Below are 72,089 nucleotides of genomic sequence, written 5' to 3'. Positions count from 1 at the left end.
AATAATTCCATTATCAATAAGATCTTGGATTTTATGTTTTAGCTCAATGCAATCTAAAGTATTATGCTCATTATGCTGATGATAAGCACAATAGATATCCAAGAATGGATTTCCATATGAGTTAGACTTAGGTAATGTGATGAGCTTGGTGCCAAGAAGTTTTTACAAAGTGTCATCATAAGAATCTTCCAAGGGAGCAAAATTTCTATCCAAATTATGTCTAGAGTCCTTTTTTTGTCTCTCAAGTGAATGGTATGCATCTATGTCTTCATCATTTTCTTGGTCAAAGATAGGCCCATCATAATATCTTGGAATAGGCTCAAAGCAAGTATCAATTTCTTTCTCTCTAAGGAGGTCTTTAGATCTAGAAGATGAAGACATTTGATGTCTTGAAGTAGAGCATGTAGACCTAGAAGAAGAGGATGACCTCAAAGAAGGTGACTCACATGCATGTAAAGACCTTAAGGAAGATTCATGTAATGATGCAATCTTCTCCTCTAACCTTTTCTCAAGTTTAGACTTCATTTCTCTCATGCGCTTAGAGAGATGAAGGTAAGAAATATCATTTGTCTCTTCTAGTTCTTTGTATTGCGCATATAGATCTTGAAACTCTTTAGTGACATGGAGGATATCATGATCATCTAGATTTGGCCAAGGTTTGATAGCACAAGCTTTGAATGCCATAGTGGTAGATAGATAATCAAGCATGAAGGAGACTAGAGGAAGCTAACAAGGTGACACAAGATAACTTGATGTCCAAACTAGAGAGGTAGATTATTCACTTGCCAATATAGTAAAGATAGAGTAAAGTGACTTGTCAAGAAACTGTCCAAGTTACTTATGACACTAGTGACTCAAGTCAAGAGCTAGGCAAGAAGCCAAATAGCCAAGTAGATAGAGCAAGTGGGGTAACAAGTGAACAACTTTCCCAACCCAAGAATGTAGTCAAGAAATCAAGGTAACCATTTTAGCAAAAGGATAACTAGCAAGCATGCATAGACCATGAAGACAAAAAGACCAAAGAGCCACTTTAATCATGTTTAAGCACTAGAGACATAACAAATCAAAGCCAAATAATGAAACCCCCCTTAGTAAGTAACACAAGAAAATGTTTGCACTTGACATTTTGACTTAGTTGACAAAGTTTGACAATAATTGATAGCATAGCAAATTTGATGTTCAAAAGCAATTTCTTTCCAAGCAAGATAGTGACACATGGAGTATTCTTCAAGCAATCAAGTAAGGGACAAAGCAACCTTGCATGATATAAGCATATGTGAGGTCTCAAAAGAAATCCCTAGAATTATCGTCATGTGTATGTTCAAAAGATTTTCACAGGTATACCACATTCGAGAACACATCAAGCAATATCTACCTAAAGGACATGGTTCATTACTCAACAACTTGGCCCATGCTTGATGCTCCTTTGCCTCACACCAAGTGGTTGCCCACAAGAGATATTGGCTTTGTCATGTAAATTCCATAAGCATAACCAAGGGAACACAGATGGTGGGTGTAAAATCTTGGGGTGATTCAGGTAGTCCACTAGGATCTATCCTTGCACCAAGAAGTTGAGCGGCTAAAAAAGATAGTTACTAACTTAGGGTATTTAGATAGGGCTTCTGTTCATAGTGTTCCTCTTGCTCCCAATTATGGGACACCTCACTTTGTGATGAGTAACCAATCTCGCGACCACAAGAGTACCTTAAGCATTCTTTCCTAGTGATCTCCCTATGGTTAAAATCCCATAAGCGATCACACTAGGCAAAGACAAACACTACGTCTACCAAGGTTTTGTGTCCTTGATAGCCTTGAGTTTATAGTGGGTTGGAAGAGACAGGTAATCTGGTTGTCCCCACTTGGGCGTTCCTCTCAGGTTGTTCGAGAGCAGGCCCTCTAAAGGATTCTAACTACACAAAGAGTGGATCAACTTTCAGAAGTCAAGATTTTTTATTCAGCACAAGGGTGAAGAGCATACTCTCCTATTTCAATCATTTTCTCCTGAACACACTAGGAAGATTCAGTTACCCCTTGCTTTTGAAATCAAATGGCAAGTCAAGATTTTTGATTCACCACAAGGGTGAAGAGCATACTCTCCTATTACCAAAAGACTCCAAAAGGGGGCTAATAGTCTAGATGACCATTTTTAGGTGATTACATTTGCTTCTCTTTGACTAATGCATGATCAATCTAGGAACACATTATGTCAAAGAAAATAGAAAGCCAAGTAGGCGGTGATAGATATAGATATCTGATTTTGAAGAACGAAATGGAGAAAAAGATAGCAAGTCCTAAATGTACAGCCTGATAGTGGTAGTACTGAACACTAGGAAAAGATGATGTCAGAATTCAAGAAGAATGCTAACACTTAGCAAAGTAGATAGATTGAGAACAAGTGAGAAGATCAAATAGATGCTCCTAAGAAATAGATAGTTGTAGCAATCAGTGATAGAGTATTTCTGCCCCCTCAGGATCGAAATTGAAATGAGGTAAGGGGATGCAAAAACTGGCTAGATATGAGAAAATTAGAATATAGCAATGTCCAAGATGAAAAATAGATGATTAGAACCCAAGAATGACTATAAAAAAATTGATAAAATGCCCCAGTTTGACTAGAGTTGACCTTGAAGGATATAGCATAAAAATTAGGTCAAAATGAGTAGAAAGGTGATTTTAGACATGAAACAGTGAATTGAAGTAGATATGAAGTATGGAAATGATGAAGACATGAAGAAATGAAGATGCCCGAGTGATGATTCAAAGATTAGACCTCAAAAGGTCAGATAACTGCTCAGAAGAACATAGAATTTTAAAAGACAATTTTGACCATCAAGATGAACTTGAATTTGAATTTTGATCCCAAAAATGAATCTAGGATGTTGAAATTATTTAAGAGGTCAAAAATTTATATAATGTGATGATAAGATAGAAAAGAGATGAAGTGAAAGATTAGGAAGGTGAAAAGACATGAACAAGAAGAAAGTAAAGAAATATATGAAAGGAGTTAGCTGATATGTCCACAAAAAGATGAAGAGAGAGCTCTCCCCATATGCAAGAATGCAAGACTAAGCTATAAAATGAATCTAAAATGCAAGCTAATATGAAAAGTGGTTTACCAACAAGAAGTGTATAGCATTTAGACTCTTAATTTCATCATTGAGCATTTATTAGGGACATCATGAGATCATATAACCATCACTAGTATAACTATGGGGATATGAATATGATCGATATTAGATAGGTATGTGGATAGTAGTAAATAGAAGTCTGTGCAATTTGCTAAGTTGTTTAGTAGGAAATAAACACAAGAGATTGGATTTGATTCTACCATAAGAACAAATTGCTTACAATAATTTTGTAAATAGGAGTACTGGTAGATCACCATTCCAAATTGTGTATGGGAGTAGTCCAAGGACTACACTAGAGTCGAGGAAGATGGAGCAAGGGGAGAGGACAAGTGTTGAGGTAGAAGACTTTGCTAATCATGTCAAGAACCTACATGAGGAGGTGTTAGCACATATTACCAAGATGAACCTATAGTACAAGACTAGGGCAGATCAAAAGAGGAGACATAAGGATTTTTGAGGTTGAGATCAGGTTATGGTATACTTAAGGAAGGAACAATTTCCAGTGGGTACCTACAATAAGATAAAGATGAAGAAATTTTGCACCTACAAAATTTTGAAGAAACATGATTCAAGGAATGCTTATGAGGTGGAATTGCTAGATGGGTTTCACATTTCTTCTATTTTCAATATTGCAGACTTAACAGAATATCATGATAATGGTTTTGATGAGGAGTTGATGTTGGAGCCATGTCCAATTCCTACTTTAGTGAAGGAAGAGATTGAAGAAAATCTAGATAGTCGTGTGGGCCAGAGTACTAGAAATAGGAAGTACAAAGAATATCTGGTGAAGTGGAATGGAAAACCAATAGAAGACTCAACTTGGATATCCACAATGAAGGTTTTCCAATTGGGTTTTCCTCTACCAGCTATAAAGTGATAGGGTCACTTTTCAATCTACCCTGGGTGTTTGATGCAGGAGCATCCAGTGGTGTAAGGGCAATCCTGTATCACACAAAAATATGCTTAGTTTGATTTTTTGTTTAATGTGTTTTCATTCTAGATACCCATTTGGGTCAAATAAATATTTCAACTCTCATAGTTCCACTATTGGTATTCTAGGTTATAATTTTTTAGCACCTTGGGATACATGCCAATGTAGAAAATAGGTTATTTTGTAATTGAGCCATAATTATGATGAGTTAGAGTAGAAAATAGGTTATTTTTTAATTGAGCCATAATTATGATGAGTTAGAGTGTGGAAGTTAGAGGGATGATTATAATCGTAATCTAAAGCACTCCAGAAAAAGAATCAGGTCAAAAGGCTTGATGTTGAAATTTATTAAAGTTTTAAGTTTCTTGGAGACCTCCTAAGAGTACTTCAAAGTCAGATTTGAGGCACTAAATGACCTTGTCTGGGACCAAAAAATGGGGTACAAACAAAGCTAGTCCATAAGGCTATTGAGATCTTGGAGAGCTTCTCAAAAATGTAAATGGTTTGTCAATCAGAGTCCCAGATCAAAAGTTATGCCTCCTAGAAGTTGGACTACCATTTTTGGATTCTTTTAATTTTACACTAACTTCTTACGTGTTTTCTAAAACCTATTGTTTTGGTGGTGGACGTCAAATGGCATGTTCTAAAATGTATTCCTAACCCTAAACCTAATTTGGGTTACTTAAGGTCACTTCTAGCATTATAAAGGCAGTTTTTGGTGGAGTTTGAGAGAAGGTACCATGAGAAGGGTTTTCTCCATAATCTAATATCATTAATCCCATAGGGCATGCCATGGAGTCTATTTTTGTGATATTGAATGCAATAGCATATCATTTCTGATAATAATATTCCCCTTTCCTATTGTGTTCATTTTGGTCTAGCATTGTGCCTTCATCAATATGTTGGTTGAAAAGGTTGTCTAAATAAGAATTCAGTTGTGTTATTTGTGGATGTATGACCTTTGCTAGTTTTGGGATCCTCTTGGTACAAGGGGTTCCTAGTTTGTTGTAATTTTATAGAAAATGTTCTCTGAACACGAGGAGACCTAATAGGTGAAGAAGATCATGAAAACTCTTCACTATATGAATTGGACAGAGACCATGTATAAACTAAAGAGTGACCTTTGCTATGATTATGACCTCTATCTCTACCTTGTCTAAATCTTGAAGGATAAAACACATTTCCACTTCTTATTGCCACAATCGTAGATAAGGACAAAAAGAAAAATCCTAGATAGGAACCACACTAGAACATAGTCTCAAAAATCAAGATACAAGTGTTGTATACTAGGGTATGATTTGTCTAAGTAATGGCTAGAACAACCAAAGATTATGACTATCATGACACAAAGTATGACAAACATGACTGGACAAAGACAAGATAATTAAGAGTTGAGACTAGTTTATGTGTGGGTCACAAGTTTCTAGCTAAGCAAGATGTTATTTGACATTGTTTTCAGATAGAAAAGAGGTAAAATGTTGCAGGTAGAGGCCAGAATTAGAGCACATATATCTCTGACAGACAATTTTGATAGTTTTAGGATGAGATTTCGTACGAAGATTCTTAGGGAACCATGCAAAAAGTCTCAAAGAACTAGGTGAAGATTTAGAAGAAAAAAATTTGGGTAGTTTTCTCGTGCGAGAACTTGCACAGAGCCACACAAGGATGTGCTATACTAATTAAAAAATAGGATTATGATAAAAAAGGACAGATTTGCAAGATCTCGCATGGATATTTTGATAGGACTATGTAAGGACTTATATAGGGCCACATGAAGAAATACGAGCTCAAATAGGTTCTCGAGAAAAATTTCACAAAATTGGGTGCAAAAATAGGGACCAAACTAACAACTGAGATAGAATTCTGAAGAGATTTTGTAAGTTTCAGACAGTCTTGGATAGATTTTTGGTTGTTTTGATAGATTTTAGATGGATAGAAAGATGGTTTTCAATTTCTTGAACAACACTTTGTTTTCAAAAAGATAGTTTGTTTTCAAATAACACAGGAAGCAAGCAGTAGTCACAAACAATCCAACCGAGGGCAAAGAAACTCAAAGGGATGGGGGAGTCTTGACCTTCAATTTTTTTGATAGGTTTGGACAAGTAGGAAACTACACATTTATGCACTTAATTGCATGAGGAAGTGAAATGAAAGGGGTGAAATCCTTAGTTCTTCATGCAAAAATGAAATGCCTCATGTGAAAATCTAGAAAATGGTACAGACGACCACAAAAAATCATTAAAAATGTAGAAAATAGAGTAAATACGGCCAAAAAATTTGATTTCTTAGCCCCACGATGGGCACCAGAAATGTATATGTGAAATGTAGACCTCAAATCCTCACACACACTTCAGCACTGTCATTATCTATAAGATCATCCTAGAATGTATATGAGATTATTCATCTCAGCAATCTAATAGTTCAACCTATTGCCTTCTAACTAGAATGATTTTACCTCTGCTCTCAGAATGAGAAGCAGGCAATCAAACCTCTAGAATGAAGGATTTTAAGCTATATGAGATATGCAAGATTAATCTAAATGTATGCAAGATTATTCTAAGAATAAGAAAGAATAATTAATCTAAATGGATGCATTATTAACCTATATGAAATTAATATGTGAGAATATTAAACTAAGAATGCAAGAGCAAATGAGTAGATATTCTAGAATAAGTTCAATGCAAATTCAATTCAACCTCCATAATGAGGAATGGTAGGTTTCTTAAATAGAGCCCCCAAATCAATCAATGGTCAAGATTAATCGAAATGGATGATCAAGATTGAGGATGAGACTTAGTCCTCATAGAAAATTCCTTATGAAAAGGAAGTTAACTTATTACTTTTAGTGGAAAAAGGAGTTGAATGATTTAATTTTGAGTGGAATAAGGAGTTAACTGATTTAATTCCTTTTTTGATTTTAGTCCATTTTGAGTTTCCATTTCTGAACTGAAGAGAAGATTTGGAGAGAATATTTAATTTAATAAAACATAATATGACCTGATAAATGGATAAACTTTAATTAATTGAATAATTAAATTCAATAATTAAAAAGAGGAGATATCTTATTAAATTAATTATATTTAATTCCTTTGTACATTAGCTAAAGAGGTAATTTTAATTAAATTAAATTATGAACACTTACAATTTAATTAAATTAAATCAATAGGAATATTATAGCTAATTTGAGTTGATATTGAGGAATTATATAAATTGTGTGATTAATGTAGATTAGGGTTTTCTGCATTTGACACCTAGGTCAATTAGCGATAATTAGAATCAAAATTGCCTAGTAAAAGAGGACTTAGGAATGATTAAATAAACCATAATTGGTTAACATGGAAATGTGCCAATTTTGGGGTATTACACAACTAAGTCTTGAATAGACTCCAATACTAGCACTCGATCTTTACTAGATTTCAACTTGGTGCCAAAAAATTAGTTCTCTTTTCAAAGCTTAGATTTATCCTTGTATATCTATTATGCTGATGTGGACTTCCATGCATACAGTATTACGAACTAATGTATGATTTATCAATTTGAAACATAGTTCCATACATACCTATTTTCTTTAGTTTGAGGTGGGGGAATCACCTAATCCATTAGATTCAATGATCACAACTTCACCATTGGAATTGTTGCTTCCATCATACTTCTTCCTCCATGATTAATTCATTTCATTCCTATCTTCTTCAATATTGATCTTTTGCTTTCGATTGTTCACTTCAACATTGGGTGTTGATTCTCAATTCACACAATCCTTGCTTAGATTGCCAACCTTTTGAAAGTTGAAACTATTGGAAATATAGAAGGAGTAACTGAGAAGGGGGGTGAATCAATTACCACTAAAATAAATCCTAGATCCCTGAGATGTCAACAATAAAATTTAGACTAAGAAAACTGATTGTTGTTGTTACTTGGTAAACACACAAAAAATGCTACAATTCAGTAAATGCAGAGTGTGAATTACTTTTATCAAATCTTAAAACATTAATAGTAATTAATTTACAAACATAAGAGAAATAACATGAACACATGAGACACCGAGATTTAACATGGAAACCAAAATATAGGAAAAACCACTAATGTAACTAGTTGCTATTTTTCACTCTTCTGAAGTGAGGCCTATTAGGAGCCAACCTTGTTAAAGCTTACAAAACACACTATTAGGTGTGACCCTTTTAGAGGATTTAATTACCCTATTAGGTGTGTCCTTTCAAGAGGTATTAAAACAATTCAATAAAATTTCCACCTTGTTAGAGGATTTACAATTGGCTGTTAAACCAACTCTGTTAAGAGATTTTAGATCACTACTACAATGGTTAGAGAGTAACAATGAAATGACTTGATTGTGATACAACTAATTTTTTGTTTACAGATCTCTGCTCTAGTTCATACTTGATCCTTCCTAATCAAATAATTCTTTTCTACTCCACAAGGATATCTACTTTATCCTTCAAGTTTTCTCTCACTCTTTCCTTCTTAATTCAATCAACACACTTGCACACACTAGAGATACCATCTAGATTGTCAAGTCAGCTCATTTACAAATTAGAATGACCAATAATCATTACCATAGTTGGCTAGAACCAATGCTTAAAATAATTAAGCTTCTCATGTCAAAACAACAAAATCTTTCATTAGCCAACCTTGCTCGGTAAACATTGGTTCTGAGATGATTTCCTGTGTTAACCAACAGAAGCTTGGTTAACACTATGAATTTTGCAAAAATCTTTTGGTAACCAAGTAAACTCAATGAACACTGAATTTGATCAACTTTCCCTTCATTAACCATGCAAATTTAGTTAACACTATTTTTTTCCATAATTTCCTTTGACACTTGAGTGATCTTGGTAGATATTGTCTTTGTATAGTAAACTTTAGGAATGCTTGGTAGACAAGAAAAACCATCTTACTAACCAAGTGAGCTTAGTAAGCACTAACTAACAACTGATATGACATTTGTGTGACATCAAAGACAACACACAATTAGAAAATTGTATCCATCAATCTCCCTATTCGGCATTGATGGTAGCACAACATGTTATGGCACAATGAAAATTGAGAACAAGACTTTCTCTAATAAAAAATTTCTCCCTCGTAGATTTTTCACAAAAAATTCTTCTTTCATGCATTAATCTCCCTCTATGAAGGAATTACATAACTTCTATGACAATATACTTCTCCCTTAGAAAATATAAACAAATTTTAGAAAGATATGATAGTAATCTTCTCCCTCTCTAACAACACATGCCAAAGACAACACATACCAAATTAGTATCAATGTACCTTGAGTATTGATTCATATGCAATATTATCTTGACTATGCTACATCAACTGATTGATCTTCAACTTGGTTCCTATTGGTGCATCACTAAAACTTCATTTTAGTGAGTTTTAGATAGGATAATGACCCCTAGCTTACCTCTTAGATACAAGAATGCACCCTTAGGTAATGGCTTAGTGATTATGTCTACAATTTGTTCTTTTGTATGGACATATTCTAATCTGATTTCTTTTTCCTACACTAGTTCTTTGACAAAGTGATATTTTATAGCAATGTGCTTTGTTTTGGAATGCATCACTAGATTTTTTGATATGTTAATTGCGTTGGTGTTATCATAGTACATGACAAATGGTTATTTGATCTCAACCTTCATGCCTTCCAACAATTTTTTAAACCAAACAATGTTGGAACAATTCACTGTTGCTGCAACATATTTTGCTTTTGCCATAGATTGGGATGTGCAGTTTTGCTTCTTGCTTATCCAAGATACCAACCTTTTACCAAGAAAGAAAGCTCCACCACTTGTGTTTTTTCTATCATCAAGATTTCCTACCCAATCAACATCAATGAATAGCTTTAGATCTAAGTTTCCTCCAAGTTTGTACCATAAACCATAGTCTTTGATGCCTTTCAAATATATCAAGATTCTTTTGATTTCCATCATATGATTTTCTTTAGGTTTAGCTAAGAATCTTGCCACTATTCCAACTGTTAAAGCAATATTATGCCTTTTTAAAACTACATACTGTAAGTTTCCAATCATTGATCTGTATAAGGTCTTATCTACTTCTTTGGAGTCATCATCTTTTGTAAATTTTAGTCCAGTACACACGGGGGTTCCAACTAGTTTTGAATCTTCCACTCCAAACTTCTTGAGTATCTCCTTGAGTATCTCCTTGATATACTTAGATCATGTAAGGTAGATACCATTCTTATTCTGTTATATTTGTAATCCAACAAAGAATTTTATTTCACCAAACATGGATATTTCAAAATCTTTGTTCATTAGTTCTAAGAATTCTTTGCATAGATCATCATTCTCTATAAATAGAGTATCATCCAAAAATATCTCTGGCAATACAATCTTGTTATCTGGTCTTTCCTTGATATACAAACTATTATTATCATTTGTTCTCTGAAAACCAATCTATATAAGGTAGTTGTGTAACCTTTCATACCATGCTCTAGGAGCTTGATTTAGACCATATAGTGCATTGTGTAATTTGCAGACCATGTCCCTTGTGTCTGGATCAACAAAAACTTCTAGTTGTTCAATGTAGACTTCTTCATCAAGAATACCATTGAGAAATGTAGATTTAGCATCCATCTGATTTACTTCGAATCCTTTGTGTGCTACATATGCAGGCAGGGTCCTAATACCTTCTAATCTTGCAACAAGAGAAAAAGTCTCACCATAATCAATTCCTTCTTCTTGAGAATAGCCTTTGCACACCAATCTAGCTTTGTTTCTTGATACTTGTCCATCTTCATTCAGCTTATTTCTGAATGCCCATTTTGTTCCAATAACATTTTTATCTTTAGGCCTAAGAACAAGGGTCCAAGTTTTGTTCTTCTCTATTTGTTCTATTTCTTCATTCATAGCCTTAATCCAACTTTCATTTTTCTATGCATCTTTAACACTTCTAGGTTTAAAGTCAACAAGTACACATATACCTTTTAATTTTTTTCTTATCATAGTACCTTCTATTTTATCTCCAATAATCTGATCATATGCATGATGCCTTCTAACATACTTGGCCAATATATTCTTTTCCTTTTGAAGGAATTGCATTGTTTTCATTTTGAATTTCAACTTTTGGCTTGGGTTGTTCAAACTCAGTAGGCATTGGCTCAGTAGCCTTAGACTATAACTTGGGTCCCTGTGACTCGGTTTGAACTTCTTGCAACTTGGTAGCTAAGGAAGACTTAGGAGGTGCAGTCTCCTTATTGTTAGATGTGTTTGGCAATGTATCAGGTTTGAAGTAAACAAATCTTTTGTAATCTTCTAGTTTCCTTTTTATTTCTTCTTCAGTCTTTTCTACAAACTCATCAATTCTCACATGTGCACTTTTTGTTATTTTATGAGTAGACAAATTCAAACATCTATATGCCTTACTTCTGCAAGAATATCTTAAGAATATACCTTCATCACCTTTCACATCAAACTTTCCTTTTCTAGACTCTTTCAAGATATAACATTTATTGCCAAATATTTTGAGGTAACTTACATTGGGTTTGTAGCCATACCCTAATTTATAGGGAGTCTTCAACTGTACTCGGTTCAAAGTATGAACTATAGTGCTGATGGCTTCCTTCTAGTATTTGATAGCAACATTCTTTTCAATCATTAGGGTCCTTGCACAATCTATGATAGATATGTTTCTTCTTTCAGCTATTCTATTATGCTCAGGAGTACTAGGGGTTGATACCTATCTTTTGATTCCCCTTTTAATGCAAAAGTTATTGAATTCATTGGAGATGAATTCACCACCTCTATCTGATCTTAAGAATTTTAATCTTTTCTCTATTTCTTTTTCTACTCTTGCCAAATACCATTTGAATTTCTCAAATTCTTTTGACTTTTCTCTAAGATACATAACAATCATCATTTTAGAGTAGTCATCAAGAAAAAGAATAAAGAATTTTTCTCCACTATAGCTTTCTATTCCAATAGGTCCACATAGGTCAGTATGTACAATTTCCAAAAAAAAAATCAAATTGATAGTTTTTGCTCTTAAAACTAGTCTTTCCCATTTTGCCAATCTGACATTTTTTGCATAATCCAACATCTAGTTTCTTCAAACTAGGGATACCTCTTACTTTTTTGAATTTTCTTATCTTGACCATATTATCAAAGTTTACATGACAAAGTCTTATGTGCCATAACTAGCTTCATTCCATTTGAGCAATAAAACATGAGCAATCACCAAGATCAAGATAAAATAGGTTACCTCTTGTTTGTTTACCTGATCCAATCAGATTCCCTTTGTCATCCAACAATCTTTCCTTGCCATGCATGAATTCTACCTTGAATCCAATGTTGATTATCTATGCTAAACTTAGTAGGTTATGTTTAAGTCCTTCAACCCAATAGGCATTGTCACATACAAGTTCATTAGTTAATGAGATTTAGCCTTTCCCTTTTATGCAACAAGGTTCATTGTTTCCAAACCTTAAACTACCTCCATCATAGTGTTCAAAGTGTTCAAATTTTGTTTGTCTCTAGTCATATGATGTGAACATCCACTATCTATGATCCATGTGTCATTTTTACTAATATGAGAGATAAGTGCCATCTTATCTTCTTCTTCATCAGATTCATCTTTTACAACAATGTACACTATTTTATCTTCACTGTTATCAGAGTCTTTAACCATAAAACAAGTCTTCTTACCTTTGTCTTTGAAGGATTTGTGATTTTTGGATTCCATCTTGCCTTTTTACTTGTGGCTCTTCTTCTCATCCTTTCTTTCTCTATTTGGGCACTTGACAACAATATGACCAATCACTTCACATGAAAAGTAGATTAAAGGAACTTTACCTTTGTACTTTCATCTACCTCTAGAATATTTCTTTGTAAGTAAAGCTTCAACAACTTCGAGATCACTGTCAAGAACTTTCCTCTATTTCCTCTTCACTTTTTGACTGAATGTCCTTTATTTTCTTGCCTTTCTGTTTGAGTGAAAATTTAGCTTCAAATGCAAACTCAACATTGTTGGAGGCTGGAATGTAATTGTCAAAGTTGTCTAGCTCAAAAGTTGTTAATCTTCCTACCAAGGCATCCAAACTTAACTTGTCATTTGAATCACACCTCTTTTCTTGAATAGTGGATACTCTAATTGCATAGATGGGAAGCAATGTTCTGAGAACTTTACTTACAATAGTTTCTTCCTTGATTTCTCCTCTAGAAGCTCTAATTGCACTGGCACTCACTTTGATTCTTTCCACATATTTGGCAACATTTTCATCTTCTCTCATTCTCAGCTGATCAAACTATCCTCTAAGGCTTTCTGCTTTAACTCTCCTTACATTTTCGTCACCACCATAGATGTCTTTTAGCTTATTCCACATATCAAAATGAGTTTTGCAGTCTTTGATCTCATCAAATTCATCATAGCTGAGAGTAGATGCAATATCAATCATCATGATGTTATGGTTCTTTTTCTCAGCAAGATCTCTAACAAATAATGTACCAGTAGGAGTTTTGTATTCTTCATCAAGGTATTTCAAGCCTAAATCACTAATGGTGGCTAGATGAAGTCTCATGAGTCCCTACCCTGCTAAAAAGTTGTCTTTGTTTAACTTTGGAATCTCTCTCTTGTAAGACATCCAAATCTTCAGCTTAGGTCCTTGAAACTTTTCTTGCAAGCACCAAAAGCTCTGATACCAATTGTTGGAAATATAGAAGAAGTAACTGAGAATCAAGGTTAATTACCACTAACATAAATCCTATATCCCTTAGATGTCAACAATAAAATTTAGATTGAGAAAACTGATCACTGATGTTACTAGGTAAACACACAAAAAATACTATAATTCGATAAATGCAGAGTGTGAATTACTTTTAGCAAATCTTAAAACATTAACAGTAATGAATTTTTAAACATAAGAGAAATAACATGAACACATGAGACACCAAAATTTAACATGGAAACCCAATATGAGAAAAATCACCAATGTAACTAGTTACTATTTTTCACTCTTCTGAAGTGAGCCCTATTAGGAGCCAACCCTGTTAAAGGTTACAAAACACACTATTAGGTGTGACCCTTTTAGAATATTTAATCACCCTATTAGGAGTGGCCTTTCAAGAGGTCTTAAAATAATTCAATAGAATTTCCACCTTGTTAGAGGATTTACAACTGGTTGTTAAACCAACTTTATTAAGAGATTTTAGATCACTAATACAATGGTTAGAGAGTAACAATGAAATGACCTGATTGTGATGTAATTGATTTACTATTACAGATCTTTGCTTTAGTTCATACTTGATCCTTCTTGATTGAATAATATTTTTTTGCTCCACAAGGATATCTGCTTTATCCTTCAAGCTCACTCTCACTCTTTCCTTCTTAATTCAATTAACACACTTGCACACACATTAGAAATCACAACTTGACCTTATATTAATACCATCTAGATTGTCAAGTCATCTCGTTTAAAATTAAAATGATGAATAATCATTACCATAGTCGGCTGGAACCAATACTTAAAATAATTAAGCTTCTCATGTCAAAACAACAAAATCCTTCATTAGCCAATCATGCTCGATAAACACTGGTTCTGAGATGATTTCCTATGTTAACCAATAGAAACTTGGTTAACACTACGAATCTTGTAAAAATCCTTTTGTAACTAAGTGAATTCAGTGAACACTGACTCTGACCAACTTTCCCTTCGTTAACCATGCAATCTTGGTTAACACTTTTTTTTTCATAATTTCCTTCGATGCCCAAGTGAGCTTGGTAGACATTTTCTTCGTAGAGTAAACTTCAAGAATGCTTGGTAGACAAGAAAAACTATCTTGCTAACCAAGTGAGCTTGGTAAGTACTAACTGACAACTAATATGACATTTGTGTGACATCAAAGACAGCACACAATTAGACAATTGTATCCAATAGAAACATACTAGTCCAAAATGTTTTTTTTCTTCACAAGAATATATGCTTTATCCTTCAAGTTTGCTCTCACTCTTTCCTTCTTAATTTAATCAACACACACTAGAAATCACAACTTGACCTTATATTTATACCATCTAGATTGTCAAGTTAGCTCATTTACAAATTTGAATGACCAATAATCATTACCATAGTTGGATAGAACTAATACTTAAAATAATTAAGTTTCTCATGTCAAAACAACAAAATCCCTCATTAGCCAACTCTACTCAGTAAACACTAGTTTTGAGACAATTTCTTGTATTAACCAATAGAAGCTTGGTTAACACTGCAAATCTTGCAAAAATCCTTTGATAACCAAGTGAACTCGATGAACACTGAGCAACTTTCCCTTCGTTAACCATGTAAACTTGGTTAACAATACTTTTTGCCATAATTTCCTTTGACACATGAGTGAGCTCGATAGACACTGTCTTCATAGAGTAAACTTCAAGAATGCTCGGTAGACAAGAAAAGCTCTTCTTAATTCAATCAACACACTTGCACACACAATAGAAATTACAACTTGACCTTATATTTATACCATCTAGATTGTCAAGTCAACTCATTTACAAATTAGAATGACCAATAATCATTACCATAGTTAGCTAGAACTAATACTTAAAATAATTAAGCTTCTCATGTCAAAACAACAAAATCCTTCATTAGCCAACCCTACTTGGCAAACACTAGCTTTGAGACGATTTCCTACGTTAACCAACAGAAGCTCAGTTAAGACTATGAATCTTGCAAAAATCGTTTGGTAACTGAGTGAACTCAATGAACACTAACTCTCACAAACTTTCCCTTGGTTAACCATGCAAACTTAGTTAACACTATTTTTTGCCATAATTTCCTTCAACACTTGAGTGAGCTCAGTAGACACTATCTTTGCAGAGTAAACTTCATGAACACTTGGTAGACAAGAAATTTTATCTTGCTGACCAAGTGAGCTTCGTAAGCACTAACTAACAACTAATATGACATTTGTGTGACATTAAAGGCAACACACAATTAGAAAATTGTATCTAATAGCACTAGTAGATTTAGGCCTAAATTTTGACATGAAAAGGTCAAAATTTTGACAAGAGTAGGTCGATAAGGCAACCAAGCTTGTTGTCAGTCTTTTTTGGTCAATTTTTTGCCACATACATTCTGCATCAAAATTTTGACTTCATAAAGGTGGACTTACCGACGTGAATTTCGTCGATTTCCCTAGTCCAAGCTGAAATTTTATTTCCTCATTTGTGGGCGCCACTAGTCAAAATTTTGATGTAAACCTACACCAATTTGGCGTCAAAATTGTGACAAAAAGATCTTACTTTTCTATGCCGATGCCATACAAGTGACATCAAAGGCGACCAGTTTGGTGTCAAATTTGTGAACAAAATACCAATTCTAATTTGCATTTGTGTCGAAATTGAGACCAAGATATGTAGAAATTTTGACGAGCTATCCCAGTTATTGGAAAAGCTTTGCTCTCATAGGAGCCTTCTAAACTGCACAAAACTTGATTCTAAAGCATAATTGCTCAGTGCATGAGAGTTAGGGTATCGTGCACATTTCTATCTCCACACCATTGTTTCGTTCGTCACATAATTTATTTCATACAAAACAATGGGAAGGAGGAAGAAATGTGTACAATATCCTGAGTCTTAATCGAGCAATTATGCTTTACAACTCAAATTTTGTGCAATTTAAAAGGCTCCTATGAGAGCAAAGCCTTTGCAATAATTGGCACTGCGCATCTAAATTTTGGTTCCTACAAGGAAGAATAAAATTAGGAAAGAATTATTTATCAGGAATGAAAGCCAATAATTTCATCTATTTTTCAAATAGATAAACGTGACAAAAAAACTTACAGTCCCAATCACATCATCATATATAAGAGCGCATATATAACTATAACTATAACTATGTCTAAAACCAACATAATTTATGAATATTTACAATTCAAATATTATCCCTTGATGTTTTCTTTAATGCAAAGTTTAAAGTCAATTATGTTATCACCCTGGATGTAATACCAAACTGTCATTAGGCTAAAGACTGCAGCAAGATTTACAATTTACAAATGCAAGGAGGACTACCCAACCAAAGTAGAAAATGACATGAAAATTTAACAATCTATCAATTAACAATCTAGATGAAATATTTCTAGCAATTGAACTGTACATTATAGAAACAAAAAATTGCCTTAAAATTGACACCTCACCAGTTGTTCATTTGCATCCGTAATGGCTTCATAAAAGTTGAAAGCTTACGATTTGTCAAGAACACAAAAGGCACTCGTAGTTCAGTTACATCAATAAAACTAAAGTAGTTCAGTTGCACGATGAGGGCAAGAGATTGTCAATATCAATTGTGGAGTTGCAGATACATAAGCGATAAACATAAAAAGGTAGTACAAGATTTTAATAGCAATTGTGACCTTCACAATTTTTCTCAGTAGTTTTGGGTCATTAAATTGGATAGAAAATTGATAGTAAAATGTAAAAGAGAACACACATAATGTCACATCAAAATAAGTTTGCATCCTACATATGAGTATGCCTCAAAACTGAATTTTTACCTCAATCTATCTATATCAATAAAGAAATAAGAAGTTTTTGTAATACAAAATTCTTGAACCCTATTCCACTGTAATCTTTCAAACTTGCAAAATAAAACAAAAGCCATAAGAACTAAAATAAAAAGATTTATTTCTAACAAACTATCACAGATGCTTTTTATATACCTTAGGACATGATACAAGCTGTTTCACAAGAAACACTTAACATTCCATTTTTTTTCTCGTTTACTAGAGTGATGATAAACTAAATGCAAAGTAGAAATAGTGCATTACAATAGATGATTAGTATCTACAATTTTTAATACTAAAAATTATAAAGAATGTAATACTCACAAGTGTCACTGCCTAAGAGAATGCAACCCAAGTTTATCATGATCTCTGCAACATTCATTGCATTGGGAATATCCTACTTATTTGCAAACACTAGTAACATTGTATCTCGTAGTTCATCTTGCAAGAACAAGAAACTTAAATGATAAAAAAAATTCTATGGATAACATGAAAATAATTTTTAAAAGAATGAGGCCAATTTTACACATAATAACCAAAGTTGCCATGAGAAAGACATGAAATCTTCTTGATCCATTTTCTAGTTGTGTTTATACAATCCTAAAAATTCACTTTGATAGTTCTGACTAATTATTGTTGGAAGAATTTTATTTGCTTCATCAAATGAGTGTATATTGTAGTCTTGGCTTCTTGTATTTTTCAAGATAGTATCATTACTTGTCTAGTATTGTTCAATCTAAAAGGATCATATTGATATGTTGTTTTTCTATAACAGCCAAAATAAGGGGATGTTAACCTTTACACAAACAAGGGATGAAAGCATAAACATAGGGCATCAACAAAACAACAAAAAAAACCTCTTCCTATGCACTTGGACAAAAGTCTAAGCAACACTACTATTAGGATTGCAACAAAGGAAACCCCACTACAACCTATCAACAAGGCCCAAGAGTGATTATTTAAGAGTCAGCATTATCATTAGAATTTTATTCAAAATAGAAGTGGGAGCAGTAACTTCAACAACATAGGCCACAAGGCTAGTGGGCATCGCACCTAATATATGGTCTAACATTGAAAATTGTGACAAGAATGGAAGTGATAGAAGTCTAGCTCAGACCAACAGCATGAGAAGCATTAATATAATCAAAAAAAAATTCTTCTTCATTAGAAAACAAGTCCTCAAAAGGAAAATCTAAAATAGAATCAGAAGCTCTAATTGTCCAATGGTCATTTTTCACGACCCTCCATCAAGTGACATCACCTATCCAACACAAAATGGCAATCATTAGGCATGTATCCTATAGAGATGCAATCTCTACAACAAAATGGAAAACCTTCATATTCAATGCTTCACTCATGGCCTCTCATCAACCATGATTGAAGTGGAAAGATCTCTATTTCAACTAGAATACAAACATAGAATAGCCCAAAATTGTACTAGATCCATCCAATTTTAGGAACTATCAAAGGGAATTTCCAATGGCCTCAGGCAAAACAACTCACAAAAGTGAAATGAAGATGAGGAAGGAAAACCCAAACATAACTCACATAGGTATAGCTCAATGTCACCAAACATTAGGGACTTCAAAGGATTAGTCACCTAATAGTGTAAATCTTAGAGGCACTAGAGACTCTAAGAATTTATAGACCATACTTCTACATTGATAAAAGTCCATGTTATCACCACAAGATAGGACAAAATTTGCATAAGACTTGACAGCCCAAGCATAGCTCCTTCAACCAAAATTTGATAGACAATTATCTAGAGCATTCAGCGGGTCTAGAACCACCAACAAGAGAAAATATCCTAGCACCTAGAAGCCTAGCTTAGTGCTACACTAGGAGAGTCAAACCCCAACAAAAACCATCCAATGAATCTCTTCTAATGGGGTGTGTTATGAGTATATTAAGTTCCCCTCTTTCTCCAGAGTGGAAGACATCATGAATTTTGAGTTTAGATCTACGTTATGTAATACTACTTTACTCATGTTTAGAGATCCTTATAGTATATTCAAAGATACTTATTATATATACTCTATAATAAAAGGCAGTGTAATAACATACTAGCATTAGAGTTCATAACCCACATCAAAAGTGGTTAGTTACACAAGAAGAAGCATCCAAGATGGGACATGAGAAAAAAATTTATATTGATATCTACTCTATTATCAGAGGATCATAGTAAGGCACAACACAAATTCTCAAATATAAATAATAGTCAACTGTCATTTTACTTAGATCCCTATGAAAATGTAGCACAGAAATACAATATACATTGGAGTTAAGAATTTGGTTGACAACCAAAATCAATTTAATTGAAATAAGAAGCTTCACCAAAGAATCAACTAAATATGTTGCTACTCAAAATGTTACGACTTCTTCCTTCTTGACCTTAAACTCATGACATTTTCTAGTTTTACGGGGGGGAACACGATCTCTCCAACTGTTAGTTCTAAATGGCTTCCACCTTAGGCACATAGAGTCTTTGAACTAGATAGATAAAATACACAACCATGCTGAAGACCATGGAAATAGAGGATAACATGGAAAATACTAAACAACAAGTTGGATGATGATGAACACTACAGTGAAGGTAGAAGATCCTAGAAATTATCAATTAATACCAAACTATCAAATGGGGTATAAAAACTTGAAAAGATAAGACACACCTTACAACTTAATGAAACTCTAGAAGCTACCATCAAATGGCATGACATTGAATCAATACCAATAAATGAATACAACATAGAGAAGTTACTAGATATGGTATTTCTATTCATTTTTCAAATGAAAGAGTGTAGTAGGTATGCAACCATGATTAAGGAAAGTGAAATTTCACACCATTTGCCATGTTGATGTAGAGATATAGACCTGTGCAATCCAATCTCCCAAGGAATAGACAGCACTACGTATTGCCATCTTTGCCAAAACAGGATTTTTCATAAAGCGATGTTAGAATAGTTACTAAAATGGTCATAAATTATGTTGTTATAGTAAAAGAATAATTTAACTTAAGAAAAAAAACTATACAATATTAAAACATGATATCGTGCTTTAAAAACTAAAAAGGTACCTATAATTAACTATAAGCTTATCTTTAAAGTTTGAGCTTCACTTGGTTTCAAGAATAGTTAAATATTCTCTACTTAACAGGGCCAACCACGTGAAGGTGGAAGCTCATTTGGCGCCTCCCCCCCCCAACATCACTCTAAATTCCCCATTAACATTTAATAACATTCAATTCATCCATTTTTGAAATATAAAATTCAATCATTATAATCACATGATAACATTCATTAACACATAAAATTCATAAACACACAACATTCATAAATAATTCAAAAGTAAGTCATTCATGAATAATTCATTAACACCCAACATTAATGAATAATATTCATTAACAATATTCAAGAGTAAGTCATTCATGAATAATCATATCTTTTTTGCTTTCTTGCCATTTCTTTTTTTCATAAAATTTCTAAGAGGAATATCAATGTCCTCATCATCCCCATTAACATTTAATAACATTCAATTCATCCATTTTTGAAATATAACATTCAATCATTATAATCACATGATAACATTCATTAACACATAAAATTCATAAACACACAACATTTGTGAATAATTCATTAACACACAACATTCAAGAGTAAGTCATTCATGAATAATTCATTAACACAATATTCATTAACAATATTCAAGAGTAAGTCATTCATGAATAATCATATCTTTTTTTCTTTCTTGCCATTTCTTTTTTTCATAAAACTTCTAAGAGGAATATCAATGTCCTCGTCATCCTCCTCCTCTACTGGTTCTAACACATGTCTCCTCCTCATCCAGTCAGGAACATCATGAGGTCATTGTACCAAAGGGGGGTTCGCTGCAATAACAAGTACTTTATGAGTTAAATTCACACCATTTTATATTAGTGAATTATGATTTTTTATTTAAGTAAAAGAACTATAAATCAAAAAATTAATTTAAAAGAACAAAAGATAATTTTTCTTTACCTGAATGTGCGACATGATCTACCTACTAATCAGTCTGAACATCCTCTGGCACTCATTCAACACGACATGATTCTATATCCTCAACACAAAAAGGTTACACCAATTTTAATTAAAGATGGTAAATTATATTAATAATTATATAATTAGTTTTAAATAACAAATGAGCACCTCCATCGATAGTACAATGCACATCAAGGGCTTCATGATGCTACGTATGATATGTGTCACGATTGCAATGTCATACACATTATTATCAAATAAATTGTTGCTCAAGTATTCAATTTCTAATATATATTTTGGCATATTTACCTGTGCACATGATGTAGGAGACTGTTCGGTTGGGGCAATAGTAGTTTTCCATAGGCATTCAACCACCACTGCATAGCCTTGCTTGAAGGAAATTTTTTTGTGTTCTTCTATGGCCTCCAGATTAAAATCAGCGCCCTGCATTTTTTTATTAATTAACAAAATTATTTGCATTTTATAAATTTTTTTTTTTTGCAATTCATTTATTGCTACTTACAACGCATGCTTTGATTTTTGAATATCCCCCAGAGCCAATTCTGTGCTGCCCAACCTTTTCCAACCTCACCTTTGTTGTCTTTGATGTGTCCTGCAACCTATGAAAAGTTTGAAATATGTTAGATGATATAGATATAAAGATCAGTACTAAATAGTGGATTATTATATATTGGTATGAAGGTTTTAGCATAAAGTAGCATGTTCCACCAAAAATATGAAAAAAGGGAAGAAATTATAGCATCGTACCTTTAATTGACATGTGTAATCATGCTATTTATCCATGGAGTTCATGCTAAGTGTTTATCCATATTCTAACATGCCTCTCCATAAAATTACACATCAATTTTGACAGTCTATATTATCCATTGTCACACAAAGTAAACGATAAGCTAAAAGTTCAAACAACTAGAAGATTTTATAGATTAATTTTTTTTTTCCATCAAAGATAAGTCAATTTAGTTGAATGGTATGTGAACATATTTGGTAAATTGGGGGGTGGGGAAGGGGGGGGCTTCATGGAGGAACCACTGGTTCAAACTGCAGTTTAGAGTCTATACACTTAGTGGAAAGGCATGAGTCTAGTAGCATTACCTTGGTATCATTACGTGCTAGTTCTTGATGTCCTACAGAGTATCCATAGGTTCCACACTCAAAGTGTTTTTATCCCCAAGGCTACAACAGGTATAAACTTGAAGGTGAATGTCAGATTTCAGATTTTTTTAGTAGCATTCCTTTTTTACCCGTAGCTGAAAAGTAAGTATTTTTTTGTTTTCAATTTAAAAGACATCACCTTTGTGCATCAAGTGCTTCTTTAGCCTCCACACTACATGGAATTGATTTTATAAATGGTGGTTGTAACTGAAACAAAATCCCCACTAATTTGCTAAGATAACTAGCAACTAACAGGAACTACCTAGCATTGTTCCAGCAAAAGACTCATGACTTAAGACTTGTTTTAATCTATGTTTATTTTGATTACTTCTAGTAGTGGAGGACCATTTAGAATGTTTGAGAAGATTAGAAATATTACATCATAGTTTGGAGGATGTTTCATATAGTCTACATCCACAACAAACGATTTCAAAGCTGACAGTTGGATAGAAAACTGTTTAGATAAGCTTCAACTATTCTTAAAAGTCACACAGTAAAAGAAGAATTAAGGATAAAAAAAAATAAAAAGTCAACTTTAACACTTTTACTGTAGAAATTGATAAAATTAGTATGTGATCATGTTTAAACCATTCGCTTTAATAATGCCACATAATTTTGATCCTATAAAAAAGTTATAAGAGTTTAAGAAACAGTAAATTTCATAGAGTGGAAAGAAATAGCAGAAATTATCAGCATTATTTATAAGAATGAAATTTGGGTTAGAGTTTTCCAAAAAAAAATTCATAACTTTAAATGTTTGCAAACAAATGCTTTCATGCAAATTAAAATAACATAAATGCTTACACTTTTAGGGGACATAGCCAATAATGGAGAATGCACACACAACTCCTCCAAATAAGGAAAGCATTGTAGAACTTTGACATTAGCAAAATCTTCATCATTAGAATAGGTGATTTTCTTGATCGATTTCACTTTTGTAAAATGTTCCAAAAGTTGAGTGTCAATTTCCAAATAGAGACATTTAGGTAAATAGAAGCTCACCATTATCTTACTAGGCAAACTGCAATCAATAATTCTAATGCTTTCTAAGAGTGGAAAATTCACATCCAGTGTCATATATATATCATTGACATGTCGGAGGGGTGATACAATCAAAAGATCAAAAATAAGTGCTAATCAGAGCACTATCAATATCTCAAGTCTCAAAATGATACATCAAATATACAATGAATCTCATGATCAATATAAAGATACAAAAAGGAACAAAAGATAGCATGGACCTAACTATAGCCTTCCCCCTCATCACCAGGAGGAGGAGGAGGAGTAACATTTTCACGTGCAGGAGGCACTACACCATCAAAAGCTCAAGCATAATCAAAGAACCTTGAGACATGTTGGGCTAGAGGCACTGGATTTTCATATACTACATAATAATGAGCAGCCTGAAAGGTATGAGGATAGGTCTCATCTTGCTCTAACTCTATCTATCTCTTTAGCTCTATAATCTCAGACCATAGATCTACTATCTCATAGTTCCCATCTTCTAGCTAGTCATGCATCTCTAACTATAACTTGCACTTGTAACTTACCCATCTACCTCTAAGAAATCCTCAATCTCTCCCTCACATGTCATAGAGAATCTTGAGTCTGTGCTAATACATCTCCTATGGGTGAAACCTATGGAGGCTAATTTGGCATGTCATCATCCCCTCCTCCACCCACATCCTATTGTGGTGGCTCCTCTACCCTATGTCTCCTGGCATCACCTCCTACTACACCCATGGTGCTCAGTTCTTTGTGAGTTCTCACATGAGTAGGCCTATGTGCCTATTCATTGTTGCTCGATCTAAGATACAATCTAATAGTATGAAAAGGAATTGTAACAAGAACTACCAGTGGCTATTATAATGGTCTCTCCTCCCTCAAAGGATGTTCTTGTGGTTGTTGAACATTAGGGTTTGGTGCCTGACTAACTACCCCTATAGGATCAGTTATATGAGGAAATGAATGTGTGACCAAATGCTCTATGTACTAGGGAGTGACACCATCATTCACTACATCTAGAAAGTAGTCCCACCTATAAATGGTAAGGCCATGAACATCTTCCATACATCTAATTGGGTCCAATCTAGGAGAACAACCTTTCTTTACCTCCTTGGTGAAGTAGGTGTAACTACAATATTCCTGTGATATATTGTATTGATAGTCGAACTGTCTCTAGACATGGGTTAGTATAAATCTCTCTATCTTTAATGAAGAATGGCCATTCAATGGCTAAGATACCAACATGAATCCTAGCTAGATGAAGACATCATCTTATGGCTCTATGCCTAGCCATGGTCTATAGGTAACATACATCATGTCATCCAAATGAAGTCTCAAATAGTTTGTCTTACCTAGTGTAGGTTGGATCATCTCTCCACAATACCAATAAATATAAATCTACAAGGGTTGTTGTCAGTCCTCAAAGATAGGAACATGATTTTTGTCATTAACTTGTGTTTCTGGCATTGAACGTGATGCTTATTACTTTTAGGAGACTGTCCATTAGTAAAAATATTGCAAAGTTTTTCAAAAAAAATGTACTTGTCATTACAATTACTGAATAACATTTATCACCTATACTACTAACACATACAACTATGGTACATGTAGTTGAGCATTACTATATTTTCAAGACATAATATAGCTATATGTGAAGTTATAAGCACACTATTTATATCTTATGTAAGATTTATGCCCAGATTGAGATATATACAATTGTGTCAGCTTTGAGATTGAGATTTATAAGCAATTGTGTCAACATATGAATTTTAGGATTTATAAGCAGTTGTGTCAGTTATATCTTATGTAGGATTTATGCCCAGATTGAGATTGAGATTTATAAGCAATTGTGTTAGCATATGAATTACATTCCTTTCATCAATAGATAGATTAAATTGAGCTAGTTGAAATTGTTGATACTGAAGTTGAACCTTAAATTTTCTCATTAATGTACTAGTAGTTAATACTATTGCATACCTTTTCAGATTTTCTAGTGTACTTTCTTTTGGACATTCCCCTTTCTCCTTTGCATCCAAAATGAACTCATTCCAATCCCTCACTAAAACAAAGGTAGGACACTCGTACTTCAGGTTTAGGACAAGGCTCTTTCTATATATGTCTTTCACAACCTTAAGATGTCTGGAAGCTTTTTGTGACAATTTCGTATGATAAAAAGTATTACTACCAAACTCATGCTCTATATCTTTGATGAGCTCATCTTTTAATTTTTGATTTTGGTAGTTCCACCTTTTAAGAAAAAACACAAAATTGTTAGATATAGCTAGTATAAGAAAAGACATGAATGAAAGGAAAAATGTTGCACCAATTAATGATATGAAAAAAAAATAGTGGGATAAAATTAGTTCAGTTATGATGTTCCACCTTTTATGTATGGTGGGCCCGAATCTTCACATCGTGAGGTCATAAAACCTCCTATAAAATGTATCGTTTCCTACAAAAAATGTCATGGGATAATTAATAGTAAGAATCATTAAAATGAATCATGCAAAGAATAATTTTCATAGTGAATAACAAATACATAAAATGAGATACATTTCATCTTTTTAGTGATCTATTTCAGGGTTGGAGGATCAAATAATTATTGCAATATAAAAAATAATTATTTAAAGTACTGGGAATCTTAGGGCATTTCAAAGGCATTAATTCATTATCATCAATCAACAATGATGTTTGCATAGCTCCCGTGCTAGAAATATGGGTAGCTTCAAGAAATGACGGTGAATTATCACCAATACATGCACTATGATCTGCATTTGGCAGTGTACCAGACGGTGCATCTCCTACCACAAAAAAAATAATACACTATGTGATGCACCCAAGATTAAAGTACATATTATCAACTCATAATTAACACAAAACCAAGTATAGAAAAATAAGGATTTACTAGCTAGACGTCCCCTTGTTGCCGACATTGCAGTCAGCAATCTCATACGGCCGTCCGTCAACCTCGTAGGAGTCTCTTGCACTGGATGACTTGAACAATACATTATTAGCAAAGACATTTTGAAATAATAAAAGTAAGAGTTAAGAAGTTTTGAATGTTCGAAATAAAAAATTCCTTCTAACTTGTCAACTAAGAGATTATTTTACTAGTGGCAGTTGGAGCTCTACTACCACCGACTTCACCGCGTTGTCCTTGACCAAGTTGTGGATCAGTTGCCAAAAATTCTTGTATAACAAGAATTTAGTAGTTAAATTTTTTTACAACTCTTTAAAAAAATTGCATCAATAAAGTATTTTTGCACATATTGCATATTTTACTTCACAACATAAAAGATTATAAAATATAAATCTTTATTGAACTTTTGTTATAACTAAATATTCATTGGAGCTTACTTCATAATAATGACCTTGCACTCTCAAATCTAATAGCCTCGTCATCATCTCCTCGGATTCCATTTTGCCTCATCCAAAATTTTCATTGCTTGTAAATTAATTTTTTTAAATTGTTTCTTCAATATTTTTATGAAATTGGGAGTTTCAGCAATATCCTCATCAGACGGCGTAGCTAGTGGCTCAGTACTTACTGATGCTACTTTACCCTTATCCTGAACATCAAATTGTGAGAGGAATATCAGTAAAACTATCATAAAAACTAAAAAAATGTAAATAAAATAACGTAATAATATAACATTTTTCAACTATCTAATTTGTACAATTTCAAAAAGGTTTACCCTCACTGAAGAAGGGGTGGGTGTAGCATCCTGGTGAGCTCTATCATCTGTCAGATCCATATCGTCCTGTCACAAAGATTAAACGTAAAAAATTCAGCTAATTGAAAGTAATAGACAACAAAAAAAAACTTATTAACAAAATGGTAAATAGTACTTACACTGTAAATAAAATAACGTAATAATATAATATTTTTCAACTATCTAATTTGTACAATTTCAAAAAGGTTTACCCTCACTGAAGAAGGGGTGGGAGTAGCATCCTGGTGACCTCTATCATCTGTCGGATCCATATCATCCTATCACAAAGATTAAACATAAAAAACTTCAGCTAACTAAAAGCAATAGATAGCAAAAAAAAACTTATTAACAAAATGGTAAATAGTACTTACAACCCTCATGATAGTAACTTTGTTTGTATCTCTGTGATTTAAATGGTAGTTGATTAGCAATTCTTCCCCTGTACTTATTGATTTTATTGCACAAACAAAAACTTCATTCCCCTCACGCGCCTCAAATATGCAATTGGGTTGCTTACTAGTTGAAGAAGGTCACGTACTATTTATAAAACCTGCAATATTACCTATTGCTTTTGGTCTCCCATCAATGTACATAGCAAATCTTTTACTTTGATCATTTTCTTTCCATTGTATATAATTAGCTGATACCCCATACCTACGCATACTTTTTTTATATCGAACAATCTGCATCTAATCATTGTAATTGTAACATGGATCGACATACTTGAACAATTCGACAACTTTGTTGTAACATACCTTTATCCCATCCATGGAAAATAGGCCCAAACCATGTAATGAGGATGGAGCAATGCGATATATCCTCTCATTAACACAAAAATCTATGTTAGTTGGAGGTAGCTCATTGGGTACCCATTCTTTCTCAATGTGTGAGTACCGAAAGGGCACCTTGATGTCACCTTTGGTCTCATCAGAAGAGGAATTTTTCTCTTCCAATATTTTATATCTTCTTTATTGATTTCTTTAGATGACAACCACCTCATGTATTTTCCAAGATCATATATAACTTGTTTGACATTGTTGGTGAAGTGGCGTGGGAGAGATAGAGGTAGAACATACTGCAATATTTGTAAAATGATCTTGTCAATATTTTATAAAAGAATGCAATTGAAACTGCATTGAGTATATAAATATATAGTGAATACAAAATAACATGAATTACCTTAATAAATGTATGCCAATCATATGTTTTCAACCCTGGCCCAAATTCACTTTTATTTGATATGACATTGTTTATGTTCGCAGCAAATCCTATGGGAAATCGTATTTTTTTTATGACTTCTTTTATAGCATTGTTCTGCTGCTCTGACAATAACCAACTAAGGGAACTTTTCTCAATCTAGTCTCCATTTTTATTTGATCGAATGCCATTTTTCATTGCATGGTTGGATTCTTCAATGTCACTACAAGTTTTGACAATTTGATCTTTGTCACGACTTCCATCCAAGATTTTCCATAATGTCTCTGCTACATTCTTTCCAATATGCATAGGATCAAACAAATGTACAATTGGGAGTTTCTCGTAGTACGACAACCTAGTAAATTATGTAAGATAAATTTTTAGTCATTTTGGAAGTTGGTCATTGATGTCTTGATGACCTTCACAAGCATCAATCACATCATTAGTAAACAAAACACAATATCGAAATATAAATTTCAAACAAAAACCATCAAATGGAATGACATTACCTCAATGATTTATTTTATTGTATGCCAACTTCCATAGGCAAGGTGTCATTCTCTGTGGCTTTGATGTAGTCTCTTCTAGACCATTGAAAAGATGTTTTTCGATAATTTGGTACTTATGATTTCTGTGCAGAAAGTGTTTATTCTCATCAAATACCTACTTTCTTAAACTTTTTGCTGATGAGATTTCATCTTTGGACCACAAATTGCACATGAAAATTTACCCTTTGTCTAAAGACCTACAAGATCGTGTATAATTGGATTAAATGTGTTAACTTTGAAATACCAAAAAAGAGGTGTCAAGAAGAGAACATACCACAAAAATGTGTTAGCCCAGGGGCATCATGTATTGTCCATACAAGCATTGCATGAAATTGAAATTGTCTTTGTCCTATTGGTCTACAAATGTCATACATAGTAACCCCATTCCATAACACCACCAACTCGTCGATAAGGGGTTCAATATATATGTTGATATCTTTAAATTGGTACTTACCTAGTTGAATGAGAAAAAATGTTACATAATTATTTTGACCATTTGATGGATTAGTAATAATAAATTAATTTAGATGACCACTAAATCAAAAAATACCTGGAACAGTTAGTGTCAACATTATGTGCTCTCTCTTTATGGAAAACCAAGGAGGTATGTTATTGTTGATAACAAAAATAGGCCACACTGAGTAAGTAGATCTCATCTCTCCATAAGGATTGACACCGTCTACTGCCAATGAAAGCTTGAGATTACGAGGTTCTTCTTTAAAGTGTGGCCATTTTTTCTCTATTTCCTTAAATGTTGAACCATTTGCAGACATTCGCATAATGTCATCTTGACTTCTACTGCGTGCATGGTAATCCATAAATTGTGCCAAGCTATTACACTTGAATAATCGTTGCAGGCGTGGAATAATGGGAATATGTCGAAGAACCTTGCGAGGCACCTTTTTTTTTAATCAATCTGATTGATATCTACTGATATGACAAGTAGGGCATTGTGTTGCAAATTCATGCTATTTATGATATATAATATGATTGTTCGAACATGCATGTATTGTTTGATACTCCATTCCAATATCTTTCATAATGGCAGATAATTCTCAATATGAGTGAGGTAGAATGTTTGATGGTGGTAACAAACACTCACCTATCAACCTATGACCAAAAATATTATTTCTTAATTTAAAGAATATTAATTGCTACACGAACCCAATGTTAATTGTAAGGGAACTATGAGTAAAATAATGAAAGAAGATGGCATACCTTAACATACGTGTCATTGCTATGTTGGATAAACCATTCATAACCTTCAAGTTCACCAATAGCAATATAGCGGCAAGAAGAGTTGTTTTGGAGCCTTCATATAGGGACTGGTGTGCCTTCTCAAGTAAAGGTACATCAAGCTCTGCATCATCATCATCATCATCTTGATCATCATGATCATTTTGATCATCATGATCATTTTGATCATCATGATCTTCATCATCCTGGTCTTCTTCCATGGTATCATTACCTTCTACTTCAATATTCACACCTCCATGTTCCCTCATTTGGAATCCGCATTCTCCGAATTGTCATGGTCCATAACATGAAACTCAAGGATGTTGACCTATATGAAAATGATGACCTTTATTAACCATGACCATGATGTAATCATCAAATCATGTCTTATGTAATTTATAAACTATTAAAATACATACTAATGGGTGATACTCATTTCCCCCTTCAATGTGACCATGTTGCCTACAATGTTGCTCAGCTGTTGTGATTAGATATCTTCGAGTCTTTAAGCCCTTACACATTTTGCAAGGACAATAACATTTTCCATCACCTTTTCTTTTTAAGTTAGACCACAGTCTAGCAATTGTCTATCTATTTTTTTTTGCGTTGATATCGTCAAACATGGTCTTTCTTGAATGGAATGACTCGTTGGTGGATGATTTGTTTGCAACCTATAGATGGAGTAGTAAGAGGAAGACACATATAAAAAGGAGTTAGGTCTCTGAACCAAGTAGGAGTGAGGACATGCTAGAGTGGGGCCAGCCCAAGATATTTTGGAATCTTCAAGAACCTGGTAAGGGGTTTTTGAAAAGGTGAAAATAAACAAGTATTTTTATAGCTACAAAGGAGAAATCGAGAGCATTATAAATAATGAAGAAGAAACTTAAATCCATACAACTTCACCTCTATTTACAATTTGACCTTTCTGCAAGTGAAATATGACAATATACAAAATTTCCAATCACATTTTCACTTTAAAAAGAACACCAAATATACCTTTGCTACAATATCTTCTTCAAATTCTTCGCTATCAAATTCTTCGAAACTACAAGCTCCTGTGTAGAAAAAATATAAGATGTACTAAGTAGTTTTTGATGGGCAATATTTAAACAAATCAACTATCAAAAAAAAAAATTATGAAATTCAATCACTTTATTATATACTGAAGACTTGGCAAGATGTTCCCAAGTCTATCTATAGAATGCCTATCTACATGGTTGTTTGCAAATAGTCTAGTATGGTGCCACTTTTGAACAACAACAAATGTCACTAGGGCTGGTAATTTGGCTCAAGAGATGCACAAGCCTATTGACACCATAGAACTTTTAGTTCATATAACATTCAGTTGTCTTCTTTAACAAAATCCAAAGAGAATAGAAACAAACTAATGAGCCGTGTCTATCTCAATTGAATAGCAAGTACTATAGTGAGTATTAGGAAACTGACCTTGCAAATAGCATCCAGTTCATTAAGTATTAGAAAAGTGACCTTGCTAATTAGTTTAACATAGATTGGTGAACAGAAAATTCATAATAAAAATCTAATTTTTTTCCACACTTGTTCAAACCATATAATGAAATGACAAAAAATGAATTGTATACGAGTCACTCCAAATCCTTAGCTTTTAATATGCTTCATAGATGAGATTGCATTATATGTTTTGAACAAGATGTGGAAAAAAATCAAATGACATAGATATAAGCATTCTCACACCATGAGTGAAGCAACAATTGCATAAAGCTTTATTGCAAAACAATTGTCAATATTATTTACATTGTACATACTTGTTTATATAATGTTTCAATTTCTAAACTAAGAAACTATAGCTAGTGTTCTAACCATGCATAAAAATAAAATTACAGTGCAGATGTATGAAATTATATGCATAACTACTCCTATACTAGTTTATAACTATTATGGAAGCACAACACTGCAATCACAATACCAAATCCAACTCCATAACTTAATCCCAATCCCACTGCCCACCATTGACTCTCCGTTATATCTTTGTTGCTACCAACTGTAGTCTTATTCCATTCTGCTTAATGCTCTCTGCAATATAAACCACAACCCAGTGTCATATTTTCAACGGGAAACCCATGAAGGTTGGGGTTTCCTAAAAAGGAGGAAGCCTCAAATGTTGCGAATTGTTTTCCCTGTGGTATTAATCCTGACATGTTGTTTGAAAGATTCAATACTTTGAGGAAGGTTAGATTTGAAAATTTGAAAGGAATTTTTCCTAACAACTTATTTTTTTGAAAGATCTAGAGACTCTAAACGAGCCATGTTTGCCAAGGATTCGGGAATTGAACCACATAGCTAATTATTTGAGAAGTTGAGAGAAATTAAACCTTGGAGGACTCCCAATGCTGGAGGAATATTGCCTGAGAGGTTGTTATGTGAGAGATCCATGAACTTGTCTGCATAGATTATCTTCTCGTATGTTTGAACCCTTCCTTTTATCCAAATTGTTACTTCATCCTCGAACTTTGATTCATAAGGAGAGTCCATATTTAAATTAGTAAAATAAGAGAAGGTAAGTCATTCATAAATAATTTGAGATTGATTGACCATAGCATATAGCTTTGGATTGGGCTGGATGAAGCTGAGACAGTAGGCTTTGGATTACAGCTTATCAAATTGGTTATCAATTTATGTTCCAAGTTTATGACATTACAACATTGGCATCAAAGATTGCTATGAGAAAATTTCCTATTATTTGAATACAATGTCAATAACACAACCTTTAAGAGGCGCAATCTTTTTCTATAATTAAAGACTTTATTGGAAAATAGCAATCATTACAAAAAATCCTCATATGAGATTTACAATACTACTTTGATGATAAGCCTGAGGCTTTTGTGACCTAGACCAACACACAAGCTGATGGAATAAGATGGTCACATAATAAGGAGAAGAAAGAGGATCAAAAGTTCAGAGTTACTAACTCAAAAAACTTAAAAATGATCCCCTTGAGGTCTTGTATGAGGGACTCTCATGCACAATAAAAACTACACATGCACCCATATAGGTCAAACTTCAAAAGATGAAAATAAAAAGCCTACATGCAGTTTAGCAGGCACTCCATGTGGGAACTATTAGTTAAATGGCACAATTCCCATCAAAACATGAAAAATTACCTACTAATTATTAAGAAGCAACACTTTGAAAACAAAACTCAAGGGGCATATGGGAAAGTGATGAGAGGATTGCATTACTAAGGGAAGTTGACTCTTTTTTCTCATCCATATTGGATCTAGCAAATGAGATCCAACTTTAGGATATGTCCTAAGGATTTCTACTTCTCATCCACTAAAGAAAAGTATGTCTAATAGTAACAGTGTATGTCATTTGGTAAGCCAATAGAATTGCTAGAAGTCTTCACAATCTACTCCTTCCATGTTACAAGGCTTTTGAATGATCTCTTTCAATGCCTTATCAATGGCTTCTCTTGCCGATTTGCCCTTGGATAGTTAAAAGCCTGATGGTGAGTGGAAGTTACAAAACTCTACTATTACTACTCTAATAACAAGGTTAAGAAATGACACCCACAACCATATTTTGTCTGTTTCATAATCCTAAATATCATTAAAATTGGTTCATACAAACTTCCATTGTATTCACCTATTTTCAATGGTCCAATTTTGAAAAAGTTGCTCTTGGTTCGATTGAGAAGTTCAAGAGGTAATAAAGTGTTTTAAGCACTTTCTAACTCTCCAAAACACATCACAACCTGTCAGGCACTATTTGACACCCTACTATACTGATGCCCACCAAGATCTTGCTTGCAGTACTTTATGTTGCATCATGTCTATATATATTCCATCTGCACATATTGAAATATAAAAACAAAAACAATGAAAATGAAATTAATTGGATGACACATAGCACAAAAAGGCCTGATTTGGGGAAGACTCTCTAACAGTAGACAACTGAATACAGTAGGGCTTTATTAGCTCCTGCCTAGCCAAGGAAGAATGCCTTATAAAAAATCTATACAAAAGCATGAGTAGAGAGTTAAAGAAAATTTTCTAGGAAAACAAAACAACATCCTTTCAATTTAAGATGATATATAAAGGCATTCTTCCAGAGAGGGGCCAACTCGATTCATTTTGAGTTTGTTAGGTTTAATCCATAAGCATTACTACACCAAACTGGATCTCAAATAACCTTTATATCAGACCTAGATCCAAGGACTATGAGTACCAAACTAATAACTTAGCTTTTTGTACAATCAAACCAACATATTAAAGACACAAAGCCATTTGTACAAGGGTGATATTTCCTCAAGTTTTCTTTGTTGCCAAATTCCTTTAGATAAAGATAGCTACTGTAAAGAAGTAGATAGATTCACCCAAGAATCTCTCCTGTAAATGGAATTCCTTCTCAATTTTGGGAGGATAATTTCAAAAATATTGTAATGTAAAATTATAAAATTAGTTCATCCAGACACAAAACCAACAAATGTATGCCAAATCTTATGAGAGAGAACAAAAAAAAATGATCAGGAAATTGAAGTGGGTTATAGGATTAGACATTTCACATAAATTTCCATGTAATTATTGGTCTAAAAGGTTGAGCCCTATCTTCCTTATCAGAGTAGTTTTGGTTTGGATAATATTTTATAGAGTAGTTTTGGTTTGGATAATAGTTTATAAAGCAAAAAAGCTATGTTGTGGACTGAATCCTTTGGTAGATACATATTCGAATTGGAGAAGATTATAGTGTCAGGTTTTATTATAAATGTTTTTTTTTGTGATTTCACTTCCATATCCTTGAATCTTGATCTTAATGTTTTGTTTTAATTTGTATTTTCATTATGTAGGTATAATGGGAGAGAATTGGGGTATGTATAATTTCTTTTGTTCCTCGTAAAATTGAGCTTCAAATGAGGTTATCCATTTGCATTGGATTTTTCGTAAGGTTTACAATTTTGGCAGGTTTGAATTGCATTTTGAATGGGTGTCATGGGTGGTGGCGGCATTGCTCTATTCCAGCATTGCTTCAAAAATCCAGAGGTGAGTCATTTTATCCAATTAGGTTGGATTTTCTGAAATTTTTTAACATTCTAGTTGATTGGAAAATTATTTTATTCTTTTAGTTGTCATCTTTTCTTACTTTTCAACCTTATCCTTATTAGACATGGTTTGTTACTCTTGTTAATTGAGACTTTCACTCCTTTATTAATATTGAATCTCTAGGTAATCATTTTGTGTGTCATTACATTTTGCAATACCCTTATCCCCGAGATGTTTTGGATATCCAGGCATTATATCAATCCTGGCCATGCATCCACATGAAATTTCATTTTAAGCCACTAAAATCTATATATTCAATGATATACTCCTCTCTAATTAGTTTCTGAGAAAATAGATGCTAACAATATAATTACACCATCAAATTTATCCTTCTATGAAATACACAAATTTTGAAATCTTTGAATTTAGGAAAATTTGACATATCTATCTATGAAGTCTTCAAAGATAACTGAAAATATCATGACTTTATCTTTGATGCCTTCAAAGATCACACAAAGTGAATTTTTTTTGAAACCCTTGAAGATTACTGAAAATATTGTAAATTAATCTATGAATCCTTCGAAGATCAGTCAAAAATAATTGTAAATTTTGATCTATGAAGCCTCCAAACATGACCAGGATCTCAACACTGAAGAAAAATGTGGCTGCATCACAGATCATCTATTGTAAAAAAAAAAACATGTTAACAAGGTTATAGTAGTATATTAGTTCATATTAAGGGTTCCAATATCTATCTTCATAAGTCACACAATATGATCATATCCCCCTTATTTAATTAATTTTCTATATCCATTAGGAACGATTTTTTTAAATTTTTATGTGCATTGATGAATTTTTGTGTGCATTGACTCTTTTCTAACAAAATGAATATGTTGAGAAATCTTTTCTAATAGTGCCTTATCAACCATGAACATGGTTGTGAGGTAATATGTTTGGTTTCCAACCTCAACAAAAATTGGTTCCGTAGAATAAGAGCATAGCATAATTTCATAAGCTATGTCAGCTTCTGCCCCTGCATGCTCCAAAAGGCTTGAAAATTATATTTGGAAAATAAATGTTGATGACAATCCTCATTAATTATAATTCACCTTTTCCTATTCTATTTAGAATAATATTTACTCTATTAGATCTAATCTCTTAGTATATCAAATAAGATTTGGGGACATTACATTGTGACAAAGGAGTGAATCTAAGTAAGCAAAAGACTAAAACTACACTAGCAACCAAAGTAGGTCATTGAGTTACAAGCTCAATCACAATCACAATCACAAGAAATAGCTCATGGATAGATGAATGAAAGGGGGTATATTTTTTGGATGATAATAGCTCAAAGAGACCACAAATCAGACTTTATAGTCCATCAAGCTTCAGTTCCCTTCTAACATCTCAATGTATCATACCTTGAATATATAGGATTAGCAGCACATAGATCAACAAAATGGAGCAATTCCAATTGAGAGATGAATAATTTTTAGTTCATTTCCATCATCTTGGTGTATTAGTGCTATTACAATTAATGTTGGATGATGAGGTTGGTGTGTTGGATAATGCTTGGATGGCTAAGGAAGGCTAATGGCAACTGCTTGTCTGCTGCTTTTAGCTATTTTTCTAAAGCTGTGAATGGTAGATAGGTGGGAGAAATTACTCTGCCAACAGTTTAGGATGTAGTAAATTTGTTAAAATTATTTTGATTTTTATTTAGAAGCTTAAAATGTGTCTAGTTTTAATTAGATAAATTGGGAGGGAGCTGAATTTTTATATTAAGTCAAAATATGAATTAAAAATGAGCTCACAAGTAGTGAATTCAAGAAATTGAAAATTCAGTAATTAAACCTACCCTAAGATCACCACACTCTAATATTTTAAAAAAATCAAAAAGTATAAACAAAAATCAAATCAAGAGTAAAACTAAAGGGAAGGGACTTTAACCTTTTGTAATATTGCTTCATCTTCTTCAAAATGTTCAAGAAAGAACATAGCAGAGAGACCAACATAGCAGAATCTGGATGAGCTCAATATTTTATCCATCATATATTTGTGAAACTGCTATCAAGATTTGACTATGTATTTTTTGAGTCAAACTCATTGACCTATATTACTAATAAGAATAGTTTGAGTGACAAAATCAAAATAGGAAAGTCAACAGAAATCCTTATCTTTGCTCATTTTGCCTCAGCTATTCATATTCCCCTATCCACACTACTTGAGGACATCTCTTTCAACATTTTTTTGGTTAGTGTGGAGAGCTAATATATTATTATTAAATATCTGATCAAGAGTTCAAGAGGGAAAGAACCAATAAGAAAACCTTCTATCTTTGCTAAAATACATCTTGAAAGATAATTTCTCTAACAAAAACTCTTTCTAACATTTTTATATAGAAATAGAATAATCTTAAAAATCTTTAATTTAGCTTCTTTTTAGCATCCTCATTAATCTCGTTATAAACAAAACCTATGCTAAAAGTGATGGAATCGGCTGTAAGCAAATGCTTGAACTCGTGGTTCAGAATCTCCAAATCAACTAACTGCTTCAGAACCACTCTTTCAACATTATCTATGGGTCTTCATGGTTATTTTTCACAAGAAAAATGGCATATAGAATCCCCTCATTTTCTTCTTCAGAGGGCACCAATAGTATAGTCTCTTAACCTATTCCTCAATACAAATTATTTAGGATGTTGTGCCAAATTAGCTACAATTATTTTTAACTATTTTATATGGTGTATAAGATCAATTTAACTAATTCAACATAAGTCAGATATATAGACTACATTGAAAATACCAAAAGATTCCTTTAAAATTATTTATATGCATATTGTGGGACACCACGTTTGTTTGACATAAATAGACAAGGAAACATATTCATTACTCTGCAGGGCCTACTCAAAGTCAGTGATGAGGAAGTCTCACTTATAACTTTTGAAATCGAAGGAGAAAAAATTAGGTTGGTTATTGGCTTTCATTTATACTAATTGAAAGCTCAATATTTAATATCTTAATATCTCACTGTTGAGATAAATCCTTACAAGGAGCAAGCGCTATGTTTGATGATTTGGTGTTTTCAGACTTGTTAATGTAGTTGTGGAAGGTAGTGATGGAAGTTTATATTTCTCAGATGCCAGTAAAAAGTTTCCAAATAGCTATTCCATTTTGGACTTTCTAGAAGGAGAACCATTTGGCTACCTTCTCAAATATGACCCACAAACCAAAATGACAAGTGTGCTACTTGATGGCCTTGCCTTTGCAAATGGAGTAGCCCTACCTCCATCTAAAGACTATGTGGCTATCTGCAAGACTTGGAAAGTAATTTTTATATAATAATTATAATGGCATATTGTAATAATTTATTTTATAATGGGTGTATGTACATACATTAATCTAGTTTTTCTTGATAGCTTTTAGTTTTGACTGTATGATTTATTTTTCATATCTATGATCTGTCATCAAAGATTGCAGAGAAAAACTTTGTTCAAAATGACCTAATGGGTGCCATGGCTAAGATTGAGAAAAAACTGGTAGAAAAATGTGATAAGTACCTTGATTCCTTGCCTCTTCCTCAATTTCCACCTCTTCTCATAAATTTCTTGTGCAGCTCCCCTGTGCGCGCTCCGTAGAATCTTTGAAACCAGGGGAGACAAGAAAGATAGGAGCAAAGGCTTAGTGAACAGAGGCACAAATACAATTTTAAGACCAAATAAAAATACACTTATATCTCCTTGTCTCGAGCTTCCATGCCCTTATAAACCTTCCCAATAGTCCTAAACCCAATCAACTACCTATAACCACTCAAGAATTTCCTACAAACCTGATTATTGACTTGTTTGTGTTAGACTATAATTACATACTTATTTTCCAAGTACAACTTGTTGTCAACTTTGGCAACATAACATTGTTTGCCCATTTCTTGATCTTAACAAAATCAAAAGGTCCTAATAAGAGCTTTTCCACCTTTACTAGTCCTATAAACCCTTATCATTAGCCCTCTAGTCCTTATTTTTCCTATACGAAAACTTTTACAATATTAGCATTTTGCTTGCATTTTATTATATTTAGTAGCTCTATTGGCCAATTTACATCGATTTAGGACCTTATAGATCATATTCCTTCTTTTTCTTCAATCCAATGCCCCTAGTTCCTCAAGATATCATTGTCATGTCATGGTGCTCTTGCACCAATAACCATCAGAAAAAGAGTTCAAGGTGCAGAGAGGTCCAACCACCAAGGGCTAGGAATATAGAGGCATTATGTTAGACAACCATGTTTACTTAAATGGTCCTTATTTTGTAAGTTGACATCCTTTATTGTTCTAGTTTTTCATTGGATTCATCCTCTTGTATTTGTAATTTTAATGTAATAAAAAGGTTCTAGTTAATTTTTTCTATTGGGTGGTGGAGATTACCATCCATGCAAATGATGGGCCATGATGACTGAACCTTTGAACATAGATCTGCAAAAGCAATTAGTTAAAGCATTATATAGAACACAATTTATTATCCTTTTTGGGATAGCTTAAGGGTTTCTTGAAAAATTATTTATTAACCTACTAGATTTGAATAGATACTATAATTAAAGGAAAAATGAAAGTATATTAGTCATTTTTAAAATAAGAGTTTTGAAAAAGTGAGAATTCAACAGAGCTAACTGAGATATAACTCCCAATTCAAAAAACTTCTACATAAAGACTAGAAATTTTATATTTAATAAATCTTATATGTTTGAGGTCAACTTATACTATTAGGCATAAGTATCTATATATTGGAAGACAAGCTATGTCATGTTACTAACAACTCCTTTTGTACTAGACCTAATGGTATCTTAGATTTATGGAAGTCCAGTCATAGTAGACAAAAGAATATTTCTCATATCTTGGCCTTACATTCTTTTTATAAAAAACTAGAGTGCAATTTTTAGGTAGTTTATGGGATTGTTGAATAGATACACATTGGCAAGTGAAAATAGTGGTCTATAGGTTTTTGTACATACTTGGTTTTAATCTCATTTGGCTCTATTCTAGTTGTTTTTCCACTTCAAGTGATCATTTCATTCTAGTTGTCCTTCCACTATAATGACCTCTTGGTATCTAGCTTGATTCTATTTTCATCTATGAATGAATCCATACCAATTGTATATTCTAAGATCTTATTCCCTATTAGTAGCTATTTGAATACCTTTATCCGATACCTAAAAAGGTTATTATCTACTTGAGTAATAAATAAGATTCAAATTTTGATGCTATGAATTCATGTTTAATATTCCTTTAATATTCAATGAAAAGGAAAAAGTTGCAACTCTTCATTATTATTAGTAGATTGCACCTCATTGACTAAAGGTTAACAATCAAACCTTTCCTTCTAGATAATCATTGCATTATTTTATCTTTAAGCTATGACAAGAGAATGATAGTTTGTAAGAAGTGATTACTAGAATTATTCCAGCTTCTCATGCTACCCATTTTATCATGAATCTTCCATAATATTAATTAAAAGAAAATGTAATAAAATAATAAATGATGTTATTAGTAGTTGATAGATTGATTACACATGCTAATATCTTGTGCCTTATGTAGTCATTAACATAGTCAGTCCTTATTGATTCCTTTCTTAGTCACATTTCACTTCTAATGTTAGTTGAGCATCATTAAGAGATCTAGTCCTTTATAGTTTGATGTGATCTTTAGCTATAGTTAAAGGGATATTTGTTGATCTCTAAGACTATGTTTCTAATTAGTGACCAAACACTTAGTCATTTACAAAACATTTACTAGGTAATATTATAAGGTCATTAATGTGATCGAGTTATCTAGTAAAGGCCAAGAAAGTAACACTTAGACTGAGCAAAAAAATGATTGTCAAGAATTCAATAGAAACTGAGTATATATGTGAGACAAGGAATATAGTATGAGCTGAGTAATATAATGATGACCAATCATATTGAGAAGTTATCAAGTGTTGAGAGAACAGACTTATAGAAGTTGAGTAACAAACTACATGATTGAGCATCGGGACATTCAAGTCCCAAGAAATGCAATTTTGATATGTGAGTTTGTAATGACACAAACACATATGTGAATCATTTTGGCCCTACATTTTTGAGATCTAATACTTGTAGATCTAGGTCATATTTTGATCATGCATCATTAGCAGAAGGTAATAATCCCTAGGAAAATAATTCAACAAATTGGAAAAAGGGATATAAATGACAAATTATGATGAAGTTTAAACCATTGATCAAGATCTAGAAGCTTCACATGATTTCTATTTAAGGAGGGTTCTAACCCTAGAATCAGAATCGATGAAATGAGAAAAGGATACATGCATGTAAAAGAGTTAAAGAGATAGATCCAACAGAGAGAGAAATCAAATTAGGGAAGGACTAAATAGATTTATTATACTAGGAGAATCAGATCAAAGATAGATGAAAGAGAAGACCCAAGATCAACTTGTAGAGCATATTGAGGGTCAAGTACTAAATAGTTATTTTGTAAGTGACAAGCCCTAACAAGGCAAGACCTAATAGTCTTTTAAGTATTTAATAGGAAAGAGCTTTCACCAGGTAGATCATATCTTATGGTCAAACATTGTAACCTTAACACGTTAACTTTATTATTGCAATAGTGAAGATTTTTAGGTTTCATCCCCACCCCAATTTACCTTCATCTTGAAGAGTTTCTGGGTAACCAAATTAGTGTGTTATGTGTTGAACTATCATGGATGTGATGAACTTAATTTATGTTTCAGCATTATAGTTTTAATGATGAATTAGGTAAGATTTAATAAAATTGATTTTGAAGTCAAAAGTTTAAGATCTTGATTCGCCCCCCTCTCAATATCTTGTTTCCTATATATATATTCCAACAATACTATGAAAAAAGAATTGAGAATTGATTTCATTCACATTTCCATGATTATTGGTTGAAATAGTAACATGTCCATATTCTAGAATAAATGTATATTGAATCTATGTGTCAGCTATCTTATTTATGCTTAGATAGTATATACCATTCAAGGTTGTGACATGTAAATAAGTAGGCCTTGGTTTCTCATTCTTAAAGACACAAATTTGCATCTTCTCTACCATGTAATTTAGCTATGCCCTTAAGGATTTGATTTCTTACTTTGTATCTTTACATTATGAGACATTTTTAGAAAATTATATGGCTTTGTGTGGCTTCTTTTCTTCCTATTAAAGATATGATTCTTGTTTTTTGCATCTCTATCTCAAGATCTCAACTTGCTCTCACAACTTGAGGACTTCTTCACCCAACAATTTATTTGTCTTCTTAAATTCTTCAATTGGGCCTTCAAAAGAAGAAATTTCTCCCATTATTGAAGTTGGTGTTGTAGAATGAGGTGGACTAAATCTCATCAGTGGTGATATTGATCGTAAGTTATTTTTTACCATATACTTGAAATAACTAATTTTGAATGTATTTTTTGTTAATCAAATAAGTTTGAGATAGTAATGCCCTCCAATTGTAAAAAACAAGGTACTTGGGATAATTATTCAAACCTCTTACCATTCTTATTATCTTAGTTCTTTACTTCCAAAAAAGGAAATTGTGTCTTGAGACCTTTTCTTTCTTATTTTTCTAGTCTATCTCTTATATCAATCAAATTCCTAGCAATCATGTTTCATTTGTTTCTATTATAAGATACTATTTCCACTTTTGATGCTTTCTTCAATTTGACAAAATAAGAATCACATACATGGTGTGGTTTATTTGTATTTGGAGTCATTGTAGACTTCATGGCCTTTCTACAGATACATGAATGGTAGTGATCTAAACCACAATTATAGAAATGGTGATTCTTTCTTTTAAATCCAAAATATTTCTTGAATCTTAAACATACCATTTGATATGCTCCTGAAGCACACTTGTCAATGCATATGGCTATAGTGAAATCATAGCCATACGACATTTTCTTGACATGCTTATCTTTTAAAGCCTCAACTACTATGGGTTTTTTGTTATCTTTTACATTACCATGGATCAACTTTCTATTAGCTCTTTTATTCCAAGTAAAACCATAATTTTTTAATATCAAAGATGCAACATAGTCTACTCATAAAGATATCTCCTTAAATACTTCATCTACTACTTTCCCTTCTATAGAACAAGATAACTTGTTATTTGTTGACATTGCAGTAATGTTTGTTATTAGTGACATACACTTATTTAGATTGTAAGTATCTACCAAGCACATTATATAGTTATAAAAGTTAACCAAGCATTTTAGACTCTATCGAGTTCTACAGTTTCTACTGAGTCCAAAAAGTAGTATTCAATTTGTGTTGAGCGGTAACTATAATGTTGGTGATCAGTAGTGTAAACTGAGCTTTGTAAGGTTTATTGAGTTCCTTAGTGCAAATTGATTTGTGCAGTGCTTACTGAGTTTATAGTTGCAGTGATGTGAGTCTAGTATTAACCAAGCAACTCAATGTCAACCAAGTGACTTAGTTTATATCGAGCTCATAGTGTTAGCATTTATAGAGCTATGTAGTCAAAATCAAGTGACTCAGTTTATATGTCGAGTTTCACAATATTCAATGAGTCACCAGTGCAAACCAAGTTCAAGACTAGTGGAATTGATCAGTATGGATTGAGCTTCTATTTCTACCAAGTGCATGATGATGCCAAGCATTCCTAGTGGATGCTAAGTATCAAAGCCTCACTGAGCTAGTCTTCAGAACTTGAGTTCCTACAGTTGGGCCGACTTTGTGTATTTTGTGTGAACTTGTATTGTAGCCAAATTTATAATTGTGTAATTTGGATTGGTATATATGTAATTTATGTGTATCATATCCAATGCAAAGTATGAAGTAATGTAACAAGCAGAGAAAAGCAGAAGAGTGAATAACAAAGGCTACAATAGTATTTAGAGAAGCAAAGATTTATCTATCACAACAAGGTGATCATTACACTAAAGGAATCTCATTAAGAAAACCAAGTTGCAGATCAGAGATCAACTACTATTTCATCCTAATAGGTGGATTACTTAAATTCTTTCACAAGGTAGACCTAATAGTCTTTTGTAAATCTCTTTATTGAGTGCATACTTCAATGTATGTTTGTAAATCCTTTTGCAAGGTGGACCTAGCAATCCTTATTGCTCCTAACAAGGAAGATGATCAAAAGTGATCATTGTAAGCCTTAACAGGACAAATTTATACTACACTACCAAAGCTTGTGGGTATCATCCCTAGCTTAGTTTTACTTTCTATTTGGAAGGTTTTTGGGTCACCAAATTGTGTGTCAAAAGTGTTATGAATTCTTTTATGTTTTTAGTTTCTCATGCATGCAATTAGATTAGAATACACATGAAGGATTAATTTCCAATTAAGGATTAAGTTTTAGTGGTTACTAATTCACCCCTCCCCTCTTAGTAACTTAGCCTATCATATATATTTCCAACAATTGGTATCAGAGTTTTGTGGTTCTTAGGAAAGAGGTTTAACAGCTTGAGCAAAGATCAAAGGTTATGGATGTATTCAGACTTGACAAGGTGTCATGCCCAAATTTTCTTGAACAAGACACACCCATACACACATACAATAATAATAATTTTCAAATTTATTTCTTGGAAACAATTTAAGAAATATTTAAACTAAAATATATTCACAGTATTGAAAAATCCTTTCAAATATTACAATCATAATTAGATCCTTACATCAAATTACAAATTACATGAAGATCTACTTCTGATCTTTTACAATACATAACTTTTACATTATTCATAATAAATAATCTTCAAATCTCTAATAGAAAAATAAAAAATTTCCAAGCTTTTCTTCAACACATATCCATTTAGAAAACCTATACAAAAAAACCCTGTAAACCATGGAGAGCTCACCTCCCAGCCTAGGTCTCTAAGAGACCACCCACCGAGATTGGAGAACCAAGACCAATCGGGTAACAATCAAACACACACATATAAATCAACAATACAAGATACAAAATTTAACACTCTTTTTGAGCTTATACAATAGGTTACCAAAGGAACCAATAGAATGGGTGAAGGTGTGCCTAAAAACTCTGAGGAGAAGCCAAATATAGAAAACCAAATTTTCCTTCACAAGGCATACAAAATAGATACCAACTCTCACAAAATTTCTCACCTTATCACCCCCAAAGTGCATAACAAAGTAGTGGCACATGGAGCCCATACTACATGCTTATCCCTCTTCCTTCCAGGGAAGAGACTCTACACTCATGGGATAGGCCCAACTAACCCCTTCACCCAAAGGCCACTTCTTCCCTCCCAAGGGTGAGTGATGTCCTTCCACACCCATAACATCATACTCTCAAAAATAAAATGAAAATAAGGCAATAAAAATTCATCCACACCTAACAATACAACAGGAACAATGAACAACACATATTTGCATCTGTAGAAAAATCTACACATCTTTTATTCAGAAAAACAATACAACACATCATTTTCAAAACATGGAAAAAGCTCCAACCTTTCTCCAAGCTATGGTAAATGAACTGATTTGAGAAGAGCCCTCTATCCTTCCTTAATCCAATCTCCAAAACTGAAAATCTCTAAAACTAGAGAGTGGGTGAATGCCAACTCTATTTTCGAATTTCCCTCTAAAAGAAAGATACTCCTAACTTTTCTCCATCATAAAAGAGAACAAACACTTTAACTCCACCTAATTTTCCCTATTTTGTTGGAATTATCAACTCACTGGAGATATGGTGGGAATTTGGGTAAGTCTTCTTCCATTTTCGTAATACTTAAGAAATGAAATTTTAAAAGTGTTAGAAAAGAGATTTTAACTCTAGTAAAGCCAAAACAAAAGCCCTAACATATAGTACTAACATGTAGGTAACTTAATTTCACTAAAAGAACACTCTAAGGCTCAAACAAAGCCCTCTAAAGTCACCCTAAACTTGAAATCCGAAATTTAATGCAAAGAGATAAAAACTTAAACATTTATAACTTGTTAGGAATAAGGTTGGGTGTCTTTTGCCAATATCTCAACCTGACTTGCCACTTAAACACTTAATAATACAAGTGTCAAGTGACACTATAAATATACATTTAACATTATGAGTGGAAAATCAATTTTCACAATAAAGAAATCTAACCTAAAAAATTCATTCACATTACATTCACAAACTAAAATACTTAACAATGAGGTTAAGATCTCTTCATTAGATCTAACCTTGGCAATCTCAATTAATACAAAGGTATAGTCTTGGTTCTCCATTTTACCATGGATATTTCCTGCACACTCAAACCACATATCAATAGTCCAAGATAAATAAAACATATGTACATATAAATCCTCAATCAATTCTATATTCATAATTAAATCAAAACATAAGGCATTTCTCAATTGAATAACATTTTTCCATTTCTAACCATTGTGCATATATAATACTACCATTATCGAACTAAACATGATATGACTCTTTTATATATTCCATCTAACATTTATATTCAAAAATATCTTCCTACTCATTAATAAAATAAACAACCAAGCACATGAATGTAACTAATCATCAAGCATCATAAATAAGTTCTAACATCCTAAATGATTACCATAAAATAAAGTGTCCCATAGTATCAAATAGTCTGAGTAATAGTCCAAAATAGTCCAACATATAATAAGGTCTCAAAATATAAAGTATTTGCAATGCAAAATATCAAGTACCTAAAATGCAAATAAATTGCTATAATATGCTATGATGGGCCAAGGTGAGGCCTCACATCCTCGCCCCCTAGGCATGAACCTCCTCCCAGAGTTCATCAACGAGGTATGGGTATTGAGCTTTCATCTATGTTATGTCCTCCCATGAAGCCATGACCTCATCATAACAATCCCACTAGACTCTACCCTAGTCTAGCTCCCTGCCTCAAAGTGTTAGGGTCCGTCAGCCCAAAATATGAATGGGCTTGAGAGCTAGGTGTTCGTCCAACTCCATGTGCAAGGCATCCCAATCTATAATATGAGAAGCATCATAAATATACTTCCTCAATACTAAAACATGAAACACATCGTGGATGCATAACAGGATAGGTGGCAAAGCTAAATGGTAGGCAATTGGTCCTATCCTCTCTAGAATCTCAAACAGTCCAACAAAACAAGGTGCCAAGTTAGAACTCTTTCCAAAATATATTGGACTCTTGTGCGGATGCACTCTTAGAAAAACTCTATCACCAACTATGTACTCTTTGTCTTCCCTCTTAGCTTTAGCATAATTTTTCTATCTATCTTGAGCCTCCCTAAGACATTTCCTAATCAAATCTACATGTTGCTTCATGTCTCTGACTAACTGTGGTCCAATGGATGCTCTATCCTCAATCCTATCCCAACTCAAACGAGTCCTACAAGGTCTACCATATAAGACCTGATAAGGAGGCATACCTATAGAAGTATGATGGCTATTATTATAGGCAAACTCCACAAGATGAAGGTACTCCTCCCACTTGACCTAATGGTCCATCACATACATTTGCAACATATCCTATAATACCTAATTAACCCTTTCTGTATGTCCATCTGTCTGAGGGTGATATGTTGTACTAAAATTAAGACTAGTACCCAAAGCTATTTGAATTTCACTCCAAAATGAAGATGTGAATAGAGAGTCTTGATCAGAAATGATCTTACAAGGGATGCCATGAAGTCTAACAATGTCTCATAAGAACACTTGTGCTACTATTGGTGCTGTAAAGATAGTACGAATAGGTGAGAAGTGGGTGACCTTAGTCAAAGTATCAACTATCACCAAGGTAGCATCATGACAAAGAGAAGACATAGGAAGGACAACAATAAAGTCCATAGATATCACATCCCACTTACACATAGGTATCTCATGTGGCTGTAAAAGTCCCCCTAGATGGTTGCGCTCTGCTTTCACTCTCTAACACTCAAGACATCTAGCAATAATATCAGCAATTTGTACCCTCATCCTAGGCCAAAAATAGAACTGTCTCAAGTCTGAATGGAACTTCTTGACACCAAGATGTGTTGCATATGGTGCTTGATGAGCCTCTAAAATGATAAACTCTCACAGCTCACCTGAAGAAGGTATATAAATGCATCCTCTATGACATAAAAGCCCATTAGGCTCCAAAGAATAGTTTACAAACTTTCTCACTAGGGGTCTCTAAGAATGTGTAATCTGAAAAATCTCCACATATAACTTATCCTTGATCAAATATCATAAGATGTGCTCTTTCAAATCTATGGTAGTAGTCATAGAAGATATCATATGTCATCTCCTACTCAGAGCATCTGCAACCACATTCTCCTTGCCCTTGATATAATGAACATCAAAATCATACTGACATAAGAACTCCATCCATCTTCTTTCCCTACCATTAAGGTTTGGTTGTGAGAAGATGTATTGCAAATTGTGATGATCTAAATGAAGCTCAAAATGGTGAGCTAAGAGAAAATGTTTCCATCTCACTAAAGCATGAACTACTACTGCAAGCTCTAGGTCATGAGTTAGATAATTCAGCTCATGAGTCTTAAGCTTCCTAGACTCTTATGCAATAACTCAACCATCTTGCATAAGAACTACTCCTATGCCATCCAAAGAAGCATCTATACACACAACAAAATCCTTTGATGGGTCAAGCATTGCAAGTATTGATGCACTAGTGAGAGCTCTCTTGAGGTCTTGGAAGGCTCTCTCACACTTCTCTATCCACTTGAACTTATTTCCCTTCCTCTGAAGAGATGTAATGGGATGAGCCAATCTAGAAAAACCTACAACAAAGCATCTATAATAAATAGACAATCCCATGAAACTCCTCACCTCAGTAACACTCGTGAGTGATGTCCTTCCACACCCATAACTAATGCAGAGTATGCAGCAAAAGCACCAACTACTCTTCCAACTCCAATCAGCACTTTAACTTGCTTCCAACCTCCAAAAAGCAACTAGGTTTCTTCCAAGGTTAATGACTGACCCAATGGGCTTCTAAAAAAGGTAGACTCTACCTCAAAGTAGATTCCACTTCACAAGCCCAACCCTCAAACCTAGGGTTCACACACAACTTGGGACAATCACACCTATTAGGGACTCCCTAACACCAAATAGGCCTAAAATGGCAAATACTTCTTAAATTGGGTTAGAACTCCATAACCATGATAGAAATGGTTCTTACTGACTCAAAACAATAAGAAAACCCCCACAATGAAGTTTCTCAACACCCAACACTAAAAATTACAAATTGTTACCAGCACTTTTATTAGGACAATTCCTAGTTTCAATGGTCAAACTCCAAAAAAATACAAAGAACCATCCAATATTTTCACATCACCAAACACCCTTTAACTACTCCTATGAGATTTCAAAAGATCAATTACCAACTCTACTCCAGCATCAAGTTATACCTGCATTGTGTCACAGTCCTAAATGGCCAGTTTAGGCTGGGTTACACGAAAAGCATAAATAAATGGGTTCAAAGACTTGGTTCAACCCCTTGGATCTCTTCTAAACCTTTTATTTGTCCTTCTACACCCTTCACTTGGGTCAAATCAATCAACTTGGGAGCATGATCCTTCGTTTTTCTTCAAAGCTAGACTAGACATAAGACTATGTTCAGCCTAGGGCTTGCTGGTAAAAATAGGTACCCAACTCCTACAGCCCTGAAACTCTGCCATCTTCAAGTGACCTCTCCTAACTTGAATTCGAAAAGGCGGCATTGAAATTCCACAGTGGATTTGCAAGTTAGGAGGCCATCTTGTTGAAACCCTCAATGTGCAGCAATTTCAGACCTACCTCTGCTAAAATAGGTATAACTTTTAACCCAAAATAGATAAAAACTTCAAACCAATTGCATTAGAATTCTGACTCAGTCCTCTTTCCAAAAATATAAGATTTGTACCACTAAAATTCTGTACAGGCCGTATAGAATAAAAAATAGAAAAAATTGCAGAATTTTTGAGTTTTATTCACTAAATGTTGTCCACTCGTCTGTACCGTGGCCTTCCCCATGTGTGGAGACCTTAAATAAGTGTCTTCCAACAGCTATAACTTCCATTTGGATGGTTGGAAGACCATACAACTTCCTTTTTTAAGTTTGACAACAAATTTGCAAAAATTGCTCTTTAGCAACTTTTTGCATTTTGCAACTTTCTTGCACCTTTGTACTTTTTTTTTTCACACCTTCAATTCAAACATGTCCTAATGACTCAAATCCACCTAAAACATCCTAAAAGTAGTAAAATACTCAAGAATGCATAAATAATGACTCCTTGGTTACAAATGGTCACTTGGCTTATAACCACACCAATATGCCATTGTACCTTACAATTGAGTCTTCATTACAAATAAGGACCAACTTCATTCCTAACAACTCTAACATACTAAACACATTGAATTCATGCTTAAGAGCCTTAGATTCCCTACACCATACTCCTCAGGCTAAAAAAACTCAAGTCTCTTGAGTTGGTAATGTGGAAACATTGTATCCCATCTTCTTTATAGCTGATTCAAACAGCCAACTTGCATCTTCAACTGGTTTACCTGTCCATTTGATGAGGTAGCCCATGTACACCTTCTTCCTAGTCCTTTCTCCTTCTCTTTTATCCAAAATACTTTCAATAGTGACTACCCCTACCTTGGGAAGAGAGTCCATGATCTCTTTATCTACTATGGTTGATTCAATGCCATTGTTTTCAGTCTGAGAACCTCTGTAAGGATATAAATCAGAGACATTAAATGTATTGGAGAGCCCAATGTTTGGTGGCAACTCCACCTTATAGGCATTGTGTCCATATTTTTGCAAGATCCTAAAAGGACCTATTTTCCTCATCATCAACTTAGTAAACTTACCTTTAGGAAGCCTCTCCTTTTTAAGGTTCACCATAACCAGATCTCCTATTTCAAATTGAAGATCTCTCCTCTTAGTATCTGCTGCTTCCTTATACTTCATTGTCACTTTTCCTAACCTATCTTTGACCTCTTGATGAATTTCCTTCATCACCTCAGCAAAATCGCATGCTTGAGCACTGGTTCTTTCCATAGATTTGACATCTCTGACCTCCATTACTCCACTAGGATGAGTGCCATAAATAATTTGAAATGGGCTCAATCCGATTGTCCTATTCACTGAATCATTATAAGCAAACTCTGCTTGTGCTATGATTGAGTCCCAAGATGATCCATGTTCCTTAGTAAGGCATCTTAATAGGTTGCCCAATGATCTATTAACCACCTCCGTTTGGTCATCCGATTGTGGATGGTATGCTAATGAAAATGAGAGGTCTGTACCAAGTTTTCTCCACAAAGTCCTCCAAAAATGCCCAAGAAACTTAGAATCTCTATCAGAGACTATGGATAATGGTAATCCATGTAGTCTTACTACTTCCTTGAAAAAGATACCTACAATATAAGATGCATCATGACTGGTTTTACATGGCAAAAAGTGTGCCATCTTGGAAAACTGGTCTACTACAACACAAATACTATCATAGCCCTGCTTGGTCCTCGGCAATCCAAGTACGAAGTCTAAACTTATAGCATCCCAAGGCCTATTTGGTATAGGTAATGGTGTGTACAGTCCTTCATTGGAAGTCTTCCCCTTTGCCTTTTGACAAATCACACAAGTCTCTACAAACTTCCTTACATTAGTAGGCATCCTAGGCTAGTAATAAAATCTTCTTACTAGTTCAAGGGTCTTGTCCAATCCAAAATGACTAGCTAGACCCCCACAGTGCTTCTGCTTTATAATGTTCTCCCTCAAGGATCCTCTAGGGATGCATAGCTGACTCCCTTTGAAGAGAAATCCTTCTTGTAGCATGAAATCTGCATAAATGTTGTAGTACTGCCCTGTCATATCCCTGCAAACTTGATAAGCTTCTTTGAAGTCTTCATCACTTTCATACATGTCTTTTATGGAGTGGAATCCTACATTCTCCAACCTCATTTCTTGAATGGTCAAATTTATTCTACTAAGGGCATCAGCAACCTTATTTGCCTCCCCTTTTTTATGCTTAATAGTGAAGGTATATGATTGAAGGTACTCCATCCATTTCACATGCCTATGGTTCAACTTTTCTTGTCTATTCAAGAAACTCAATGCATGGTTATCTGTATAGACAATAAACTCCTTGGGCAATAAATAATGTCTCCATTTTCTTAGAGACTGAACCATAGCATACAATTCTAAATCATATGTAGAATATCTTTGTTTTGCTTCATTTAACTTTTCACTAAAGAAGGCTATTGGTTTACCTTCTTGACTTAGGACTCCTCCTATGGCCCTATTACTTGCATCACATTCAATAGTAAATACCTTCTTGAAATCAGGTAGAGCAAGGATGGGTGCATCTGCAACCCTTTTCTTCAAGTACTCAAAGGACTGATCAGCGTCTCCTGTCCATGCAAATTTACATTTTCTTCCACCCTTGATTGTATCAATCATAGGGGCACACACATTACTGAAACCTCTAATGAACTTTCTATAAAAGCTTGCCAAACCATGAAAGCTCTTTACCTCACTTGAATTCCTTGGTGTAGGCCAGTTGAGGATTGCTTCCACCTTTTCTGGATCCATCTTGAGGTTTCCCTTGGAGATGACAAAACCTAGGAACGCCAACTCTTCTTTCATGAAGACACATTTACTCAAATTTATCTTCAATTCCTTCTCCTTGAGTTTCTTCAAAACCAATTCCAAGTGTGTTAGATGTTCCTCTTTAGATTTGCTAAAAATCAATATATCATCAAGATAAACAACAACAAAATGATTGATGAAAGGTTCCAAAACTTCATTCATGCATCTCATTAATGTACTAGGGGCATTAGAAAGGCCAAAGGGCATCACCATCCATTCATAAAGTCCCTCATTAGTTTTGAAGGCAGTTTTCCATTCATCTCCTTCCCTTATTCTGATTTGGTGGTAACCGCTTTTCAAATCAATCTTGGAATAGTACCTTGCCCCTCCTAGGTGATCCATCAAATCCTCCATCCTAGGCATTGGGAACCTATATCTGATGGTTATCTTGTTTATGTCTCTTGAGTCCGTGCACAACCTCCATGTACCCTCCTTTTTGGGTGCCAACAAAGCAGGGACTGCAAAAGGGCTAATGCTCTTTCTTATGAACCCTTTTGCAAGCAACTCCTCAACTTGTCTTGCTAATTCCTTGTTTTGTTCTGGTGTCAACCTAAAGGTAGGCTTATTAGGAAATGTAGAACCTGGAATAAAGTCAATACAATGACTTACCTCTCTAAATGGTGGAAAGGTATCAGTAGCAGGGTCTGAAATAACTTCCTTGTATCTATCCAAAAGTTGCCTCACTTTCTTGGGTTCCACATTCCTTATTCCTAATCTGCCTTCCTCCTTTTTATCTTCTTGTCTTGGTTTTACTACAATGTCAAAGCATGGTGTGTTCTTCACCTTGAGAGTCTTCAAAAACTTCTTCTCCCCAACCACCATCACACTAGATGCATGTTGAGTTTCATTTCCATCTTCTAGCAACGGTGTCATAGTGTACTCCTTCCCATTTTTGGTGATGATGTAGACATTATTCCTCCCATCATGGTTGGAATTGACATCATACTGCCATGGCCTACCTAACAAAAAATGACAAGCATCCATATGTGAACATCACAAACAATTTGGTCCTTGTACTCCCCAATTTGAAATTCAACATTAACTTGTTCATTAACCACAACTTGTTGCTCCTTACTTAACCATGAAACTTTGTAAGGGTTGGGATGAGGTGACCTCTTCAATCCAAGCTTATTTACCATCTCTATTGATGCAATATTATCAGTTGAACCAGAATCAACAATTACCTTACATACTTTACCTTTTACCTTGCACAAGGTCTTGAATAAGGTCTTCCTTTGGGGAGGTTCTTGTTCTGCAATTGTCTTCAGCAGGGTTCTATTGAACATTAAAGATTCCCCTTGCTCTGGATCAGCATTCCCTCTTGCTCCTTGGTCACTTTGTGCATCCTCTTCTTGAGCCAAGTGGATTCTTCTATCTCCTTCTTGACTGTTGCTGCCCCCTTTCTCTAGACACCTAGAGGATCTATGCCCTGTTTGATTGCAGGTAAAATACCTTCCAGTGAATACCCTTGGAGTCCTTCCTCCAAATATTCCTCTCCCATTAGGTTTCCTACCTCTAAATCCTCCTCTAGGATTGGATTCTCCATATTATTTTTCTTGACTGCTGCTAGGTTCACCTTAAGACCTATTAGATGAACCTCTGCCCCCAAATCTTCCTCCACCTTTGTTACTTGCTCCTCTCCCTCTTCCATGGGAATCACTTCTCCTCTTGAGTTTCTCCTCAATCTTGAGGGCCATTTGATAACATTGGTGGATGGTCTTCGAATTAAACAAAACTAGTTCATCCTTGATGGAGTACTTGAGTCCATTCAAGTATCTTGCCAAATTTTGCTTTTCACTTTCAGGAACTTGAGCCCTTAGAGTGAGTTTATGAAACTCCTCTGTATATGCTCCTACATCCAAGTCCTTTTGCCTGATACTTTGCAACTTTTGATGCATTAGGACCTCATAGTCCTCTGGTACAAATTGTTTCTTGATCTCTGATTTCATTCTCTTCCACGTGGCTATGGGTGCCTTCTCTTCCTCTATTCTCTCATTTTGAAGAAAATTCCACCAAGGGCAGATCCTTTCATCTTAGACTTAGCCACCTTTATCTTTTGGTTTTTTGGCACATTATCACATTCAAAGTGATTTTCAAGTGCTTCAATCCACACCATGCATTCTTCTGGATTCAACTTACCACTGAACATAGGTAGGTCTGATCTTTGATCCTTTCTTCCTACCCTTTCTAGGGCCTCCAACATGGCTCTTTGATCCGCAAGCATTTCATCTCTAACCTGCCTAGGCTCTCTAACTTCAATCCTTTCTTCTTCTCCTTCAAAGTCTTCCATGACTCCTCTAGCCATCTTGCCCTTCAATTTTTCCAATTCTTTTTCAATGCTTCTATTTTCTTCCCTTATTGCTCTACTTTCTGCCATTTGTTCTTTGACCAACTTGGCCAATTCCACATTTGTGATCCTAAGAGGTATCTCCCTCTCTCTTTCCTCATTATCTGACATCTTTCCTCTCCAATCAGGCTATTAGTGGCTCTGATACCACTCTGATATAGAGTATGCAGCAAAAGCACCAACTACTCTTCCAACTCCAATCAGCACTTTAACTTGCTTCCAACCTCCAAACAGCAACTAGGTTTCTTCCAAGGTTAATGACTGACCCAATGGGCTTCTAAAAAAGGTAGACTCTACCTCAAACTGGATTCCACTTCACAAGCCCAACCCTAAAACCTAGGGTTCACAAACAACTTGGGACAATCACACCTATTAGGGACTCCCTAACACCAAATAGGCCTAAAATGGCAAATACTTCTTAAATTGGGTTAGAACTCCATAACCATGATAGAAATGGTTCTTACTGACTCAAAACAATAAGAAAACCCCCACAGTGAAGTTTCTCAACACCCAACACTGAAAATTACAAATTGTTACCAGCACTTTTATTAGGACAATTCCTAGTTTCAATGGTCAAACTCCAAAAAAATACAAAGAACCATCCAATATTTTCACATCACCAAACACCCTTCAACTACTCCTATGAGATTTCAAAAGATCAATTTCCAACTCTACTCCAGCATCAAGTTATACCCGCATTGTGTCACAGTCCTAAATGGCCAGTTTAGGCTGGGTTACACGGAAAGAATAAATAAATGGGTTCAAAGACTTGGTTCAACACCTTGGATCTCTTCTAAACCTTTTATTTTTCCTTCTACACCCTTCACTTGGGTCAAATCAATCAACTTGGGAGCATGATCCTTCATTTTTCTTCAAAGCTAGACTAGACATAAGACTATGTTTAGCCTAGGGCTTGCTGGTAAAAATAGGTACCCAACTCCTACAGCCCTGAAAATTTTCCATCTTAAATTTCCCTCTCCTAACTTGCATTCCACAAAGCAGCATTGAAATTCCATAGTGGATTTGCAAGTTAGGAGGCCATCTTGTTGAAACCCTCAATGTGCAGCAATTTCAGACTTACCTCTGCTAGAACAGGTATAACTTTTAACCCAAAATAGATAAAAACTTCAAACCAATTGCATTAGAATTCTGACTCAGTCCTCTTTCCAAAAATATAATATTTCTACCACTAAAATTCTGTACAGGCCGGACGGAATCGAAAAAAATAGAAAAATTGCAGAATTTTTGAGTTTTATTCACTAAATGATGTCCACCCGTCTGTACCGTGGCCTTCCCCATGTGTGGAGACCTTAAATAAGTGTCTTCAAACAGTTATAACTTCCATTTGCATGGTTGGAAGACCATACAACTTCCTTTTTTAAGTTTGACAACAAATTTGCAAAAATTGCTCTTTAGCAACTTTTTGCATTTTGCAACTTTCTTGCACCTTTGTACTTTTTTTTTCACACCTTCAATTCAAACATGTCCTAATGACTCAAATCCACCTAAAACATCCTAAAAGTAGTAAAATACTCAAGAATGCATAAATAATGACTCCTTGGTTACAAATGGTCACTTGGCTTATAACCACACCAATGTGCCATTGTACCTTACAATTGAGTCTTCATTACAAATAAGGACCAACTTCATTCCTAACAACTCTAACATACTAAACACATTGAATTCATGCTTAAGAGCCTTAGGTGCCCTACACCAATAACATCATACTTTCAAAAATCAAATGAAAATAAGGCAATAGAAATTCGTCCACACCTAGCAATACAACAGGAACAATGAACAACACATATTTTTGTATCTATAGAAAAATTTACACATCTTTTATTCAGAAAAAACAATACAACACATAATTTTCAAAACATGGAAAAAGCTCCAACCTTTCTCAAAGCTATGGTAAATAAACTGATTTGAGAAGAGCCCTATATCCTTCCTTAATCCAATCTCCAAAATCGAAAATCTCTAAAACTAGAGAGTGGGTGAATGCCAACTCTATTTTCCAATTTCCCTCTAAAAGAAAGACACTCCTAACTTTTTTCCATCATGAAAAAGAACAAACAATCTAACTCCACCTAAGTTTCCCTATTTGGTTGGAATTATCAACTCATTGGAGATAAGGTGGGAATTTCGATAAGTCTTCTTCCATTTTCGCAATACTTAAGAAAAGGGATTTTAAAAGTGTTAGAAAAGAGATTTTAACTCTAGTAAAGCCAAAATTAAAGCCCTAACATATAGTACTAACATGTAGGTAACTTAATTTCACTAAAAGAACACTCTCAGACTCAAACAAAGTCCTCTAAAGTCACCCTAAACTTGAAATCCGAAATTTAATTTAATTAAAACCTTCATAAGATATTTTTATGCAACGGGATGAAAACTTAAATATTTCTAATTGGTTGGGAATAAGGTTGGGTGTCTTTTGCCAATATCTCAACTTGACTTGCCACTTAAACACTGAACAACACAAGTGTTAAGTGACACTATAAATATACATTTAACATTACAAGTGGTAAATCAATTTTTACAAAAAGGAATCTAATCTAAAACATCCATTCACATTACGTTCACAAAGTAAAACACTTAACAATGAGATTAATATCTCTTCATTAGATCTAACCTTTGAAATCTCAATTAATATAAAGGTATAGTCTTGGTTCTCTATTTTGCCATGGATATTTCCTGCACACTCAAACCACATATCAGTAGTCCAAGATAAATAAAACATATGTACATATAAATCCTTAATCAATTCTATATTCATAATTGAATCAAAACATAAGGCATTTCTCAATTGATTAACATTTTCCCATTTCTAACCATTGTGCATATATAATACTACCATTATCAAACTAAACATGATATGATTCTTTTGCAACATTTCATGATTTTCATATATATATATATATATATATATATATATATATATATATATATATATATATATATATATATATATAAAATCCATCTAACATTTATATTCAAAAATAACTTCCTACTCATTAATAAAATAACCAACTAAATACATGAATGTAACTAATCGTCAAGCATCATAAATAAGTTCTAACATCATAAATGATTACCATAAAATAAAGTGTCCTGTAGTATCAAATAGTCCGAGTAATAGTCCAAAATATTCCAACATATAACAAGGTCTCAAAATATAAAGTATCTACAATGAAAAATATCAATTATCTAAAATATCTTGAACTATTGATATGTGGTTTGAGTGTGCAGGAAATATCCATGGTAAAATAGAGAACCAAGACTATACCTTTGTCTTAATTGAGATTGCCAAGGTTAGATCTAATGAAGAGATCTTAACCTCATTGTTAAGTATTTTACTTTTCAAATGTAATGTGTATGGATGTTCTAGATTAGATTCCTTTTTGTGAAAATTGATTTTCCACTCATAATGTTAAATGTATATTTATGGTGTCACTTGACACTTGTATTGTTAAGTGTTTAAGTAACAAGTTAGGTTGAGAGATTGGCAAAAGACACCCAACCTTATTCCTAACTAGTTAGAAATGTTTAGGTTTTCATCTCCTTGCATAAAAATATCTTATGAAGGTTTTAATTTAATTAAATTTTGGATTTCAAGTTGAGGGTGACTTTAGAGGGCTTTGTTTGAGTCTTAGAGTATTCTTTTAGTGAAATTAAGTTACCTACATGTTAGTACTATATGTTAGGGCTTTAATTTTTTCTTTATTGGAGTTAAGGTGAGTTGATAATTCCAACCAAATAGGGAAACTTAGGTGGAGTTAAAGTGTTTGTTCTCTTTCATGATGGAGAAAAGTTAGGTGTCTTTCTTTTAGAGGGAAATTGGAAAATAGAGTTGGCATTCACCCACTCTCTAGTTTTAGAGATTTTTGGTTTTGGAGATTGGATTAAAGAAGGATAGAGGGATCTTCTCAAATTGGTTCATTTACCATAGCTTGGAGAAAGGTTGGAGCTTTTTCCATATTTTGGAAATTATGTGTTGTATTGTTTTTCTGAATAAAAGATGCATAAATTTTTCTACAGATGAAAATGTGTGTTGTTCATTGTTCCTGTTGTATTGATGGGTGTGGATGAATTTCTATTACCTTATTTTCATTTTACTTTTGAGAGTATGATGTTATGGGTGTGGAAGGACATCACTCACCATATTACAAGTGAAGTTGACTGCTAGGTTTGAAAATAAATAAAATATATGTACATATAAATCCTCAAACAATAACTAATCATCAAGCATCATAAATAAGTTCTAACATCATAAATGATTACCATAAAATAAAGTGTCCCATAGTATCAAATAGTTTGAGTAACAATCCAAAATAGTCCAACATATAATAAGGTCTCGAAATATAAAGTATCTTCAATGCAAAATATCAAGTATCTAAAATGCAAATAAACTACTATGATATGCTATGATGGACTAGGGTGAGGCCTCACACAAGGCTATTAATAATGAGAAGCTAGGTATGGAACTAGCTATTGGACAACTCGAGAAAGCAAAGGAGCAACTCTCTCAATCTCTAAAAAGAAGAAAAGATCTTATAATTTAGATGAATGATTGAGTCTATGTTGAAAAAAGAATTAAAGACATCCATTTAGAAAGAAATTTAGATGAAGCCAATGATGCAATCAAGGAACTATTGGAAAAGAATAGCTCACTTCAAGAAGAAGTAAGAAAATTGAGAAGAGAACAAGAAATTCAATTAGTAAGATTGTGTGAAGTCATGGAAGAGAAAAATAAGATAAAATAAGAGATAGAAAGAAAGAACAATAAAATTCAATACCTATCTCTTCAACAGATAGACTTCATTGATCAACTCACAAATGCAAATAAAAAACTCATTAATCTAATATTAGAGAATGAAAGATCACAGGATGATCTAAACACTAAATAGAAAACCAATGAGAGCATGATGCAATCTCAAGCAAACATTAATCAATTGAATGATTAAAGTCATTATAGAAAAAAAAGGAAAAGCATGAATTGGATATACAAAAGAAGGTGAATCATCCAAGCAAGGAGCTCAAAAGAATCAAAGACCTACTTGTTGTCATTGTGGTAAGATAGGTCATACATCAAACAAATGATGGAGCAATTGGAAAGCTAAATTCAATGGAAAATTCTATAATTTTAATTAGCATGGTCATTGGGCTAATGAATGCAAATAAAAACCTAGATTTGAAGGAAAATATCACAAATGTAAGAAACATGGGCACAAATATTTAGAATGAAAAACTAAGATATTGAACCCAGTAGAACAAATTGTAAAAGCTATATTTAGTTGGGACTATAACACTTGGTGTAGATGTCAATACTGTGGAGAATTTGGACACATTGGAATGAATTGTGTGAAGCATCACATGAGGACAAGGGATACTGCTAGAAGATGTTTCATTTGTACAGAACTTGGTCATCTTGCCAAGAACTATATTAATACTGGAAGAGTTGAATATGAAAAGAAGGCAAAATTTGATAACATCATAAAGTAGATGAGATAACAATGGGTTCCAAAATCTTTTGAGAATGCAAGTCTGAGAAATGATGAACATGTCACTTAAGAATTGAGTGACTCCAAAATTTCCACTTGATCTCTTAAAGGAGAACTAGAACTAGGATTCTAAAGAAGATAACTCACATTAGTTCTAGTCAGGACAATGAAAGATCCATAGCATCATACAAGATGCAAATGGATCACAAAGTATTCAAATGATGCAATTCATTACCAAGTAAATTTAGATTACAAACCTTACCGAGTGAGGTCAGGTTATAAGACCTTGTCAAACTAGGTCGAGAGCAACTAAGCTTTCTATGGTTACCAATTCATGGATGACTTTGTTGAGTATTCAATACAAGCAAAGTGGATGATAGTTCATCATTTGAGTGAACAATTTTACCAAGGCATTTATGGTAGTCGAAAGGAGAATTTTGTTAAAAATGGTTGAATCAAAGTCATTTCTCACTGCAAATTTTAGGGCATTCAAGTGATTAGAGTGAATCAGTATTGAAGATTTTTACATTCAATCAAACCCTACTAAGTATTAATGGCATCCATTACCAAAAAATCAAAAAAAGGGTCAGATATGTTAGTTCAAGGCATGGAATAGAAGGTGCCAATTTTTAAGTTGATTCCTACCATTGTAGAAACCCTAGATCTAAGCAGAGCTTAATCGCAAATTCCACCAAAGATAATGTTGATCAATGATATTCATTCACATTTTAAGTGTGCAATTCAATACATTGGAGCTTTGGAAATGGGTGAATCTTTGAACGAGTTATGTGTGAATGGTGTGTTGAAACCAGAACATCAACATCTTGAAGAAAAATATTTAACTCATATTCTGCATATGCCACTTGATTTTCAAATAAAATGGATAAGATTCATTCTCAATCATGTGCACAATGGTCATCTATGGTTGGAACAACCAATTTTGATAACCAAGAAGATGATCCATAGGATCATCGGTCTTCCTATGTTGGCAAAAGTGAAAAAAACCAAAACCCTAAGTTGAATCAAACTAGAGAAGAAAACTTTTATCGAGTGGGATGGAAGGGGAATGAAGATTAGCTATGTTATAGACATGGAATTGAAGTTTAGGATAGATGTCATCACTCACAAGATATACAATTCAAGCAAACTCAATAGCATGTCATGTAAAGTAGTGGATATCACTTACAAGGTGGTCAAAAAATAACATATCACTTGACCTTGCCGAGTTGATGTTGAACCAGTTCAACAAGAACATGGAGAGTATAAGAACTTCCAAGAACAAGCTTTGTAAGTTCAATTCACTTTTGACTTGTCTATTTTTCTATGTGCAAATTTTTTTCCCATCCAAAGATATAGTAGTATGGAGGAAGGATGTGCCTGTTCTTTATTAGATTAATGAATATATAGCTGAAATGAGAGAAAACTATGTGAGTATTATGGACAATTAATTTGACACATTCAAGGAAAAGATGAATAAAAAATTTAGGATACCCAAGATACTTGTTGATGATTACAAAGATGATTTTTTTTTATGGTTGATAGTGACAAAGTATATATTTAGGCAGTTAGGCCAAGAATTGTTTGGGTTAAGCCTCTTGGATATGAGGTTAACATTGATGAAACCAAGGACATTATTTAAGCAATGGTTAATGAGCTTGTTGACCCAAATGCTACATATTTTGGAACTTATGATGAAGCTAAAGCAAGAATCAAATTGGAAATCAAACTCCCTCAAGTAGTCAATAAAGGGAAGAAGTGAATTGCTAAATTAAAAACCAACTCCACTCTTCTGTTGACTGAAGGAAAAGGAGATGACATTGAATATGATGAAGCAAAAGATGAAGAGAAGTTAGAGGATAAAGAGCCTATAAAGAAGAAAGGTAAGATTATTGTAACCAAGCCTACAAAGACATCTAGTACTATGTTTACAAGAAGATCATCTAGGAAGAAATTGGACAAATAAGGATGAGATGTAATCTTTAAAAGGCCTCCATCCACCTTCCAAGAAAGACTAAAAGATATAGAGTTAGGATTAGGCATACCAAACTTCAAAGCACTGAAGTATGAGACCAAGACTATAGAGGACCAAAATCAAGTAGAATATGTATTAATGTCTAAAATGGGTAAGTGGAAGTATTCCTCAAACTAGCTTGCTCAACAAATTTTGAGTGATCTAATGGAGAAGATCAAGCCAAGATGGGAGAATGCCATGAAAATTGCTAAAGACATATCTGAGTAGACCTTGAGGCAACTCATGCCAAGTTTGAATGATAAGGAGGTAAAGGAATCTCTGAAGAAGAATGAAGAAAAACTTACCTTGATATTCAACACTTGTCTTATATTGTTGAATTACATTGAACATGTGGTAAAGAATGCTACCAACACATGGAAGATCATTTATATTCTTCACAAGCAAAGTGATTTTTTTGTCAATTTTAGTGACAAGGATGATGATGAGCATGAAAAAGGTGAGGAAATTAATGATGAAGAAGTTACACATTTTGACAATGTTGATGATGGGGAAGAGGAATAGGGACAAGAAGCTACTGAGGAAGACTTATTTGAAGTAAAAAACAATAAAGAGATTGACTTAGAGAAAAATTTTGTAGTGGTCATTGCCTCACTTCCTCATTCTCTAAGCCAAACAATAAAAACATCAAGCCCTAAGAAAATCTATAGCAAAATTGATTGTGCCAAACACTATAAGTACAAGCACTTAATCAATCTTTGCACCTGTCTAGCTCAATACTTCATTGAAAAAAGTGGCAAGCACTTCATCTACTGAGCAACCAACACTTTCCTCTACATCAGTTTTGTTTACTCTAGGTATTTCATCAATTGGTATTTTGGTAATACGTGCAATATCTACTTTTATAGCTAGTCCTGCCATTTCTACTATTGTTTCCATTCCTAGCATGCAAATAATAAGTGCAAGGACAATTGAGACCAAGTCTCAACCAAGTATAAATTTTTTGGTAAAGGCAAAGAGAGGGAAGAGGATATTTATCTTGATAAAGAGATTGTTATTCCAAATTTGAACATCTCAAATCTTAATCATAATTAGATGCATATTTTTGGAGAACTTTTTCAAAAGAAAGCTAAGTAGGAGAGGCTTAGAGAAGAAAGAAATAAGGAATTTCATATAATTGAATATGCAAAGAATATCCCAGCTGAGGCACTAAACAAAAAGGTTGACACTTCTTAACCAATTTTGAATTAGTTAGTAGAGGTAGTCCAAAAATTCAATGATGTTTTGAATGGACAAGAGAAATTGTTGTAGAGAACTGAGAAGAAATTTGAGAATAAAGTTTTGGAACTTATTGCTCAACAAATTTCTATTCATCAAGTAGAATTGTCTACTATTTTAGGCTCGTTGAAGGCCTCTTGTAATAATGTATCTTTACTATTTGGTAAACTCTATGACATTTCAATTTTCACCAAGGAAATAAGAGATAAACTATCAAAGATTGATGAGGATCTAAAGGTAAGTGCACAACAGTTGCAACTTGACCCAAGTTTCAACTCTGCCCACTGCACAAAGATTAGATTCTTGACTGATATGTAGGCAAAATTGCTCAATGAAGAAGCTAGAATAAGAGCTACATTGATATACATTCAGAGAATGATTCTCCCACACATGGATGATTCTAGAAACATATTGCACATTCCAAAACACTCATCCATGATAAAAAATTCTCAATTGTAGACCACATGATAAAACTATCAATAGAAGTGCAGATTGCATTGCACACATGGAAGGTGTTTCAAGAGAATTGGGACAAGACAATGACACTAATCCTAAAGGTACATGCAAATTTCTTTTCACATTTTGGCATTATTTTATAGTATAGATAACATACATCTTTGGCATTAATGTCAAAAAGGAGGAGAAGATGTATATTATCAGAGGAAGTCTACATAAAAGGGGAGAAAATGTATATATTAGATGTGAAAAGATGTACAGTATATTGTATATTATGTATGGGTGAGCATTATAATATAATGCATGAATAGACACTCAGAGATACATCTCTTACTAAAGCAATTTTGAAAAATCCAAAAATAGAGTACTCTATCAAGTTGGAGACACAAGGTAATGAATAAAAATTGTTCTTGAACATTTTGAATACAGTTTTGACTGATAAGTGTTTTTGTCACTAATGCTTAAGGGGGAGATTTTTGACATTACAATCATGTTTGTTATTATTGACATACACTTATCTAGATTGTAAGTATCTACTGAGTACATTGTATAGTTAACAAAGTTAATCAAGCATTTCAAACTCTACTAAGTTCTACAGTTGTTACCGAGTTCAAGAGATAGTATTTAGTTTGTGCTGAGCAGTTACTACCAAGTTGGTGATTAGCAGTGTAAACTAGCTTTGCAAAGTTTACTAAGTTCCTCAGTACAAACAAAGTTGTGCAGTGCTTGCTAAGTTCACAATTGTAGTGATGTGAGTCTAGTGTTAACTAAGTAACTCAATTTTAACCAAGTGACTCAATTTATATTGAGCTTTTAGTGTTAGCATTTATTGAGCTATGCAGTCAGAATCAAGTGACTCAGTTTATATGCCGAGTTTCACAATATTTGTCGAGTCACTAGTGTAGACTAAGTTTAAGACTACTTGGAACTGATTAGTATGGACCAAGATTCTACATCTACCAAGTACATGATGATGCCAAGCATTGACAATTGATGTTGAGTATCAGAACCTCATTTAGCTAGTCTTTCGAACCTGAGTTCTTGTAGTTGGGTTGATTTTGTATATTTTTTGTAAACTTATATTGTAGCTAACTTTGTAATTATGTAATTTGGATTGGTATATATGTGATCTATCTATATCACATCCAATACAAAATATGAAGTAATGTAACAAGTAGAGAAAAATATAAGAGTGAATTACAAAGGCTACAACAATATTAGGAGTAGAAAAGATTTATCTATCACAGCAAGGTGATTGTTACACTCAAGAAATATCATTTAACAAACCAAGTTGTAGATTAGAGATAAGCTACTATTGTATCCTAACAGGTGGATTAGTTAAATCTTTTCACAAGGTAGACCTAATAGTCTTTTGTAAATCTCTTTACCGAGTGCATATGTTTGTAAATCCTTTTGCAAGGTGGACCTAGCAGTCCTTATTGCTCCTAATAGGGAAGATCATTAGAAGTGATCATTACAAGCCTTAATAGGCTAAATTTATAGTGTAGTACTAAAGCTTGTGGGTATCATCCCCAACCCAGTTTTACTTTCTATGGTCACCAAACTAGGTGTCAAAAGTGTTATGAATTCTTTTATGTTTCCAATTTCTCATGCATGCAATTAGATCAAAATACACATGAAGGATTAATTTCTAATTAAGGATTAAATTTTTTTGTTACTGATTCACCCCTCCCCTCTCACTAACTTAGCTTATCATATATATTTCCAATAGCCATCAGCTTAGGGATTTCCAAGATGGCCATAAATAGTACTTTCAATTGTAAAGACTTAACAAGAAGTTTTGAGGCCTATAATTAGACTATGACCACATGTAATTATTGAAAATTTTAATCTATGAGTGTTAACACACATGTTTCTATGATCTTTTTCTCTTTATTCACATGACCAACTTGACCTTTGTCTCCATCAATCCATGTTGCCTCTGAAGTTTTACAACACATGCATGGGAAAGAAGCTAATGTTTGGAGTGTTCAAGTTATGTTTTATATTCTTTTAAGTGATGTGACCCCTTTATGGGTTGGTTAGTATCATGGAAAATTCTATACTTTTATATATATTTTTAATATAATGTTTATAAGTTTGATTAAAATAATGATTACAAACAAAAATAAAGAGAGGCTTTTTTATGCTATCTTGGAAGGGCATATTGACTTTGAAAGTGCACCATGGGTATCTATATTAGTTGTTGCAAAAGATGTGATCAAGAAGATGTTGAATCAGGACACATTAGAATGTCTTAAAACTTAATACATTTTAAATAGGTATTGTTCTATTTAATTTAAATTATCCTAAGGCTAACAAGTAGAATATTCATTTTCTTTGCAAGAGCAATAGATTCTAAATAATTATACCCTAGTTCTTATAACCTGAGCTTATAAGTTCATCTTGTGTGTCTAGAATTTGTGATATTATTGTTAATTTTTAATTTTGCTAAAAAAATCTATGTCAATGCAAATCATACATGGGCTAGAGAAGATGGTGAAGCACCCAATAGACCCATTAATAATACAACATTGACTAGGTTGAAGGAATTTATGAAAATGAACAAGCTTATATGGTTTTCTTTCAAGATATGCTTATTTCTTTATTTATATGGACTTTGATGAAACATGTAGGACATCCAATAGTTTTTGTATTACCTGATTATTTTGGTATAATTGGTCATGTGACAAGAAAAAGACTATCAAAAAAAGAAATAGTGGACTGTGACATTAGACAATTTCTTATTCTACTATAAGTTTATTATTTTTCATATAAGAAATGAATAAAATAAGTATAAAATTTATAAACTAGGAAGTTGGAAATTGAGTTGTAATTATTCTTAATAGTGAGTAGGCTTAGTAGTCTTATATTATCCTTTTTTTTAATCTATGTCTCAGATATTCATCTATATAAAAGAGGAAGAAGCTATACATTGTATTCAAGTCTTAAATGGATATGTATTAGATGGTAGATCATTAAAGTAAGTATTTATCTTGATTTAATTATGTAGAGGCCTCAAAGAAGAAATAGTGGGCTATGACATTGGAAAATTTCCTATTCTACTATAAGTTTATTATTTTGGATATAAGAAATGAATAATAAATGTATAAAGTTTATAAAATAGGAAGTTGGAAATTGAGCTGTAAATATTTTTGACAATGAGTAGGCTTAGTAGTCTTATATTATCCTTTGTTTTGTCTATGTCTTAGATATTTACCTATATAAAAGAGGAAGAAACTATACATTGTATTCAAGTCTTAAATGGATATGTATTATATGGTAGACCATTAAAGTAGTATTTATCTTGATTTAATTATGTAGAGGCCTCAAAGAAGAAATAGTGGACTGCAACATTGGACAATTTCTTATTATACTATAAGTTTATTATTTTGCATATAATAAATGAATAAAATATCTATAAAATTTATAAACTAGGAAGTTGGAAATTGAGCTGTAAGTATTTTTTATAGTGAGTAGGCTTAATAGTCTTATATTATCCTTTGCTTTGTCTATGTCTCAAAGATTTACCTATATAGAAGAGGAAGAAGCTATACATTCTATTCAAGTCTTAAATGGATACGTATTAGATGGTAGACCATTAAAGTAATTATTTATCTTGATTTAATTATGCAGAGGCCTCAAAGAAGAAATAGTGGGCTATGACATTGGACAATTTCTTCTTCTACTATAATTTTATTATTTTGGATATAAGAAATGAATAAAATATGTATAAAATTTATAAACTAGGAAGTTGGAAATTGAGCTATAAGTATTTTTGACATTGAGTAGGCTTAACATTCTTTGGCTTATCCTTTGTTTTGTCTATGTCTCAAATATTTACCTATATAAAAGAGGAAGAAACTATACATTCTATTCAAGTCTTAAATGGATATGTATTAGATGGTAGACCATTAAAGTAAGTATTTATCTTTATTTAATTATGTAGAGGCTTCAAAAATATTTTTTAAAAAAATCTATAATATATTTGATGTCTAATTATGTTTTCCTTTGGATATTAAATATGTAGAGTTTGTTTTGGTACTACAAAGTACTTTTGTGCATAGTTAAAAAATATGATAAGAGAGGCTATCTATTTTTTAATACATATCTTTGCCTCTTGGATTTATTCTCTACCTAAAAATTAATTTCTTATCCTTCATTGAGTTGGATACCAACCATGATATGGTTATGTGTTATCATATGATATTTAACATATCCTCCTTAGAGATGAATTTTCCATTAAAATTATTTTCTTGGAAATTATCTTTATCTTCCAATATTTTTTCACATTTTCTAAACATGTGTTTATTTCTATTTTTAGCTCATAATAATCCAAATTACTTATAGTTTCACAATATAGGTACTCCTCATGCCCTTATAAGACTTTAATAATCCAAACCATGTCCAAGCACTCTTCTAACCAAGTTAACAACTAATATGCTTATACTTATTAAATCTCTGACCATAGATATCAATGGCCCCATCCTTATGATAATCATGCAACATTGGTAACCGATGGTGAATCCTCATCAAAAGTAGAATTATTATAGTGATTTCTCTTAGTTTTGTATTCAAAATCAAATTCATTCACTACTACAATATAGCTTGGAACATCTTGGGCTAACAAAATCTTGTTTATTTTGTTCAACTTTTAAATGTTTCAAATATTTAGTATAATTCACCTTCTCTTTAATATAAATAGGTTTCTTGAGTTCCTTGGGATGAAAAAGAATTACATGATATCATTCTTATTTCCCAACATATTGATTTTGCAACTTGTTTTCTTCAATTTTAACTGCATAAGCCTAGTTGCTTCCTCAATAATGACCTAGGTCCATGCTACTTTGATTATCATCTTGTCAAACCCACCCAATATCTTTGAGAGGAGGTTTGAGATCACACTTACGTAATTTTTCATATTCTATTGTCTTAATAGTTCTTTTTCTCATCTCCACTGCAAAGAATGAAGGTGTCACCTCAAAAATTGCTATAGAAACTACCAAGTTACATTTTCTGTCATTCTTATTTTCATGCATCTTGATTGTACATTCTATTTTATTCACATCAAAGTTCAAAAATTTAGTTGCTTCCTCAAGATTTGAGATAATGCTAAAAAATGACTGAGTATATATAAAGCACTTCTCACTATTTGCTATGTTTTTCTCTTCAAATATGTGTGATAGATTAAAGCCATGGGAAAAATAAGTGATATCAAATACATATAATCTTGCTAACTTCTTTATAGGGATGTTATAAGGAGATGAATTCTAACTCATCGCAAAGCTCACTTTGTCAATTTTTTTGCTAACAAGGTCATCATCCTTTATCTCAAAATAAACAAGCTTGAAATTTATTTGTAACCATGGAGCTTCCATCAACCAGGGAGTAGTGATATGTGTTTTAGGATAGGGATCTAATAACATGTTCATTAATCTTCTAACATCATATTTATGAAAACCAAGATAGACATTTAAATTCTCCCTACATATTTTATTGCACATGACTATCAGATTGATATCATGAATAGATAGATAATCAATCATTAAAATAAATAAAATAGCCCCAAATGATCATACATCTTTCCTACAATAGACCATCTTCCCTAAGTTGTTGAGTCACTCTACCAGAACCAAAGTCTAAGAATTATAGATTGTTTCTCTCATCTAGAATTAAATTATGTAGTTTCAAACCTCTATAATAAACTCCCTTTATGTGATAGAAGTCCACTATAATAATATGTTGTTGGAATACTTTCTTTCCACATCCTCCTTTATCTTTCCTTTGGCAGCTTTATTGAAGAGTTGTCCTCCTCTAACACGTTCCATAACAAAAATATGTTTTAGTATTTCTTTCCATGACTTAAAATAGTTGTAAAATATTGGGATTCCTAACTAGTCTCATCATAGAGAGATTTGCACTATCATCCTCTCTTTAAGGATAATAGTAATATAAATCAAGGATAATAAAAATGGTTATGCTATTATGTGAAGAAAATTCAATGATAGTATTAATGAAAAGAAACAAATATTAGTTAAATGTTTGTTCATTGTAGGGTGCCAACTCAATGGAAGAGTGTACATGCTTTACAAGCAGGAGGATGGTGGTTTGATTCTATCATGTCTGATTATGATAAATACATTACCAAATATGTGACTAAATATGATAACAAAATATATTATTAAATATGTGACCAAATATACTATTGAATATGCTACTTAACATACCACTAAATATGTGACTAAATCAACTATCAAATATATGACTGAATACATGATTAAATATACTACTAAATATGTGACTAGATCAATTATCAAATTTAGTAATCAAATAAATGACTTAAATCATTTGGTGGTAAATTTAGTAATGTTATAACTGACTCTAAATATTAACTGTTATAAGTCATGTGACTAAGTTTAGTCATATATAAATTATAGTAGTTTTTTTGTCACATATTTCTATTTATGTACTAGTGTGAGTGTAATCACCTAAAAATGGTCATCTATACAATTAACCCCCTTTTCAACATTTTGGCTAAATTATTTAATCATTTGCCAAGGCCAAATTTCTAAAAATAAATTTATTTGGTTTTAACCTATAGTTTGATTATAATATCTTAAGTTCATATTTGATTAAAAGAACATGTCCCTTGTTTATTAAATAAAAGACCTCATTCTTCTAACCTACCCTAATGTGCACACATAAAGTTTTTTTACTATCTAAAAATTAAAAGAAAATACTTTGTCTTACATGAAAAGTCAACTCTTTCTCATTGGTGGAAATGATCTTGCACATGGATCATGTCAAAAGTAAACTCCCACCCTTGATCATCCACTTCTTAATCTTGATCTCAACCATTTGTACACCTTTAAAAGGGAGAGCTCTCTCCTCCTCTAAGGATCCCATTATTGAGCTATTTTTATGTTGCATGTTTTCTTATAGTTTTTCTTGGAGCATTTTGTGGAGAACTTCTATCTTCTTGTCTTGTTCTTTGCATATTCATACTAGCTTAGTTCATTTTCATTAGCTTAGTTTCCTTTTTTCAATAGCATAGTTCACTTAGTCTAATTAGAAAGGCTTGGTAACACTATCATATTCTTAGTATAGTTGCATAGTTGCATCGTGCATCTCATTTTAGCATATATTCATGTTTATATTGCATACTCAAGAGTTCTTTGACACTATCACTCTTCATCTTGTCTAAAGTATCTCCCATCTCATGGTTTACTAGCAAGAGTTGCACCTCTAAGGCTATGTTGAGAGCTCTTTTTATGCTTATTCACACCTTTTCACTCCATGACTAGTGAGCTCTAAACTACAATTCAAGATTCCCAATAAATGGAATGCCTTGGATAAAATGGTTTAGAGAAGTACAAAATTCTAGTGTACATTTTTTGTGCCCATCGTGGGGTAAAACACTTATGTTTGTGTTCTCTAGCTGCATT

At 33.3% G+C, this 72,089-nt stretch overlaps 1 pseudogene; it reads right to left on the bottom strand.

Moving 5' to 3' along the window:
* Positions 1-42,345: 42,345 nt before the first annotated feature.
* LOC149538788 (PH, RCC1 and FYVE domains-containing protein 1-like) lies at positions 42,346-66,605 on the bottom strand (annotated as a pseudogene).
* Between the last annotated feature and the right edge of the window lie 5,484 nt (positions 66,606-72,089).

This window comes from Cupressus sempervirens, chromosome 9 (genome assembly GCF_028749045.1).
Source record: "Cupressus sempervirens isolate cs-2001-9-10 chromosome 9, ASM2874904v1, whole genome shotgun sequence".
NCBI classification, from domain to species: domain Eukaryota; kingdom Viridiplantae; phylum Streptophyta; class Pinopsida; order Cupressales; family Cupressaceae; genus Cupressus; species Cupressus sempervirens.
The sequence above is the reverse complement of the archived record's forward strand: the minus strand, read 5'-3'. Positions and strand labels throughout refer to the sequence as shown.